Here is a 70,546-nt window from a genome sequence, read left to right on the forward strand (position 1 = left end):
AACACCTGCTTATTTCTGCATAAATTTCATATAGAAATGCTCATATTTATTGAAAATACTCGTATTTATTAAATGGCATATAATTGCGCTTTATGTGTGTCTGTGTGTGTGTGTGTGTGTTAGGGGGGTGCAGCGCTGCCCCCCAGCAATGTGGCCAGTTTCTCACCTTTAGAAGCCGACCAGCAGTCGCAGATGCCGCAACAACAGCAACAACAACAACCACAACAACAGCAACATCAAAATGATGCCAGCGGTTGCTTGATGCTGCTTTTTTGAGTTGGTTGTGATGGAACCTTGAATGAACTACACAATCAATGGAAATCACTTTTATTTATTACTCATAAAAAATACAAATAAAGATCTAATAATTATAGATGTCAAGATGAATGCGAAAAGTCTGCACACAGTTTTTAATTATGGATATAGTTAAAGTTAATTAAAGGTTGTTTTATAAGTTCTTTATGATGATATAACTATATTTTGTCAGTTTAATAAAGTATTAAGTTTAATGGATAGATGTAAAAAATAAGCAAAGAATGATTTAATGTTGTATACTAAATTTCATTTATTTTAAGAATTACATTTTAAGAGATGTAATAATAGCATTAGGTATTTAAGTATTTATGCTTAAGCATAAAATCAAATAAGTAAATAGTTGTTCATTGTTGCACAATAAAATATGTGGGACATATTTCATTTAATTTCTTACATTTTAAAAGCTGCCAATAACAGCATTCTTCATTTCAGTATTTCTGTTTAAAGTAGAAAATTAAAGTGGGATATTGCTTGCTGTTTTTATTTTGTATTGAATATTTTGACAATTTATGTAGCCAAAATTTAATCGACCAACCTAATTCTAAATTTCGTATTTCAAGTAAAAGTCTTCTATACTTAAATAATACGTAATCAGTCAGAATTGTAATTCTTCTTCTAACAGGCAATTGGCCATGCCCAGTTCGGTGTAGAGTGCAATAAGTTTTGGGTTAGTACTCGCATATCATACACAAAGTGCATACAATAACTGGCCTGTCCATTTATTACAATATGCGCCGGCAACGCCAAGGCAACACAACAGCAATGCACAACAGCAACACACAACAGCAACAGCAACAGCAACAGTCGAAAACTGCGATTTGCTGTCAGCTAATAATAATAATTTCGATATTGAAAATACGTTTTCTTAGTTAGGTACGACACTAAACGATTTCGCCCATTCGAAGTGTAGTGTTGTTGTTGTTGTTGCTGTTGTTATTGCTCGAGCATCGACAGTGCTAAAAGTCAGGCAAGCAACAGCAACACTTGCAACCCGCAACGTGCAACGTGCAACAGGCAACAGGCTGGCAACTGGCAACTCGCAACTGGCAGCGTGCAACACAACGGGCACAAAGTTGACCGTTGGTGGGGGCGGTGCTATTTGCTGCTGCCGCTGCTTCATCCTCGCTGCTTCCTCGTCTGCTTCTTGCTGCTTCATCTTGAAGCGTTTTTGCAGACAGGTGGTGTGTTGGTGTCGATGTTGCTGGGTCGCCGCTCGCTCGCTCGCTTGGTGTTCAATATGAGCCACAATTGAGGCATTTAATCGAGCATCTCTTAACACGCCTTGGAATGTTGACTTATTATTGGCCATGCCAGCCAAATGCAGTTGCCACAGTTGCCCGTTGCCTGCTCGCTCACTCTCTCTCTCTCCCTCTCTTTGGTGTGTGCAACACTTGTGTGTCTTGCGTCTGCGTCTGCGCCTTTTGTCTGCCTCTTGCGTCGGTGTCAGAAGTCTGTAGTTACCTCACAGTAAAAGCGTTTATCATCATTAGACTCAATCTAAAGACGTTTTGGCTGGGGTTATCATGTTGATTATGTTGTGTGAAAACAAATTACATTTTGCTGCTCAGACTTTAACACCATTTGTATGCGCCTATGTTGTTGTCGTTGCAGCATTGTTGCAACATTGTGTTGCTGTTGTCAGTATGTGGCTGCTGTTGCCATGCTGCTGCTGCTGGCTAATTGTGAATCTGTTCGAAAGATTCAATTGTGCCATTGACAAACCAATTGGCTTGCTCAATTTTGTGAAAGCCTTTTACCCAGTCTCTCTCTCTTTGTGGGCCGTGAGAAAATTGCAAATCAAAAATATTTCTGCCATTGCCAATAATTGCTCGATAATATTGCGCTGGCTACATTGAAGCAGACTAGACACAACCGAAAACAATATGAGAAAGAACTTGGCAATAATTTTGCTTTTGGGCCTTGTCTAAGACACAGCTGTGTTCTATATTATTGTTGTTGTTGTTGCTGCCGCTGCCTGCAGCTGGCGACATGCCACTTGCAACAGCCACAACACCAACAGTAATAAAGTTAAGCTATGCTTTGGCCCTGACCGTCTAATAACACTGTGCTGCATAAAAATCTATAAATTTAATTGTGCAATTTTACAACATTATTATTTTTAAGTAGAAATATATTTATTTAGTTGCAAAAGTAAACTCATAAATCTTAAATCGTTTTCTAAGTTATTCAGTTACAATTTAAATGAGTATTTCCCATTTAGATAATAACAAATAGTTTAAATGTTATCTTGTTTATTTATTTATTCACGTGCTGTTGAGTGTTTTTACAACGAACTTGATTTTGCCCAGCCAATAAACATTTTTATGCACTTTTAAACTTAATGTTTGTTTTTTTGTTTGCTGCTGCAACAGTTGCGATAACATTTTCTGATTTGTGCCACAACAAAAAAAAAAAAAACAAGAAAACGCTGCCAGGCTGTTAACTATTTATCCGAGGGTCAATGTCACGCCTTGACGCCTTCGCCAATATATTTAAAGCTGACTTTTTGTCACAATTTATTGCTCAAAGATTTCTATGTTAATCTATCTGTGTGTGTGTGTGTTTCTCTCTGTCTCTGTGTGTGGTTTGTGTGCCGTTTTTCTTGACTTTTGGCTGGCCGTTTTTATCTTGTCAACGCAATCGTCTATTAGTTTTTCTTTTTTAATTAATTAACAATGTTCGCATGGGTGTCAATGGCGAAAATGGTGTGGCATGGTTGTTTGTTTGCCCCAAGCTCTGTGCAATTGTTTTATATATATTTTTTGTTATTTTATTCGACATTTTTTTTGTGTATTTATTTGTTAATGCCTGTCGCTGACAGTGAGCGGAAAAAATTGTACATGGCTTTTAAATGGGGTGCCCAATTAAATGTGGAAATAATAAAATTAAATAAATGGGAAAAAAGAAAGTGAAGTGCAGCTCAGCAGGTTGCCAACATTAGGTTTTTTTTTTCTATTTCGCGTGTTTCGTTGTTATAAAATATATTTTGTATCATGACAGCTAATACTAGTTAGTTTTGAATGCTGTTGATAAGCGAAATAATTATCTACGTGAGGTCGATCGATTTGACATTTGACTGTGTTCTAAGTAACCTTTTTGGAATACCCCATGCAGAGCTAAGCTTATCCAACTTGCATAATCAACATGCATAAAGTTTTTCGTTAGGAATTCAAGACTCACATAGCACACAAAATGCTCGCAAGTCGCCGCCATCAGTGGAGAAGTCAATAGTGTACTATGGACAAACTAATTGAGCCATTTTGAAGTCCATGATAATCGTTTTTGAGTAGTACTCGTACTTTGGAATGGGCAGAGAAACAAAACAAAACAAAACCCACACCCATTTGGCAACGCCTTCAAAGGAGGCAAAGAAGCTCAGTGATTCGCGTTGTCTGCTTGACTGTGTCAACTCGAATGTGCAATAAAATTAAAGTTTTGTTTATGAATGGAATTACACAGCGATCGGCAGACAACGGCAATAAGCAAACGGCAAAGACAACGACAACGTCGACATTTAGCAAAAGTAAAACGCAGCAGGAGCTCTGACCGAAAGAGAGAGGGAGAGGAAAACATAGAGAGACAGAGAGAGACTCGGCTCAGATTCGCAGACACTTCATCTAAATGTCAGGCCATATCTAGCGACACTCGCACAAACCTACCAAGCTCGCCGTTTGCCGGTGTTAGCCCTCAATTTCAACACTCGCATTCGCACTCAGCTCTCAGCTTGGACACCGTCGTCGTCGTCGGCGTCTTGGCGGCTCTTTGGCTCTTTGGCGGCTGCTTTGGCCAAATCAATTGAGCCGCCTGCAAACGAGCCAAAACAAATGACTTGAGAGTTTTCGCCAAGGCAAAAGCGTTGAGGCCCCGAGGAGCGCTCAAGATCATTAGTATAATTTAAGTAAATTAAACGCAGCGATTAGGCCAGGATGCAAACGGCAACGTCGTCCACATTCACAGTCACAGTCACAACGACGACTACGACAACTACAGCTGCAGCACTTCAACTTCAACTTGAGGCACATCCACAGCTGTAGCTGAAGTCGGCAAAAAGGCTTGTGTTTATTTAAATTTATTGTAACATTGACTCTCTGGACGCTCTGCGGCGTGGCGATGGCGATTTCAATTTGTAAAACAAGCGAGCAAACAAGCTGTTAAAATATAATGATTGGCACCAAAAATGAGAAAAAAAAATAAAGATGCAACGCGTCTTGCGTCGAGATACGAGATACTCATACTTTACTTTTTTTTCGTTTTATTTCGTTTGTGTTTTTTTGTGGCATGCATTTCGTATCTAGGTTAAACTGTCCGCATATGCATATCGCTCTGCCTAACTGGCTGCTCATTCGTAAATTTATGTGGCGTTTGCTCATTGTCTCAACGCTGCGCTTATGCTTATGATTGGTAATGCCTCGATACTCGTACATAAACCATTTGGCATTGAAAAGCTCAGCAGCTTGGACTATGGATATGCGGATACTACATTGTTCGCCAGAAGTTTTTACAAGCCAAGCGCGCCAGTTTCCCACACAGACAATGGGCACTCCAAGAAATACAAAAAAAAAAACTGTGGCGGCGGCGACAACCACAACAACAACAACTGGCAACTGGCAAACTTCCAACTGCCAACGACTGCCGGGCTCTGGTCTCTAGCTCTGCAGCAGCAGAGAACACAGCACAGCAGAGCAGCGCACAAAGGCAGCTCCAGACAGAATTACAAGCGCAATGGAACAATGAATGCAGTCAGCACCATTCGAACAGTGGTGAAAGTGCCAAGCCGACTAAATGAATATTCGATAATGGAAGGCGAATTGTCATCAGGCTTCTGCTTTTTGCTATTTTCTTTTTTTCTGTTTATCGACACTCACATACATGCGCTGCACCTAATTGGCCTATTAGAAAATGATGAGTAGAGAAATAAGTAAATGCATTCGAAAGAAAGCTGATGGAAAGTTGAAATAAAACTAAATACAGTTATCATAAATAAATAATCTTTATTTGAATTTCTGATTGCCAAAACTAAGTCTAGTTTTAATTTTAGATACTAGCTTATTAAATAAGCAATAATTAACAGCATTTTCTTATCTTTATAAAATGTTCTAGATTTCTACTCAGATCACTTACTGTTTTGCGTCACTGTGCTTGGGTCCGAGTCTTTGGCAATTGACAAAAGCCAACGTAATGCACAGTAAACAAAACAAATAAACAGTCAGCACTGAGCACAGACAAAACAGCAATTCATATTTGCTCTGATTTATATGGCGTCTAGAAGTTTTCCATTTTTATTATCATTATTATGATTATGATTCTCTTTTTCCCATGCAACAAAAGAGGTCTGCGGTCTGCAGACAGCGGACGGTGGAGTGCACAGCACACACACACACACACACACACAGCTCATAGTCCATACACAGACGCTGCTGCTGCAGCTGTAATCAATCAGAGAGAGCGCAAGACGCAGACGCTTCAGAATCTGAATCTGCTGCTGCTTGTGAGTTTCATCTTTCTGTTTGGGGCAAAATTAATGTGCTTTAATTTGCAAGTTTGTGTCCTAAGTCTTTTGTTGAACTGCCAAGTTTGTGTCCTAAGTCTTTCATTTGGCCCTGCCAAGTTTGTGTCCTAAGTCTTTCAATTCAGCCCTGCCACACACAATGCGCAGGGCGTTCTTTTTCTGTGTGTTCCACAGAAATGTCATTAAAGCACCACACACAAACTCACACACACACACACATACACACTATACAGAGTAAATGAAGAGGGTGTGCGAGTTGTGTTTTTGCTTGCTTGCTGTGTGATCTGGGCAATGTCAATTGCTGCAACGCCAAAGATCTGCATTGCTTGATATTCTAATTGCTGAAATTGTTTGTGGCAGACAAGTGTGTGTGATTATAGTATGCGCCATGCCCAATGAATAATCATTGAAATCCGTTCGCTGTATCGCTTGCTATTGTTGTTGTTGTTGTTGCTTTTGTTGCTGTTGTTCTCGTTGTTGCTGTTGTTGTTTTGGCTGTTGACAAGAGCAAACACCCGCATGGAGCCAGGAGGCTGTGGCACAACCTGGTGGTTGGTGGTCCTCATTGTGTCGCACTGATCCAAATCGCTGCGCCAAAGCAAAGCATCAAATTTTTCGCAACGCTCGTTTTCAGTTGTTGTCGTTGTTGTGGCTCATGTTGTTGCTGTTGCTGTGACTGCTGCTGCTGTTGTAGTTGTTGCTGTTGCTGTTGTCGCTGCTCTTGCTTTTCCATCAGATATGAAAGCTGGAGCGTCGCCGTTGTTGGCGTCGCTCGTCTGCTCCTCGCCCAACGCAGTTTTCGGCTTGATTTTCTTAATTAAATTTTTGCTACGCCGCTGCCAAGGCTATTCGAGAGCACACTAACCACAGCTCCTCCTGTCCTCCTGCTTGTTTAACCCGATTGCCTGTTGATGATGCTGCCGCTGCCGCTGCCGCAGCTGCAGCCACAGCCACAGCCACAGCTGCTGCTGCTGCCGCTGATGATGATGATGATGATGATGTGTGGTTTATAAGTCTGTTGCAGCGCTTCGACGCAGTCGCTGATTTGACGTTGTCGATAGGGCTTTTGGTGCTTGTTGCTCTTGTTGTTGTTGTTAACACACTCCCACATTTTCAGAGTTTCGCTTTTTTTTGTTGTTGTTATTTATTTATTTTATTTTTATTTCTTTTTTAAGGAGTCGCTGCCAGGCACTTACAACGTTTCGCTCCAGTTAAGGTTAAACATTTAAGCTAAGCATTTTCATTTAATTAGTTTTAAATTCAATTGGCCTACTTGAAACTTTTTCATCTTAATAAGCTGTTAACTTATTTTATTTCTTGACGTGTTATCTGGCAACAATTACCGCATTGCCATAATTTAAAAGTCTTCGAACGAAGCTTCGCTCATTAACCCATCACCCATCTTGTCGCCCAAAACTTGACCCGCGCTCAACTCGACCCACAGCTCGACCCGACTCGTTCATTTTGCGCAGCACAACAGCAACACCAACAGCAACAGCAACAAAGCCTGCAACAACAATATGAAAATGCGCCTACCAACATCATTTACATCATCATTCACAATAAAATAAAAGTGCACACGCCCACTTAAAGGGCCTCATAAATTGTGTCGAATAATCAGTTTCAACATAATTTATTGTAATTTACGAGTGCCGGCAACGTGGCAGAAGCAGCAGCATCAGCATAGCCGTAGACTAGGAATACAGAAGAAGGGGGAAAACCCAACAGATCTATAGTAACTAAACTAAGTAACAACATACAGTCAGTCCAGTCGATAGATTTCCGACACAACCTGAATTCGTATTCGAATTCACATTGCGCCCACAAGTTGAGTTGGTAGAGTTGTATTTTTTCTCCACTTTTTTTTATAGAGCGTCCCGCAACTAAATGCTACAAATGAAAATCCTAAACGGCAAATTGAAAGCATCTTGATAAGAACATTGAAGGCAGCAGCAATGTGGCTCAGCTTGTAGCTGTTGCTCGTAGAGTTTGCCTTAAACACGTAGAGTTGGCGTGCGAACACCTTGGAAACACAATATTTCAATGCCTAATAATATTTTTAGCGCTGCTTTCAATATGCTTGGTTTCATTGCCGGCAGAGTCGAAAGCGAGCCTGTAAAGATATTTCTTAACCCAACTTGCTACGAGTATTTCCCCCTCAGTTAGTTGCGGCTATTGTAATTGAAACTATTGTTTCCTTTTGTGTGTGTTAACTTGAAGCTCTGCAATTGCTGCCAAACAGCATTTATATCAATCACTCAATAAAAATACAACGATCAATCAATTTCAACAATCATTGCGAGTGAAGATCGACAAAGACAGCGATAACGAGAGCGAGACAGAGCGAGAGATGGAAAGAAAGAAATCCGAAATGCTGAGATTGATTTGAGCGAGTTTGGCTTTTGTGTGTGATCGCCACAGACTTGGTCTGATCTGGGATCGGATCTGCAGCGAGTATTGTTGTTGTTGTTGGTAACGGAGAGACCGGAATCATCCCAATCAGAAGAATTGAAATGTCACTGTAATAAACTTCAAGCGTCAGCGCGATAAAGCCTCGTTCATTTCCACTTGACGTACTGACAGCCCACTGTCCTGGCCTATTATCGCCACTTGCAATCATTCAAAGCATCATCGCAAGCGACAGTAGCCTTATTAAATACTCTCCCTCTCTCTGTCTAACACTCAAGTTGAGATCAGCCTTCTCGCTGATTTGACAAAAGATATGCGCTCGATGCTCGTTATAATACTTTATGGTCAAACGAGAAAAAGGCGGCACAACAAAGTTGCAAGACTTTGCAATTTTACAATTTCACTTCAAGTGAATGTAAATACAATAAGAATACTCTTGATAAAACTGATTAGGTTTTAAGAATTCCGATTCTAAACATTATTATATATTAGTATGATAATTTAGCATATTTTCAAATGCCTTTACAAAAATACAATAAAATTGATGTAAGCAATACTTTAACAGTGTTTCATTTATTTAAAAATTCAATAAAAGAGACAGAATTACTTGAAATATAATATAAGAAAGCAAAGGTATCTTTTGACTATTTAACAAACTCTTTGTATGATTTATAATACGTGAAAGTTATACTTATGATCTTTTGACTACATTGACTGTATTTATTTTAAGTAATTTATAATATTTGAAAGTTATTCTTATAATTTTTCAACTAGTTTTAGAAATTATATTTTTGTTTTTAATGAGCTAAAAAAAAAGTTTAAAGAAATGGAAAATAAATGTTCGTCAAACTGAATGGGAACATTTACTTAAATCAACCTGCAGTAATATAAATGCAGTTCCATTACACAAATGGCGGACACTTTGTCTAACAGCCAAAACTTCCAAACTAACTGGTTAACTGATTACTTGCACTCAAAATGGGCAGTTTTCCACGTAGCATAGATGAAAACAAATATTTGTTTACAATATGTAATGGAAAATCGGTTGTTTGCGGTTTTGTGGCTCGGCAATTACTCAGCCTGATAGGCGTGTGCAGAACTTTACAAGAGCAAGCAAGTTCTCCTCATCTTCTGGGTTCAAAGTGCTTAGCCAGAGCTGAGCGCTGATTGCCCAACTGACTTGGTTGGTTGCTTGGTCAAAACTTGAACGACTTGTTGACCAGGCCGTTGTGCATCTTCCCAACATAATTTAAACTAAATCGGTGCGCTCGCCAAACTGCGTAGAGAGGAACGTAGCAGCAACAGTTGCAACAGTTGCCCCCAACAACCATACAAACACACAAGCACACACACTCGTTTACAACAACTACACACGCAGTTTGAACTGGGGGCTTGTTGGATGTTGAGTGCGCCTTGACTCTGTCTTTGGTCGCTGTGTCTACTCGTAATAATCAATTATTTCTGTGTAATTTATGGTAATGTTCAGTCATGATGGATTGACTGCTCTAATGTCGCTCTAAATCTTTGTACCTGGCTTGGGGTATGCTTGGCTGCTTGTAGCAGCGGCATCGCACATGGCCACAGTTCACAAACAGAGCAGGCGCAGGCTCATACTCAAGCCTCAGTCTTTGGCTATAGATTTAAGCGAAGACTGAGACTGAGACTGCGACTGAGGCCCAGTCAGGTGCAATTGCTCAGCACTGAGCTTCAGTCTAAGCTCTCCCACTAAAACCTAGTCAGCAAGCAACGTTATACAATGGAAAAGTTTAGCGCTGAAATGTTAGAAATAAATCTAACATATTTTGCAAATTAGATTGAAAAAAATCGTCATTAATTTTTATGTATTTTGTGGTTTAGTTCTAATTTTAAATTTATTGAAAGTATCTTAATTATGAATAAATTAAGATAGTTGAGAGTTTGGCAGGTAAAAGCTTTTAAATTTGTGGTTATTATTTATATTTTATATTTGTGATAAAATAAACAAGAACAAATGCTTAAGATTTAATATATTTTTGATTTATTTTTGCTAATATTTTATTCTAAAAAATTGTATAACGTTTTATTGAATTTCAGAATTTTTGGAAATTAAAAAACAGAAAAACATATTTTACTGAAGTGTTGAGTAATTCAAAATTCATTTTTTATTTATCTTTTTTTCCTCAAATATTCTCTTCAGTTCTTTCATATAACTTCCACTGTGCACCTGCTTCTTTACTTCCGTCACTGTGCGATGCGAATCGTTGCTCGCTTCGCCTCGCCTCCACTTTGCACCGCCTTCGCTGTCATCCTCTCTCACGTGGTCTCGCTTCAGTTCAGTTCGGTTGGGGATCGGCTGTAATATGTAGCATATGTTTTCGTAAGTTTTTCTTGTATTTTGTTTAATGGCAGCTTAGATTACAAGAGCTGCGCGAATTGGGCATGAAAGGGGGCTACAGGCAACAGTCTGAGGCGGACGCGTCTCTTGGGCACATTTTCGCATGTTGCGGTGGCTTCCAATGCGGTTTGCGCTTGCTCCTCGAGTGTCTCTCTCTCTCTCTCTCTCCCTAGCGCTTGACTGTGCCATGTAACTGATGTTTAAAATTGCTGTGTGATTTTCGTGGCGAAATTAATGTTAAATAAGCTTTTAGTTTATGTCCCGCCACAGCGTTGATCAATTTCTCAGTCACCCGGTCTGTGTCTGGCTGGCATCTTCTGCTTTGGCCTCCGCTCTGCATTCTAATCGTAGCACTGTTTGCCACATTCCCACCTCTCTTTCTCTTACCCTTACCCTTGTCATACATAGCTGGCAAGAGCAGCATCATCCGCGTGTGATGATGATGGTGCAGGTTTGTTGCTGTGTTTCTTTTTGTGGCTCGTCGTCTTGTTTATGTGTAAATTATGCTTGTACACATTTTATTTACAATTGTGTATAAATTATAGACGAATTATTATGTTTTCCTAGCCCCCCTCTCTGCTGTGTGGCTTACATATTAATAAAGCACCGAAGCTCACTCTGACTTGGCATTTTCTCCACATGTTTGTGGCCTATTTGAAATTCAAACGCTTACAGTTCAGTTCAGTATGCGGGCTAGTTATACCCGCTACCCATAGGGTATAAGGGTATTATAACTTTGTGCCGGCAGGAAATGTATGTAACAGGTAGAAGGAGGCATCTCCGACCCTATAAAGTATATATATTCTTGATCAGCGTCAACAGCCGAGACGATATAGCCATGTCCGTCTGTCCGTCTGTGTGTCTGTGTGTCTGTCCGTCTGTCCGTCTGTCCGTATGAACACCTAGATCTCAGAGACTACGAGAGATAGAGCTATAATTTTTTTTCGACAGCATTTGTTATGTTTGCACGCAGATCAAGTTTGTTTCAAATTTTTGCCACGCCCACTTCCGCCCCCGCAAATCAAAAAAATCGAATAACAAGCGTAATTTTAAAGCTAGAGTTGCGAATTTTGGTATATATAATAATAACTATAGTACTTATGATTCCTGAAAATTTGGTTGCGATCAGATAAAAATTGTCGAAGTTATAAAAGAAATACTTTTGTATGGGCAAAAATGCCTACTTATAAGGGTCTTAGTTACTTTGGCTGACAATCTGGTATATTGAGCCGTCTATGGTATATTTTGAATGCGGTACTATATTGATATACCAAACATACCATTTGGTATATTTTTAGTATTTTTTAAGTATTTTCGGTATATTTTCAAAATGATACCGCTATATTTTGCCTTTATTAAAAATGGGTAGCGGGTATCTCACAGTCGAGCACACTCGACTGTAACTTTCTTACTTGTTAGTTTAAGTTTAGTGTAGTGTGTGAATGGATTAGAGGGAGTATTGATTTTTAATAATAATAACTTCAGGCAAGCTGAACTTAAATTTTGAATTAAATATTTGTGAATAAGGTTCATATATGAAATGAAATATTATGACCTTTTCCGGAAACTTGAATTTAATAATATTTTTGTTCCACGTTGCTCAAATCTTCTTCGAATGTGTAAAAATATAACGCAATATCCATTTAAGCATTAACGTAACTAATAAAAGTGTGCAATAATGGATCATTCAGATCATCTTCCAACAGGGTATAATTCAATGTTTGAACTGCTCCAACGTTGGTTTAACTTAAGTTATCTATATCATATGACTTTGGGTAAGGGCGTAGCGGAATATATTGTTCATAGAGTTGAGTTTATTTTATAGCCTTGGAATATGAGTACATTAGTTACGTTGCAAGTCGCTTAGTTCGGGCCCATTGCAAAGCTAAGCAATTGCTGTGAACTGCATATAAAGGATTTGGCATGCAGTGGCAAAGCTGCAGTTTCGAGAGATTTGCCATGCCGAACAGCGGAGGGGCAAAAGGGTAATAGGGGGTGGGGAACTTTAGATAGGAAGTGTGCTAACAGTGTGAGTCTGGGCTGGCAGCCTGGGAAACATCCTGTGTTTGCAATTTGGCTTGTATTTTGGTCGTTTTTCGCTGTGTGCTTTGGTGTTATGCAAATGCCATAGAATAGGAACAACACCAGGCTTGAGCTAGAGAGATGCAACCACCACAGCAGAGGCACACCACCCTGTGTGCAGCACAATGGCTACCGTGCGCGTGCAACAACCACAACAACAACAACAGAAGCAACAGCAGTGACAACAACAATGATGGAGGCAACAACAGCAACAGAAACAGCAAACAAACAGCAACAGCAATAGCATCAACAAGAGGAACACGTACAAAACAGCAGCTGTTTAACATTTATTTGCCTATTTATTAATTTCATGTAACATTTTTTCCTAGGAAATGGCCACAATGCAACGAAATCAAAGCCAAGGAACAAGCGCAACGCATTCTCTTGACGCCAGGCAGTCGGTGATGCGGTTGCTGCTGCTGCAGTTGCAGTTGCCATCGGTCAGACCCTGGCCAAAATGTCCAGCCGCGCCAACTGTTGCTGCTCAAACAATAAGGCACAGGGGCTACAGCAACGTCAGCAGCAGCAGCAGCCGCAGTCAGAGTCGCAGGCCTGAGGCCTTGTTGCCTTTTGCCATACTTCTCCCACTATTTGACTGTGCGCTGACTTTGTTACCATCGTCCGTGGTTGCCACAAAAAGTGTCGTGACCCCGTCCGGGCCACGCCAGCCATTGCATATGGTTAGCTTTGACTCTACAGTTGGGGTTTTTATTTTGTTTTTGTATTTTTTTGGGTGCAACGGGCGGAATGTCTGGGCTGGAGACGGCGGTTGAAGCAGCTCAAAAATTACATGTTGTTCCTGTTGAAATGTTTTGTGTTTTGTGTGTGCAGCATTTCCATTGTAGTCGACTTTTATTTCTAAAAATCTTTTTGTTAATTTCATTTTTATTTTGTTTTTAAATACCCTAGTATTTCAACTTGCAATAAACAATTTTAATTGAAATATGATGAGAATTTTCCGTAAATCAAATATTACGTATACGTTATGAAGCTTTTTATTCTACTTTAAACTTAAAATTTGAAATAGAAGATTATTTTTGTAATTAATTGTGACCATTACGCATTATTTTAAGTACTATTTTAATTGTCGATTAATTAAAGTTTAATTAAAATTATTTATTTTATTTGCAATTTCTTTCATCACAAAAAAAGAGTATTATCGCTTCGTTTTGCTAAACGTCTCTACGGTTTTTATTGTTTCTCGTGTGTAGCTATGTAGCTAATATCAGGTCTGAGGCAAATATGTAACAATCCTCGTGCTCCTTGCGGTCAAAGGAGTCGTCGTTGTCGCTTACATAAGGCCCTGTGGGCTAGGACAAAGAAAATACAAAAATGCCAAAAATCGCACAACTCAAAACCCAATGCGAAGGCGATGCTAAATGTGAATGTGAGTATCAGTATGGACAGTACGTTTACGTTTACGAATACGAGTACTCGCACACAAAACGATTCTGGCACCCATGAGCAGAAGTAGGAGTAAGAGTAAGAGCAAGAGCAGAAGCAGGAGCATCATCAGCATCAGTTGCCAGTCGAGTTGGACTGGGCGGGTGGTGGCTCGTCGTCGGCTGATCGTGGCACATTTGCATACAATGAGGCCAGAACTAAGGCCCAATCCAGCCAGTCAAAATACACACTCGCACAGACACACACTCTCCCATACCAACACACACATACACACACACTCACACACACCATACGCTGGCGCAGCATGTTATCTCTGGCTGTGACCTACACCAATATTTCTCAGAATGCTGCTGTGGCCCGTCGTCGCCTGTAAGTGTGTCGTTGTTGTCGTCGTCGTCGTCGTCGTCGTCCAGTCCAAGTCTACTATATAGCCAGTCAGTATCTCAGACGGCCGACGACGAGGAGTCATTCAATCGCGCCAGCTGCGGCGTCTACGTCGCTTTGGCTTTTTCGATCGGTCTGGGTCTCGGCTTGTGTTTTGGGGTTTTTTCTCTTTCTTTTTTTTTTTTTTTTGTTTGTTTGCTTTTGGCTGCCCATTCTACTTACAATATTTGTGGGATATCACCAGAGATCTCTGCAACTGCATCCGAAATCCCAAAGACTCAAATAAAAACAAAATAAAGGAGCCTCATCGCCATGAACAGTGACTGTTGCTGCTGCTGCTGTGTGTGAATTTCGATTCGGTCTGGCGTCTGTTCTGCGTCAGAGGTTGGAGCTATGGAGCTGCACAGCTTCGTCGTCACCCATGAAGTGGTATGAATACGAGTACGACTGCAAAGTATGACTATGAGTACTCGTAGTTTCAAACTGAAAATGTCTATGACTACGAAGTATGTCCTCAAACAAGACACCAATACTGTGCTTTGGGGAGTGGTTATTTTACTTTTTCGTTTTTGTCCGTTTTGGTTTTGGTTTTTTTGTTTGTGTTTTTCGGCGAAAGCGTTTTTAGCAGATTGGCCAACGGACTGAAAGAGCGCGCTGCGGTTTCGGTGGCTGGTTCAGAGTGCAATGCATTAATGGAAACTTAAAATCATGACATTTACCATAACGTTGTTTTTCTCTCTCTCTCTCTTTTTTGTTGGCGTTTCAGACGGATCATAAATTTTGTGAGTTGCCTTGAGAGCACATAAACGGAAGACAATGAAAGATATTTGTACATATGATTTGACAATGTGAAGAACTTTTGACTATATCGGTACGTTGAGATTATCACGAACACTTTTAATACATGTACTCATAAATAAGTTTGATTTTAGATAGTCACGGGTCTATATATGGCAAATTAAGCATTAACAATTTGAATTCCCATTAATTGAAAAGAGTATTTCACAATCTTGAATTACTTATAATTTCCATTGAATACTCACCTCACTTGAAGCACGTTCAAAATATAAAAATCAATTTTATTGTTGGTTCTTTTAGATTTTCGAATCAAAGTACTTTTGTTTTGTTTTTATTGTATGAGCAAAAGTAAGATGCGATAAGGGTAATAAATATTTGTTTGTGTTTATAAATAACTGTTCATAAATAAAATAATTAACCTAATTCGTCTAGCTGTATATGGTACTATATAAAATTTTACATACTATATATGTATAAACAAATGTGAAAAATACTCATAAAAAAAGACGCCTCGACACTTAAAAATGTTGTTTTTTTTTACAACTAATAGAGCTCTTCTGCTTTTCCAGTTGCTGCTTATCGTAAAACTAATTTTCGACGAGTTTAAGTTTATATATTGTATAGATTGTTATTATATTTTAATGTTTAAGCTTTAAACAAAATTGCACTGAAAAAATTGGTGTTATATGAACATTACTTAAACAAATTAGTTGGTTAGTAGATAGCTGTCGAGCTTTGTGCTTATAATGATAACTATTCTATTACTATTTGCTATTTGCTATTGTTATTGTTGTTATTGCCCCGGGTGTGTATAGTGAGTTTTTCTCTTCTCTGTTTTGTTTTGTTTTGAGTTAGATAAAAATAATTTAAACGCTAAGATGACAAGTGGCAATTAATTTAAGTGTGATTATCACCTGCCCGTTGCACGCCGAGCCGCGCTGGGAATTTCCGAGCTTTGCATAATGCGCAGGTCACTAATTTTTTGGATCTGTGAGAAGAAAAGAGAAGAATGAATTTTTTGAGAGTGCGAGCATAAGCGTGTCACATACAAATCTTGGCGGAAGCGCCAATTGCTGCCTCGAGACCAGTGCTTTTTTTTTTATTGTATGTTTATTTAATCAAACATTTTTCTACAGTTTGTTTTAGATTTATTTCGATAGCTTCTTTTTGTTGAGCTATCAAGCTGTTTTGTTTTCGAATCTTAATTAATTAGCAGCTGGACGCGAATTGAAACGTGCCAATCAAAAATGTACTAACCTCTATCATCGACTGGTTCCGTGGCATCAGCACGGCCTGTGGCCACCATCGATTCGGTGGCAAGCTCCACACGCGCCACGTGAACACCATGCAGCGTTAGCTGTGCATGCTGCGTATGCTGTTGTGGATGCTGTTGCCCATGCTGTGGATGCTGCGAATGTTGATGATGTTGTTGCAGCTGCTGTTGTTGCTGCTGCTGCTGTTGTTGCTGGTGTTGCTGTTGCTGCTGCTGGGCAGCAGCCAGATGCTGTGAGAGATGCTGATGATGATCACCCGTCGCTGGCGGCCACTGCTGATAGGCCACAGGCACCAACGGATCCGACATCCACTCAAAACTGAACGCAGGTCCAATTGGCTGTGAGGTACTCAAGCCTCCGCCATGCTGTGGCGTTGCACTCGTCGGCGTGGGCGGTGTTGTGGTGATGCAGGGACTCAGCTCATGCGAAGAACCAAAACTGTCCAGCGATGCCTTTTGCGCTGACTCCGACCATGGCGGACTGGGATTCCATTGTTCAATGAAGTCCGCCGGATCCGGCGGCAACGTTTTGTTGAGTAAACGCGGACGTGTCGGCACAATTGTGGCATAAATAACCGAGGCGCTGGCATCGCCGCCTCCGCCGTTGCTGCTGCCCGTCGCTGCACCCGTTGCAGCTGTGGCATAGGCGCTACTTGGATGCAGGGCATAGCAGTCGGGCTCGGGGGTTATGGCTGCCGCTGGCGAACGCTCGGCGTGTAAATAAAGTGGCTCGAGTTTGTTGCGTGCTCGCTTCTTGGGCGGCGGCGGCGTCGCTGATTGCGTGGACTTTTGACTGCCAGCCGTGCCGCTGCCACCGCTGCCACTGCCGCCATTCACTTGACTATAGTCTACGGGCTCCAGACCGCCACCAACCGTTGACGCTTGAAAGCCATACAGCTGCTGATCCTCCTTGAGCTCCAAAGCGCTCTCAGCATGATAGACTCCGCCATAGGCGGCGCCCATATGCGGATGATGGTGATGATAGGACGCCGCTGCCGTTGTATGATGATGATGATGATGATGATGCGCATGATGGCTCCCAAATACGCCAGATAACCCAGCCGCACCACTGCTCATGCCCAGGCCAACGCCTGCAGCCCCACCGCCGCCCAGTGGCTGCTGATGTGAACTGTAGTAGCCGCTGGAGCTGCTGCCCGGCGGCACACGCATCGCGCTGTCGAGTGGCATGCCAAACTGTATTTTCGACTGGACGGTGTAGTAATGATAGAGCCAAGAGTTGGCCAACATTATGGACGCCTCACGTTCGCTAAGAAGTTTCGTTTTCAGTTAGCTACAGAATTGAGTAATTGCCAGCGAAAGGGTTTACTTACTTCAGCACTTGATTGGTGCAAACGATGACCGGCTGTTGCGTGGAATCGGGACTGTCTCGCACCTGGAGCACGACATGCACCCAGGTGTAATCCCCGCTAGAGCGCTGCATGCGTACGAGCAGTATACAGCTGCGATCCTGTTCCGATTGCGTAACTGCAAAGAAAGTGGGATATTTAAATGAGTTGCTGAATGAAGACAAGTTTTCGGCGAAGCGAAGCTATTTCTAGAATTCATAGTATAAACGAGTATAAATAAAAAAAAAAAATAGTATAAAATAATTTATTATTTTTTGATTTTCCAAAAATTGTTTGTTCAAAAAATTAATCTTGATTTCTTTTCCCTTTTATTTTCGTTGCAAATTTTTAATTTATACTACTTTTTAATTCAAATTTGTACATTTTCATTTACAAATAAATAATTTGTATTTATAAAAAGAATTGGAATTGACAAAAACCAACATAGGCTTTTTTATGGTTCCTTGAAACCTTACAAAAATTGTTGATTGAACTAAATATTAGGATGCCTTTTTACTATTTTTCAAAGAATATTTTATTTTCTGACATCTTTTAAAATTAAATTGAAGTTTTGTATATTTTCCTTATTTTTTAATGTAATTGTAATTATTTAATTAAATTCAATATGTTGATTCTCTATTGACTTTGCAGTTGATGTTAATAATAAGAAATTGTGATCTTGAATATGAAAAAATTTGAGTTTCTTTTTTGAACCGTCTGAACTGAAGTATTTACATAGAAACTAAGGAATTGATTCACTTACTTAGTCTGTGTTTGCTTTGTGCTTCGCGAAGATTCTCGCTGTGTATCAGATTGTACCAAGAGGTGCCTTGAAGCGCTGTCTTATCATAGCCTAAATGAAACTCGCCACTGCAAAAAAAGGATAATGAATGGATAGTAAATTAATTAATTTATTTATAAGCTTGAACTTGCAACTGATGATGCTATAGATAATTTTGTTATATAGTACTTTAATAGATGTGAGAAAAGGTTAAATGATAAAAAAGTAATAGTATATATATTTTTAAACATATATATTAAAAGCAAGAAAAAACCAGTTGCAAATTAGAAAAAATGAAATTAGCAACAATTAGAAGATTTTGTGGTTAATTATTGCGTGTTTAAGAAAAGATTTGCTTGGGTTTGGAATGGAGTGGTACCAGTTTTTAATGTAGTAAGCTAATATTTATATTTAGTTTTATTTCAATTGAAAGTTAGTCCAGTTAACTACTTACTTTTTGTCAATGTGTGCGATCTTCATGTCCATGGAATGGATGGTAGTAAACACATTGGTGGCGCCCTGAACCACACACTCGCGTGTCTCTGGCATGGCGATGGGTGTGCAGGTGGCTAGAAAGACAGGCTCGTTACGGCTGCAAAGCGGCAGGAATGACAAATAGTGACCCTGTACCAGAACGACCTGCAAAAGCGAAACGAAACGAAACGAAACAAGACGAGACGTAAGAACTATGTAAAAGGCGATGACGATGACTGTGGCGGCTCCCACGAAAATTGTCGCGCACGTTGTCGCCGCTGGTTTGTGGCCATTTTTGGGCTGGCATGCCTTGGCTCATAGACATTTTACTCTGATTCCATAATTTAAAAAAGGCAATAACTGAATTGTTTACTCTGTGTGCCAGCATACGCAGAATGGAGTCCCAGACTCCTCTACAACAACAACAACAACAAACACACACCAGGCAGTCTCAATGGAGAAGTCACAGTCTGAGTCTCAGCCATTGTCTCCCAATTAAAACGTGCCTGCATTTAGTTCTCCATTGCAATTGCATTTCGTAGCTTATGGCCCGTTCATCTGCTTAAATGCAAATGCAGACCAAGACTCCAACTGCAACTCCAACTGCGACTGCGACTACGATTCCGATTCCGAACCCGATCCCAACCCATCGATGACGCAGACGCTGCCGCTGTTGGTCTGACTCTTTTTTTTTCGATTTCTTTTTTTTTTTTTTTGGTTTTTTAGTTGGTAAATGAGACGACCTTAGACTGGGGAGCAGGCGCCACTGCCACAACGCTGTCGCCATCTCCATCTCCGTCTCTGTCTCCTTTTCTCATTGTTGGGGGTTTTGTATTTTTTTTTTTTCTGGTCGCTTGTCTATGCTCTGTGCTCTGGGTACTAGCTCTGAACTATGCTGACCTCATTCATAATTATTTATTGGTCCATTTTTATTGCATATTAACGAGTGCCGGGTGAATGTGCCGCATTTTAGTTTTTGCTACAGCTCTTGCTCTATGGGTTATCGCAGTCACTTTACTTGGGTCCAAGTTGTCCCCCCCCCGAAAAAAAAACATATTTTGTAGATTTTATAAAGCTGCAGGTAAATGTTTAGCATTTAAATATCGATTTAAGCCCGCATAAATAAATGTTATCATAATATGCCATGAGTAAGACTATACACAAAAAAAAAGTTCCCAGAACATTTTCAAAGTAGACAGATAACCTTTTAAATGTTTAGCTAAATTTTATTTTAAGCTTGCATGTTTTCACTGTAATTTTAGATAAGCTTTGCATAGTTTTGCTACTTAAAGCTAGTGTTATACTTGCTCTACTTGACCTTATCTTCATTTCGATCTAACAAACTCTGAGACTAAAGAATGTGTGTGTGTGGGTACATGTGGTGTCATAACGCTGGGAAAATAAAAGTAAACCAAGTGGCAACACTTCCTGCACCTCATTAAAGTGCCAACTTGCAACTTAATTAAAAACGTTTGCAGCAACTGTCAACGCCTCGCTTTATCTCCATAACTCTCGTCGCACATCTGCGCACTTCAGAGTGCGCGCAAAAAAAAAAAGGAGACTGAACAAAAATAAGATATGCTTGCATACGAGTACGAATACAACAAGTATGAGTACCGGAGTATAAAAGACCAGCGACCGCCCACAAGATTGTGACAGCAGCAAAGCACTCTGCTGGCAAAGACGGGTAGCATCCACATGATTTTCCAACGCGTCTCTCTCTCTTCATTGTGGCTCAACGCGTTGACAGATTTGGTCTTGACTGGTTGAACCTGCCCGCGGTTGCTGCCAAGTACGAATACGTATACGAGTACGAGTATGAGTACCCAGAGTACTCGTTGTACTTTTGTTGACTGGTTGACTGACTGACAACTTCATATTGTGCTCGCATTCATTTATATTGCTGATGGGCAACAACGACTCTTAGTGTTTTTTCCTCACTCGCCTCACAAAAAAAACATCATTATGATGCGAATGCTGACACGATGATGATGACGATCAGAGGAGGCGGCCAATCAGAGCAGTCAACAGCGAATGCTTGGGCACCCACCCGTTTCACATCAACTGTCATCGTTTGTCAGCTTATAGCAAAGCGTCTCACTGACTGGCTGCTTGTCTGCTGCTGCGGCTAGGCTGGCTGGCTAAGAGATGTATGACCAGGCAGCCAGTCAGCCAGTCAGACAGTCAGGCCAGCCGGTTGGCAGACGAGACGCATGCGCATGCGGCTCATGCATAATTCATTGCGTGGCGGTTTACACACTGACTTGCGTCTGTGACTCTGACTGTGAATGCGACTGTGTGTTGCAGGCTCGCTTACACGCTTGGTTGCCAAAGTGTTACACGCAACACGCTCCCAGGTGATTCATTCATCAATTTCTGTCAGAGACTACACGCGCTTACTCATACACACACACACATATAGAAACACTGAAAGATAGACAAGAAACACACTCACCTTCTGATCACCGAAACGCATTTGCCGTCGCGCATTGCGGCTAACATTCATGCGACAGAGGAACATGCGATGCTCCCCCTCCAGACTTGAGGCGCCGCCGCTGTTACCATTGCTGGCTGTCGAATCGCCAACGCCAACGCCGACACCAACACCGCTGCTGCTGCTGTTGCTGCCACCTGGTTGCGGTGGCACGTTCCGATTTAGCTCGGCTTGTATGGTTGCGTGATCCTGTTTGTCAATGATATCGTAAACGGAATCCCCATGTATGAGTAAATCCTCCTGTGAAAGATAATTCGAAAGAGCATTAATATGTGGTAGTTGCTAGTGAACATTTTATGTAAATAAGTCAGCAAATTAATTGATTATTGCACCTCAGTGATGGCAAACATTCTAAGTGGTCCAGATGGAAACAATGTTGGCTATTCTGAATAATTTTATAATAACAATTTATGAAATAATCTAGCCTATGCAAATTTTTAATAGATTTATGATTTATTGCAAATTATGAAATGACAAATGAATACCATTAAATTATAATTTATTGCACAGCGTGTTGAGGACTTTTGAGTGCTGTTATTCAAATAGAAATCTTACAGGATGTCAAATTTAATTTGTTAATGAGATGTCAGGCGATAGTTTCGCACGGTCATCAGGTTCGCTGTCGAATGTCATGTGTGTATTTTTTTTTCTCTCTGTATTTTTTTATTATTGTTGACAATTATGGACAACACTGACAAAGAGAGAGAGAGAGAGAGAGAGATAGTTGAAGCCAGGCGATCGGCCAATTTACAATGCCATGTTGTTGCATTTGTAATTTATTTATGGCTGCTGTCGCTACATGACACATGACAGTGGCAACTTGTTATGGCAATATGCAAAAATCCAATTGGAATTATGATGCCCAAACAACAGCAGCAGCAGCCACAGCAACAGCAACAACAACAACAACAGTAATAAGAACAACTATAGCAGCAATTGCAACAACAAGCTCTATTGACATTTTTGGCAGTTTGTTAATTAACTTTACTTGTTGTTGTTGTCGGCTGCAACTTTGGCGGTTTTACTGCCGTTTTGGCCTGCCTGCCTGCCACAAATTAAAAGGTTGGGCAATCCACTTTTGGGCCTGCTCATGTGTGTGCCCACAGTTATTGTGCCGTAATTATGCCAACACATGGCATACGATAAATTTATGAAGCAGCAGCAGCTTGACCATTTGCCGTTGACTGCTGCTATTGTGTTGTGGGTGTCCCCTGATAAGGTCTAGCCCATAGGCCAAAGGCTGTCAAGTGTCTTAAGCCGAGTTGTTGTTGGTGTTGTTGTTGTGGGGGTCCTAACAGCTCTTGTAATAATGCACTCGCCTCTGACAGGTCTTAAATGTCTGGCCCACAATATCGTACCCCAAGCGATTTCGCTATGAAAGTTTAGACAACTGATGTTGGGGTTGGCAACAAGTTGCCGGAAACCATCTGTAACTTTATTGTGTGGCTGCGGCTATAAAAATGCATAATAAAATATGTAATTTAAGTATTGGTTGTATTTTTATATGTGATTTAATAAATGTTTTCTACTTTTCAAAGTATATATTTCTTTAATTATTCGGTTTTACAACCTTAACGGAATAATATAACTAATAATCACACTTGCAATTCTAAACCTTATTGAGTCAGAGTAGAAGAATGACTATTTTGAAAAATGAAAAATTCATGCATTGATTGTTTGAAAATGTAGTTGAAAAACTATTTCGACTTTTATATCGTGATTAGAGTTCTACGTGGCTCATAACAGGCATTTTGTATTACTATTCAATACAACTAGGACAACCTAGAATATGATTTATTGGCAAAATGCTTCGATTTCTCACAGGTTTTTGACAGTTTTGCGCTACAGTTGCAGTCAGATAACTCATACGCCCCCTTTGCCGGTCGATCGCTTGATGCTTGCTTGGCGGCCCGCGAGAGTTGTATATGTAGAAGTACATTGTAACCGGCAAGGCACATCAAGAGGCTGGCTTACAAACAATCTCTCAGCATATGCGAATAACAGTACCTTTGTCAATGTCTGTTTGTTTCTTTTTTTTTTTTAGATGAATAACTAACTGCACTCGCTCCGTCTCGGCAACTCTGGCAACTGGCACTCACATTCGCAGTCGTATTCGTATTCGTATTCGCACTCGTATTCGTTATGTAGAACGGAGATATGTCACATGTGCTGCATGCGAGTGCATTTATATGCAGCGCAGGCATATTTATTTAGCTTTAGTACTTCAAATGCAAAGTGAAAGGCCACGATGTATAACCTTGCTATTTAAGCAGCGTAAACGTGCGATAAACCAAACTTGAAACAGCCGCAAAATGTAAGCACAAGCTGCAACTGCAGCAGCAACTGAAACAACATCTCAGCAGCAGCAGCAGCAACAGCAGCAGCAAAGTTAAGCTGTTTGCAACAGTTTTAAGGAACTTTTGTGTAGTACAAGCTGCAGATTTATGTAAGCTCAATGAATCGAGTCTCTTGTGGCAGTCAGTTTGTTACTGACTTGTCAACGGGAGCAGCAGCCATACACAACAAAAAAAAACAAAAAACTGCAACAAATATCTGCTGTCCTGCTGTCGTTTGTAGTTGTTGTTGTTGCTGCTTAGTTGCTGCTGCTAAGTTGATGTCGATGTTGTTTGCTGCTGCTGCTGCTGCTGTTGTTGCCTGTTGTCGCTTGTCAGAGATTTGTATCAATGACTGTAACAATTTTAGCCTAAAACTTTCGTCGACTTTGCTTTTCTAATTATTCGCGCAAATCGCAAACAAGCCACAAAAAACCAACTGAATTGCAAAAGTAAAATTCATTTCAACTTACCATGGAATGTCCCAGGTACTCGGCAGCATTATCCGATATATAGAGCAGCTTTCCATTCTGCGTGAGCATCATTAGAAAGCCCGAAAGTGCCTAAGACAAAAATTAAAAATAAAAAAAAATTATTACAATTTTGTGACTACGTTATTAAATCTATTTAATGAATGGTTATTTCATCTTTATGAAATGTGTATACATATATTATATTTAAAATATTATACGATACCAACATTAAAAATCAAAATTTATTGAAGATTTTTGCAAAAATTTTAAATGAATTATTCAAAATCTTTTAAAGATGTGAACAATTTATGGGGCAAGCATTCGGAGACTCTTCTCAAGACTTTGGGTGAATCTATACTAAACTATTTAGCTCAAATCTATACTAAACTATTTAGCTAATTCATGAGAAATACGTTTTGGAATAAAAATATTGCTTTCTTAACTCCCTGAAAATAATCCAAAGCTTTCCACTTCATGTAAAATATGAAAAATAAATTTCTGCCATATTGTACATTTTCTAATCCTGTTAGAAACAGAAAGTGGTAATTTGATTAAAAAAAAACTATAATAAAATGTTGAAGGAATTTATTACTCTATGTATAACTCTATTTTTAAATTGTTTTGTTATTTTTATGTTGTCAACAAATTCAATGAAACGTTTGAGGATTAATATAGCAATAAGGCAGCTCAGCCTTTATAAATCAAAAGCAAGTGCTTCAAGGATTTATAGGCTTATATCTATGGGAATGTGATCAGGCAAGCAAATTAAAGCATTTGTTAAAGAAACACCCTCTATTAAGCAGACTTCCAACTCTGGCTGTGTTGGAAATGCAAATTCATTTTCGCGTCTGTGCACTAATAAATTGTTAGTCCAAAGAGTCTGGGTTGACAACTGAAAATTGCCGATGGTGCTTTGGCTAATACATACAGATTTTCATATATATTTATACATATGTATGTATGCAGATGTATAGTGTACATATATTTGTATTTAATTCAGTCACGAGTGCGCACAGGTATGTAGATCAATCTGCCGACCATCGCTGAGTTTGCCACAGTCAGTGGCAGGCAGCCTGAGCTTGACTGACTACTGACTACTGTCTACTGAATACTGTCTGCTCTTTACAGTTTGGCTGTAGTTGTTGCTGTTGTTTGTGTTCGCTTAAAAGCTGCATTTATTGTTTTTTTTTTTTTTGTTTTTTTTTTTTTTTTTGGCGCAGCAAGTGGCGGTAGCTAAATGATTTCTGGCTTATGATATGCCTCAGTTGTGGCATTAATAGAGTTGTTTTCCCTGGAACTTTCAGCTCACTAGTTGACTTGTCAACGCGCCTCACTTAAATTGAGTTGTTTTTCCCAGCTGCTGCGACCACAATAAATTGGTAATTGGGTTGGCAACGCATTGATTTAACGATTAAATTGTCTTTCCTTAGACTCTTAGAACTGAATGGTTCAAGACAGTTTAATTAGTGTCTTCGATATTGATTTGGCTTTCGAATTTTGTATAAATTGTATTTTATTATTAAACTTTAATCTCTGCTTACCTTCGAGAAGCCAATATTTGGTGTTGCTGTCTGATGATGTTGATGCAGCGCATTCTGACGTTTGAAAACTGAAAGAGGGAAATATTCATAGAAAATGTGATTAAATTAATTTCACTTGAACTATCGACCTTTTCGATCTATTCGCAGCCGCGCCCAGAAAACAACCGGGCTTTAAGCATCCGCATTAAGTTAGGAGGAAAATCGATTTTAGTGTATTGAGTTTTTCCCATGGCTGTTTGTGTTGCGAATTTGTGTGCATAAAATTAAGCGAAGCTAATTAAAAAAGTATCTGTTAATAATACACTAAGTCTCTGACGGCAATTGTTAGATTGCAATTGATTGCAAATTCATTGATTATATTCTACATACAATAAGCGATGATCTTGCCATACAAAAACAAGTGAATCACAAAAAGAAAATGTGTCATTGTCATTGAGATGGCAGCGGCAGCGGCAGCAACACTAGCTTTAGCAAAGCTGCCACAGTAGAAACGGCAACAACAATGCAAAACAAAAAAAAAAAACAACAACAACTAGAAAATCAACAGCGATCACTGAGTGCAATTGCAGTTAGCAACTTGCAGCTGCGCCGCAGCCAGCAGCCTGCATCAAGATCAATTATTTTTAAAACACTACGAGATACTCCCGCACCTGGCAAAAAGGCAACTGAGAAACAGTCACTGTAACAGCAGCCACCACCAGCTACAGCCTCAGCCACAGCAACAGCAACAATCACCTCAGCAGCAACCGCAACTGGTAATTTCATTGAACTTGAACGGAAAGGCCATGAATGCACTCAGATTTTGCAGTGTTTTAATATTACAATAATACCAAGAAATCTGTTTGCGCAAACAATTCGTATCGATTGAATAGACAGACAGACAGGCAGTCGAAATAAATGGGCGTGGTTGCCAAGCTCAGACTGTCGGGGAAATCAACATGGAAAATCATTAAAATTTTTGCACTACTGGCCGAAAAACTTAACCCCTTAATACTTGATATTCCCATTAACTAAAAGAAGACGGTATTATTATCGAGAACTTAAGAGTCAGCTACAAAAGTATCCGTGCTTTAAAATTACAAATATCAAAAAAAAATATTTATTTTATTATTATGTTGTTCATAACATGATTTAGTATTTGCCTTTATGTGATACAATAGTAAATATTATTTTGAATTATCGATTTTGTTTTGACAGTTCCAGCTTTCGTGCTGATGCTTCTGTATAAACTGTGAAAATGCTCAATTGCTTCAAATGAATATAAGTCCTCATAAACTGAACTTCGATCTAATTGCAGTCTTTTCTTTTTGACCAGTGGAGGTAAATAATAGTATTTATTTTATTCTTATTTTACTCTAAGCGCTTTGTGGTGTTCGTCCGATTTAAAATACGTAAAGAACTTATTCGTATTGTTTGCAATTTCAATATATACATGAGTCAATAAATGAATTGCAATCGAGAAAATTTGCTGTGTTTTGTGTATCTTCATTTATCTTCTTCATTTTCATACTAACTATATTATCATCTAACTATGTCAATATATTATATCTTAAATCGAATAAAAGGATGTCAGCTTCTCAAATTCGCAGCCTAATAAGTTCCAAGCATTTGCTAAGCCAACTAAATAAATCCATACAGATTTATAAAGACATCTAACAAGCCTAGACAACAACTTTCCATTGGCCAATATGATAATGTGGCTAACAACAAATGGTCGGATGCAATTCAAGCCGTCGGCTAATCTAATGCATTAATAATTGTTTATGAAAACTCAATTTGGTTTTATAAATATTTCATTAATCGCATAACTCAACGCGCCGCCGCCTCAGTCGCAGTCGCAGTCACCGCCGTAGCCACAGCTTCAGTCACAATCACAACCACACCCACCATTGAGATCCACTGTGCCCCACACCCACAATAAAGCGAAATTTATACGTATATATAACGCCGTGAACTTGAAGATAACCCAGCCGCGTGTGTTCAGAGGCTCCAGACTCGATAGCGTGCCAATATTAACACAATTTGTGATTATAAATGCTTTTAAACGGTGCAATGACAATGAACAATAACAAAGCACACAGACACACATAAGCTTTCGCACACTTACACACACCCAAACGCCAAGCTAACAAACGCCGACAATTTCTCACACTTAGTGCTCCAAAAAAAAGAAGAAAAAGAGAGGGGCAAAAAAATAGGCAGATGGAAGGAGAAAAAAACAGTACTTAAGTTTAATTTTTTGCAATTTGTAGAACACATAAATCGCACATTTTGATTTATCGCAATATTTATAGCAATGCCAGGCAGACGATGCTGTTGTTGTTGTTGTTGTTGCTGTTGTTACCATTGCAATTGTGAAATTGCCTCGACTAAGGGGGATCGCAGCTGTAGCTGAAGCTGAAGCTGCAGAGCTGAGCTCGAGTTCACATGGCCTGGCAAAAAGATGCTAGCCAAGTTAAGAGCTCAGGCCTCATAGGCGAGTACTTATATATGTATTTCGCTCTCTCTCTCTCACTCTTACTCCCTCTCTTTCTGTATGTGTGTGTTATCTATGGGTCTTATGTACCGCACAACGCTAATTTGAAAAACAATTTTCGTAATTATCCACAAAAAAAAAAAAAACCGAAGAGGAGAAAAAAAATGTGGAATGAAGCCAAGTTGGAGTCGGAGTTGATCTCGTTCAGTTGCGCCTGCGCATTGACCTGTGTGCGCATGCGCATTAAAGGAGGATGAAACGCAAACCAGACGAAGTCAGGCGGCGGCGGGGGAGAGATCGGAACTGCCTGCGGCAGCAATTTGCAGCCTGGGTGCGTGCCTAGACGCTTAGGCAATTACTTGGCCGAAAACAATTTCAGAGACTGGAGACATAGACATATGAATGATGTGATGCTCGCTACTCGACTGCAACTAGGACTAGGCAGCTCCACTCTGAATACTATAAACGAATACTTGGAGCACTCAAAACCATGCGACTAGCGGTTTATTTCGCGAATCTCGTTTTTATTTTTTTTTTGGCGGCGTGTGGTCCATTCCAAAACGCCATGACTCATGCATATTCAATCAACGTGCAGCCAATTATCAACATGCATATATGCAACAACCACCACAACCCCCTCAACTCACCTTCATGAAAGTAGTTGGCTTTGCGCACATAGACACAGACCAGGGCCATCAGCTGCAGCTGCGACAGTCGCTGGCGTGTCGATTGTGGCAACGGCAGCAAATCCCGCAGATTCGCTATCTCTGCATTTATAAGATCGCGTCGCATCTTCGAGGCACCCTTTGTCGATTTGTTCGCATCGAATCTGCAAGCACACACACACAAAAAAAAAAAGAAAAGAAAATCAGTTAAGAAAAATATCAAAAGATAGTTGCAAAAACAATTAGAATATATATGAGCACGTTCACAGCTACAGCTTAATAATGGACAGTGCCGACACTGGCCCACAGGCGCATATGTTTTCACAGCCTCCAACTCGTTACTTGTCGGTGCGCTTAACCCACTGTTGGCTAGCGTGCCATACATTGGACACTCAACTATGATATGTGTGCACACTATTGTGCATTCAATTATATTACATTGTGTTTGAAATATTTATGATGTGATAGCACCAAATTGAAGAGATAAAAGCGACTAATTAATATTTATGTTAAGTGTTTATATATATGTTTTATAATAATGTTTAATGAATTCAATATAGTTAATGTTCTTGCAAACAAAAATTTCTTTTTAATATTCATAGATTTCTAATAATAAGGGGCACTATAAATATAGGACTTCATTGAAAATATTATTTTCTTTTAAATTATGTACAAGCTATTTTTTTGAGAAATATGTACAATTATTTAGCATTAGATAATAGAGATGCTATAAATATATATTTCTAATTTATGAAATGTTCAAGGCTTTTAAGAAAATAAAGTATACGCAAACATAAACTATGATTTGAAAATTAAAATTTGTAGCTTCAGTTTACATAAAAATATATAATTTGAGATACGATATAAAATATAATAGAATTTAAGTTGTACTTGTAAATATATTCAGTGATTAATTGAATATTTTTATTTAAATTATTGGAGAGTTAATTGGGCAAAGAATCAAAGTTCTTAGCATAAAGTAAAGCCATCGGTGGGTTAAGATGCTCGCACATACCAAAAGCGCATGCGAGATGCATAAATAACTCATCGCGCATTTAAAAATCATACAACAAGCAGCTCGTTGTTCTTGTTGTTGTTGTTGTTATTGTTGCTTTCGCAGTTGTTGAGATGCTGAGTTGCTTGTGTTGTAGTTGTTGTTGTTGTTGGCGCAATGCTGGTCGATGTGGGGCACACTTGCCACATGCCTTGTGCGGAAAATTGTGCAAGTAGGTTGGTCAGCTTGGTTCGTTGGTTGGTAGGTTGTTGTCTGGTTTGTTTGGTTTTGTTTGTTGGGTTGCTCGCTTGTTTGGCCAGGCGGCGTTCAATGAGTGGTGGGTCAGCAGGAGGGGAGGAGGGGATCGGGGCGAGGCAAGACGCAGCGAGCGGTACAAGCGTTTAGCGATCTGTCCGTGTGTACTTTTCTGAGCATATTATTTACAAGGTTGAATTCATAAATCATAAATTTGTCTTTTTATGCAGCGTCGGAGGCGGCGGCGCACGCGGCGTATGAGCGTTGTGGTTATCGTTGTCGTTGTTGCTGCTGTTGTTGTTTTATTTGTAGTTTTATATTTATGCTGACGTTGCTGCCATTGTTGGCTCGAATGGAGGGGATTTTGCAAGCGGCTTGATAAATATTGGTAATATTGTTGTAATAACAGCAAGTGCCCGCGCCTTTCTGGCTTTCTCGACTCCGACTTCAACTCCGATTCCGAGTCTTGTTGGACTGCCATTTTGCCGCTGTTATTGCCTCTAAATGGCCATGTTAACATTTAAAACAATCACACACATGTATCTATCAGACATCACAGTGTGTGTGTGTGTGTATGTTCGCCGCTCGTTGCATGCAACAAAATGTTTGCCGCATGCAATGCAAACGAGCGCCACGGCCACAGACCGTCTGTTTTTTTTGTATATGCTTTTTGCTTTTCTTGGCCTGCATCCGCTCGGCTTTGCGGTCAGGCTGCGGCATTTTCCAAACTGCCCATAATAGAACACAGATCTAAGCCGAATTGAGTGGTCCACCCCAGAGGGGGGGAAATCACACACACACACAAACACAATCACAATTAAGTCAAGGTGATTTGTACAATTAAAATGAATATTGATTTAAATGCTGCGATAGTTAGTCGCAAAACATATGAATCGATTGCCTTTTAAATGGCATTGCCACTGGGACTGGGCATCGGAGTGGGCGTGGTCATGATTGTTATGAGCTTGGTGAAGGGTCCACACTTGTTGATTGGCTGCCTGTCCGCCAGACCGGCTGACTGGCTCACTGACTGACTGATTTTTGTCTAAGCTTTGTGCCTCGGGCTATTTGCATATGCCCGGCACTTGCCGAAGCTCGGCTTACACCAAATGATTTATCGGCTTCAGACATCTGACAATTTTGTAAATTGCCTCTACATAGTATATAAAAAATACCATATTTTATTTATAAATTATTGACATTCTTGGAATTGTTTTAGTCAATTAAAATATTGAAGACTGTGCTTAAATAATTAAATATTTCATATAAGGTATTCCAAATAAATTTGATTACTTCATTATAAGGGGTAATGTGTCGGAAATAAATTAGATTTCTTAATAATAAAGCAAATATTTAAATATAAATTGCCAATTATTAACCATATTGTATTTCGTGCAATATCTAAATGACGCTTTGTTTAGAATTTATCTATTTTAAATGATGAATCTATGCATAAATATGCATGAGCGTGAATTGTATTTTATTATAAGTATTTTGTACTTAAAATCAATATCAGCTTGGCTATATCTTTAGCAGTCAACGGATGTGGGCATCCTCCCACACTCGCTTCGCATGCCAAGGTAACTTGAGCATCTGCCAATTAGCTGAATAAGATGCCAAGCAGTTGTTGCTCTCAAGCTGCCAGCTGGCTGCATTGCCTATTTGTGGCATAATTAATAAGTTTTTTAAATATTTATCATAAACCAAGATGTCTGGTCAAGCGATAATATGATAATATAAGGCGCATCCTGCCTAAAGGCCCCCGAAAAAACGTGTTAATGGCCATAACAAGAGAGGCTGAAAGAGATTTATATAAGCACTTTACGAGTAGATGGTATTTGTGCAGCGAAACTCCCGCGCATCTGTGGCTTGTAATCTACATCAAAATTTATCTTTGGCCAAAAGGATGAGGTGGAGTGAGCGAGACATGTCATGTCATTTCTTAATATATCTATCGGTACCTTGAAATCTGCAGGCAGCAAGTAGCACCAACTCGGCAGCTGATGTTGCTGTTGTAGATGCGATGCTGCTGCTGCTGCTGCTGCAGCAACTACTTAATGTACAAGTTGTTGTTGCTAATTAAAAGCATAAACACGATTCTTAGCGAGGCGTCAGCAAAAGCCAACCTGTGGCAGCATTTTGGAGGCGGCGTAGGAGGAGCAAGCTGTAAGCAGTTTTCGCAACGAAGTTGCAGTTGCAGTTGCGGTGGCGGTGGCAGCTTGGGAGCCTCCCTCGTTGGGCGCACTCACTGGCACATGTTTAATCTCAGAGATCTTAATCAAGCCTACTTGGCCTGCAGTTTGTTTTACGCTTCACTACTTCACAGATATCCAACAAAACTCTTTACGTGCTCCACAGAAATTAGGCGCAAATCTTGTTGTTGTCATCTTTCATTCCAGCCAGCCAACCAGACAGCCAGCCAGCCAGAGCCGATGGCAACTAAGCCCAATCAAATTGGGCTGAATGAGCGAATGAACTTTTAATATGTTTTTGGGGGACCCCAATGGGCCCACTAATTAGCGCATAAAGCCTAAACACAATGCGAAACTATTAACTAAAATGCATTTTGAATGCCACTCTTTATGGCGTCCCTCAGCGCCATCGTAAAATTCTCGGCAGCAAATAAATCACAGGCGCCTAAGGGCATTCATCTTCAGCTGTTCCCGTTGCCCTTACTCTTTATCTGTTTCTATAGCTCGAGATGTATCTGTATCTGTATCTGTATCTGTAACTCATCTGCTGCAGCGCACACGTATCAATCGAAGGCAAGACTTTAATATGCATGGGGCGTCAGTCTGCTAAAACACAGACACAGACACAGCCAAAGCCCATAAGTCCGTCAATAGCAATTGCGGGCCAACAGAAACACGAAATTTGCGCAAATTTTTATTGCACTTTTCCTGGAGCGACTTGGCAGCTATGCTTTTTTTTTCTTCTCTTTCGAATTGTCTAGCCACACTCAAACCTCTCCATCTCTTTCTCCCACTGCTTCCCTTGTTGTATGTGTGTGTGTGTAATTTGGGCGAGTTTATTTGCCATATTCCCACGATATAGTTTGGTCCAGCTCAACGCTGCGGGCAGCTCTAATGATTTTCTCTCTGAGGAAAATAGTGCAAAACGGCGCATAATGAACGCTGCGTTCAGCATTCAAAGTTAACTGACAGAATGCTAGACTGACTGACTGACTAACTGGCTGTTTGGTCGGCTGGTCTGGTAACCCTATACTCTGCATTGAACCCACGCCCGACTCAGACTCAGACTCAGAGAGAAAGACGAGCGACGACCACCGCCAAGTTGGCGCACAATTAATTGCCAGGCGCCGCACAATGCTTTTTCTGGTACGGCCCCAAAATTTCTTGGAATTCCTGGGAAACACTTGTCGGTGTGCAGCACCAATCCTTTGTGTGATTTTGTGTGGTTTGCCCCCAAAAACGAAACGCAGCACAACACAAAACAAAACACAACGCGTCTCTGCGTAAGCCGGTGGCAGTAATCGATACCTTGCTGTGCCAGTTGCCAGTTGCCAGTTGAGCTGCTTCAGCTACACAGATTAACATCGGCGACGTTTAGCATACACAACAAAAAAGTGAGTCCAACAAAAAAGCATAATAAAAACGATCCTTGCCACGGTTATGTTGGCCATCTAATAACCATGGGGTGCTGCTAAGTTGTTGTTGCCAAAGCCAATGCGGCCTCGGCCTTTAGCCAAATTATATGGCCAGGCCGAAAGAGCAGAAGTTTGAGGTATTTTTTTTACTACTACGATATGTGCAAAAGGTGGTAACTCTTTGGGCTTCTGTTTTCGGGCTTTTATGAGTTTTATGCTTTTATGATGCTCACTTCGAATAGGCAACCTGTCTGTTAACAATACGCCATTTAAACACTGCAAAGAGGTTGCAAATGAAGTTAACATCAGTCATTAATTAACGATAACTATAAAGCTGAGTAGATTTTGTAATTCATTGAAATGAAATGTTTGCTTGACATTCCTAAATTTAATGCACAAAAACAATTGTGCAATTACGCAAATGTATTTTTTTTATATAATATATATAAAATTGATTTTATTTTCTTTTAAATTTAACTTATTTTATTAGCTGTCTCTTAATGTTGCTGGCCACAATCCATTAAGTGTGATTCAACTTGTGGAACCTGCCATATAATTTGGTGTGCTTAAAAGAACTGCAGCGATTGTTATTTAATGTGGCAGCTACTGTTTGCAGCACCACAGGACAACAGCAGCAAAAAAAAAAGCCAAAAGAAAGAAATCAATTCGTGGTTGTTGTTGCTGTTGCTGTGGTTGATGCTCTCATTGTGTGCTCTGACGGTGTGTTGTATGTCCGATTGGAATCTTAGCCACAATTTAATGATGGACTGCCAAAAGCACACTTCGACGTCATCATCAGCAACCGACAACGTCGCCGTTGTTGTTACCATCAACCACCGCCACCACCACCGCCACCGCCGACGCCGTTGTCGATGTCGATGTTGCCGCATAATTTTTCATATTTTTCTGATTTGTTGCTACCGGGTAGTAAACCCGTTTGCAGAGCGTTAACCATGGAGCTGCTACCGTTGCTGCATTTGCTTTCGATTATCTTAATTTGCGTGCGAAACTGACTTTTTTGTGCCGTAGCCCACAAGTCGAAGTCGAAGGCGATTGCTTCCGAGCTGCGCGCTGCACTCAAACTGAGAGATTGCGACTGAGACTGAGACTGAAGCTGAGACTGAGATTGAGACTGAGGCGTAAGCCAAACCCCAAATTGTGTGTGTACGGAAATTTTCCCATGACTTGAGTTCTGTCTCTCTGTGCTGTGGCCTGTATATATACATATATTTTGCCCGGCGGTGGCTTGGCCAGAAATTACCCAACTTAGCCAGAGCTCAATCCCAGACGACTCTGGAACCGCGCTGAGACTTTGAAACTCTCTGGATTGATGGTTTTGTTTGCGGCTGCTGCACTTTACCGGCAGCGGCAGCGACGTCAGGCAATTAGCACAAGGATGCCGCAGCTAAATAATTTGACGCGCCTTGGGGCAAGTCTCTTTCTTTTTTTGCTTCCCTCTCTCTTTTCACTCCCAATATGAACTCCTCCCCTACGGTGGGAGCAGCACATGGCGCACTTACATATTTGCTCTGAATCTTTTATACTGTGTTTTTTTTCTCTTCTTTTTGAGGAAAACTGGAGGCACATCAATTAGCTTGAACGCGCGTCATCAAATATTGGTGCAAAGAATTAGACATGTAGCTGGCCGCCAGATACAAAATACAATATTTCAGATAGTAACTGGTGCAACTGGTGCACCAATGAACCTCCAATATTGTAGATACTATTTTGCTGCTGTGAGGTAAATAACTTGCGCCGATACCGATTCCGAAATGTGTTAATGAAATTAGCAGCATAAAATGCTGCTTGCAACGTTACAGATACAGATACAAATGTATCTGCGCATGCTAATTGACAAAATTAACACTCAATGGCCGGACGATGAGATGCTTGGACGCTGGGCCACCTCTTGGCCCCACAAATACGCAACGGCTTTTGGCTTTGGATTTGGTTAGTTTCACTCAGGAAGCAGCACTATTTGGCCAAAGAGAGAGGGAGGGAGTGTAGGGTGGAGGGAGATTTGTTTTTCCTTGGCTTTGGCTTCCTTTTGGAAGTAGTTCGCTGACTTTGTGTCTGTTTGTTTGTTGTGTTGTTGCAGCTGATGTTGATGTGGCATGTGTTAAAAATTTCTTGGTTTTAATTAGTGTTATTTATTATTTAGAGCATATTGATATAGTTTTCGTTGTTTAACGGTTGTTTGTTTCGGTTTCACGGCAAATGACTATTGGCATTTGTTGTTTGCGCACTCTCCATCCATCGACTACAGCTTTACAGGTATTTATAGAAATCCATGGGATCATCTTCATCTCTATTTTTTTTTCTCACATATTTACACATTATGAATCTTCTTAGTATGTGTGGCTGCCTCGTGCGATGAAGTCGCGCGCCACATTTTGTCCACACACAATGGTGAAAATCTTTTCTCGAATTATTGATGGATTTCGATATGGGAATTTCAAATATTCCACTTGCTAAGTGGATGCCCTGAATGAAAGCTAATCTTAACGCTGAATGAATGACATGCATTTTTACAGCAACTATCTTGGAACTATCAGATATATATATATATGATATATATATAGTTGTTAGTGTGAATCATTTAGAAGATTGTAAGTGAGATATTCTACTTTGGGAATGTGGCAATTTTGTGCGACTCTTTGTGGTGATTTGTTAAACATTCGAATCAACAACAGAGAGAACAATAACTACAATGCAAATAATAAGTGAAATAAATAAATTTAATTAATTGCTTTTGCTAATTAAAATCGAATATGCTTTAGCTACAAATAATGATGCAAGCAGACAACCGTAGCCAAACTTTGGCATTGTAATTTGCACTACGCTCATAAAAATGAATCCATTCTACTATAATGTTTGCCTTTATTTATAGAATTTATTTTTAACTGATCTGTGTGATAAGTGAAATCGTTTTAGCCTGCTGCCGACAAACTGCTCTAATTTTGTGTGATATTCACAAAGGCTTCCGTTTAACAATTTGGTCGTCTATCGAAAATACACACAGTCAACATAGAGACAACACCCACATACAACACCCACATAAGCAGACGAGAACAGTCAAGGCTCCTTGTGAAAATCGCATAAAAAAAGCAAAGCGAAGAGAAGTTGGGGGAAGCCATCAACAGCATCACACGTGAGTTTTACACATTTCAGAAGCAAACGATCCAGAAGTGGATGCGCCATCGACTTCTCGGGGTTATCCTCAACCACATCCCAAAGCCTTGTTGTTGCAGTGGTTGTCGTCGTCGTCTTCGTCGACAACGTCTTCTTGGTCCGATTGCCAACGTGGTAATGTCAATCGCACTGTGCGGGTTTAACTTATGGCAAAACATTTGAAGCACTAATTAATTGGAGCTAAATAAAATGGCACAGCAGCCGCGAAGGAGGCGAAGTTTCCCTCGGCTTGTTGTTGTTGCTGCTGCTGCTGCTGCTTGTGTTTTTTTGCTTTTGCGAGAATTGGCTGCTTGGCGTTGGCGCTGTTACTGTTGCAGTTTTAGCTGGGTACGCACGGTATATATAGTACGGTGCCATGTGGAGAGCCCGCGACTGTTAGCGGCTGAGAGAAGATTACGAGTGCCAGATAAATGTGAACTACAAGTTGCCAATACAAGAGGCCATTAAAACCGGCAGCACTGGCCACAAAAATAAAAATACAAAACACACACAGCACACAGAAAAACAACAACAAAAAAAATCAGAAAATAAAATAAGATTCAAGTCAGTCTAAAGAAATTGAAAGCAGTGCGAGAAGAAAAGCAACCTTTTTTGCAGTTTCTAGAACACTCTGAGAGAAACACACACTCAAGCACACTCGCATTTCAAATTGTATTGACAAATATCGAAGCGTGCGAAACAAATTGAAATTAAAAGTTTGCATGTTGCATGTTGCACATTTTTGATGCGTTGCTGCCGCTGATTTGTTGGCTGCTGAAAGCTAACGAGATGTTGCACGATAAACTCCAAATTGGATCTGTTTTCGATCTGGTTGGATCTTAGGTTCTCTGGGCTAAAATTGGCGCTAACTCTTACCTTGTAAACATGCCGGCAGCCTGTTGCTGCTGCTGCTGTTGTTGCTGTTGCTGCTGTTGACTCGCCTGTTGTTGCTGCTGGGCAGCCTGTTGCTGTTGGTGGTGCTGCTGCTGCTGTTGTTGCTGCAAGTGTTGCTGCTGCTGTGACAATGTGGCTGGTTCATGTTGCTGTTGAAAGTTATGATGCGTGTGCATATGTTGTTGCATGTGATGCTGTTGGTGTTGCAACTGTTGATGATGTTGTTGTTGTTGCTGCTGTTGTTGCTGGTGTTGTAACTGCAACACATGATGGTGTTGCTGCTGCTGTTGCTGTTGCTGCTGTAGGGCATGCACATGCGTGGGCGTGGCCAAATGCGTGACTGCCACCGCTGCCGCTGCCGCCGCGGCTGCTGCGGCCGCCGTTGCCGCCGACAGCTGAGTTGAGCCGGGCTTCTCTAGGCCACGTTTATCAGCATACATTTCGTGGCTGGCACGTTTGCAAATATTTGTGCAGATGGTACTAAAATTATAGAATGACATGGCCAATTTGTATTTTCATTTTAGTTAATAAAGTCGTTTCGGTTTTGTTTGGCTAAATTCTTAAGCCAATAATAATAAATAATTCAATCATAATATCAAAACGATACGTGATCCGTAATGAAAGTCTGCAGACTTTTTTGCTCTGCTAATGAAATGAAACAACAATTGTTGATTAGTGGAACCAGCACGCACCAGACAACTACACACACACACACACATGCTTAGGATTTATCTATACATAGATACTCGGAAATTGGTTCAGTTCAGTTCAGATTTTTTTTTGGTTTGGCATTGTTTGAACTGTGGCCCAACAAAAAACATATTTTGAGGGCGAGCCATCTAAAGAATTGATTTGCATTGTTGTTGCTCGGTCAACAATTGAGCCGTTGAAATCGCTCAGTGGCATTGGGCCGATTGAAGATATACCCATACTCCTATATACACTAGTATGTGTGTATTTGAGCACTCTCCTAACTCTCATATCATGTGCTGCGTTTTGATGAGTTGGCAGTTTCGCAGCTCTTGGCTGGATTGCATAAGGAAAATGATTTATGGCATGTGATTCGACATGGTGTTGGAGAAGTTGACGCCAAGGTTACTAATAATAAAGCGTTACAAGATCTACTATACACAACACAAATACCACTAAAAATTCTTTCCAGCTCCTTGTTTAATAATTTGCATTAGTTGAATTTATATATATATTTTTCTGTTCTTCTGGCAAATGAGTCAAGTTTAATAGAATTAAAAAGTGGTTTTTGGGCCTATTTTAAAATCAATTTGGTACTCAAGACTTGTTATGCTAAGAGCCTAGACAAAACTGGGCATAAATAACAAATAATATTGAATTGATGACGCATTTAAATTTAAATAACTATTTGTCTCTTAAACCTAATGGAAAATTTGTCACTTTATAAATGCGTCTATATACAATAAAATGTTATTTATGGCGGCTATAAAAGAGACCTACTGGTAAGAGCTACATAAATATTGATTGATGACTCTAATAAAATAAAAGCATTTCCTAATTTTTGCAATATTAAAATTATTTTCAATACTTAGTGTATTACTTTATGAATATAACTTTAGTCCACATTTAAAACTTGAAGATTTTTATCAGTTGAATATTTTCTATTTCCCTTTCTTTGGTGAAATGTGGAAACTTTTTCCTACTGCAGACAACTATCACTTTTCATGCCTTTATGCATTTGGGAAATGTGGATGGCACTTTAGGTGGCGCCAAGAAAAATCTCAATATAGTACTCATACACATATTTATACTGGGACTCATACCCAAAACTCGTACTCATACGCATACTTGTACACATGCTCGTACTCGTATAAATAAATTCTTGAAAATGCAACAATTGAAATTAGTTTTGTAAATGAATTTCAATTTTGTACTTGAATATTCACTACCGGCTACGGCCATCTTCTGTTGTTGGGTCCCGGCTTTGGATGTGTGTGTGTGTGTGTCTCACTATTTGTCAGTCAGTCTGTCAGTCAGTCTTTGTGTGTGTGTCTCTGTCTCTGACTTTGGCTTTGACTGGTTGGCCTGGCTTAGTTGCAACTCATTGTCAAGTGAACTTATCAGAGTAAAAAAAAAATTTGTTCGAGTTGACGTTTGGAGTGTCATCGAGTTGGTGCTTGATTTGTTTGGAGTTGTTTGAATAGGGACCACCAAAAAGTCATTGAATGAAATGAAGAACGCTGTAGATACATTTATCTATCACTGTATGTGTGTGTCAGTGTGTGTAGATATGTGAGAGTGTGTTGATTTTATTGTGGCTACATTTGCTCTGTTGGTTGGCTTTTTAAGTATTTTGTTATTTGATTTCTATCAAAGTTAATAATGAAATTGGTAAATCGCGTTTTTTTCTTTCTGGCTTTTGGGGTCTCATGTGCGTGTGTATGCCTGCTTACGGGTGCGGGTGCGAGCTTTAACTGGGGCTGGGACTGGGACTGGGGCTGTGAGGCCTTGAGGTCTTACCTTTATACAAAAGATTTAATTTGCGATATCCATTGGGTACAGCAGGTACTGGCAAGTGTAGAGTATTTGGAAATGTATTTGCATAAATAATAATTTTGTAATTTGTTATTATGATATTGTGTTGTATTTATTTTTTGCACAATGTTTGACACTTGTATCTTTTTTTGTTATCGAACTCGTCGTATTCATCAATTAATATTTCAATTACTTTGAATCTCCACCAACTCTCTCGAATCGTATTTGTTATGCACAATAAATATATTTATTTTAAATCATTTCGAACATTGCATATTCATGGGATCGCACAAGCACTTTGATTATATCTGTAGCCCGACAAGATTTATGGGGGGCTTCTCAGTGACGAGCCTTGCAGAATCATTTGCAAATCTAATGACGCATATAAGTATGTGTCTCACATAATATTATATGATTGCCCCTTGCTCGATCAACTTTAGCACTTATGTTTTGCAATTAAATTTAAGAACAACACGAATCAATCGTAACGACTTTGAGTCTAATTCCGTTTCCGTTTTCCCGATACCGATGACGATGACGATAACAGTTTTTGTAGTTCCGACGGCTTTGAGTCGTCGTTTATTTTTGTGCCTTACTGGCTTATTGAAAATCCGTTCAGCTCGCTCAACAATACGCTCTGTGTAGCCAACCGTGTAGAATGCGCGCGTGCACCTTTCTGTGCGGATCACCGAAGCGACACAGAAGCAACAAACTTGATTTCGAAACAGGTAAGGTAGCTTTCGTTCAGTTTCAGCTCAAGAGCTCCCACACAGGCTAAAGTTGAGGCTCTCTTTGTATTGGTGAGCTTCATCCAATGCGGTTGGCGATCATGCACTGAGAGAAAAACTTGAAGCGGATAAATTTAAATGATCAAAAAATTGTAAATTGTAAAATTGTGATCATTAAATTGTAACTAAAATAAAGAATTCAAGTTAACAATATTGTCGATTTATTTAGTTTTAAAAATAATTAAAAAACATGTTAAATTTATTATTAAATATATTTTCAAGTAATTATCAAAATAAACATTATTTTTAACTTTTATGTCTACTATAGATTTGTTTGATATATTAAAAAGAAAATATAATTTTTGATGATAGTATATATTTTTATTATTTATATATATCTGCATAGAATATTATTATTTAATATTTTCCATTTGCTTTGAAAAATGGAAAATATTAAATAATAATATTCTAAGCAGATATATTTTTAAAATAAGTAAACTTATTCTTTTCTTTCTAATAGCAAATAGTTATTTCTTTAGTATATACAATCAAATAATAGTCATTTATCTGGTGTTACGTTTTATTATTATTATTTATATGCTTAACAGTTAATATTGAAACACTAGAAGAAAATAAAAGCAATATTCTCAGTAGATAGTTTTTATATATTTTAACTTAAGCATCGAAATAAGTTCTATATTTGTATTTCACCATTTTGGTCAATAGAAAAGAAAGATACTCAACTTTTTGTAGCAGTGTAAGTGCTCGATCTTGGCCAGGTACTCAGTGGCTCACAAGCAGCCGGTTGACCAATGCGAAGAGCACAGCAAGTCATTTGTTGACGCCCCCTTTTACATCTATATGTACTCACACATTTGCAGATGAGGTAGGCAGCGTACGTCGAGTGTTGTTGCCGGCTCTCGTAACTCTCATTAGCTGTTAATCTATTCAAATTAGCCATAAATCAATTAAGTTTGCATTCACTATAACGATGACTACTGTAAGCCAAAAATATCCACATGAAGTATTTACTCAGTGAATTATCTGATCTGATCGAATCGGGAGTTAGTTGCACTTCGCTCGAATGCATAACTTCCCATATAATATTCGCGTTGGGCTGGCAACTCTGCTGAGCATCGGGAGATGCTCACTCCGTGAGTATGTGTGTGTGTGTTTGCTTGCGAGTGTGTATTTGTGAGTAAGTGTGCGACTGAGTTGCTTTAATGCGGCTCGCTGATTGGTCAACATTCGTCAAGCTCCGTTAAGAAACTATTTACAGTTGTTGGTTTTGCTTTTGCTTTTGTTTTCGCTATTCACAACAAAAGCCAGCGAATTTATGTGTGTGTGTGAGCCAATGAGACAGCGAATCGTGCGATGCTAGTAAAGTGTGTGTGTGAGGTGATTTATTTATATATTTTTTGTTGGCAATTAATCGCTTTTAATTACTTAATTAAAATGGTTGCAGGTAGGTGTGAGTGGTTTAAAGTGCAATTAAGAAATTTATTATAAATATAGCGATAATTTAAAATTATTAATTATCAATAATTGGATTTAACGACTTTCAATTTACTTACAAAATAAATAATAAATATAAAGCATAGAAGATATTTATAGTAATAAATGGAAAATTTATAAGTTTCTAAATCTACATACATAGCTCCACGAATTAATGTTTATTAAAATAGAAGAATATTTCTAACATATTTTCAACATGCAATTATCACATATATTAGCATTTATTAGAATGTAAGAGGAATTTGTGACATTAATTATACTGTTGAATTGGCACAATTCTATTTGGCTTAATTTATTGCTCTGACCCATTGTTAAAAGCACGACATTAACTCAACTGCGTAGTGAACATTCTAAAGGCATTAAACAAATGTCAATGACTGGAAAACAGGACTCGTGTCTTTCATTTGATGGCTTAGAATTTCAGCTATCAGTCAGTTTTATGTTGCATGGACGGGACTTTCATGAAATACTCGAACAGGAAATTAGCATATTACGAATGGGAAATTAACAAATCGTGCATATGGGCGACGTCGCTATATGCAATGCATATTTAATTAGCCAAATCAACAAAACGGATCGAACGCATTTAGGTGTAAGCCAGCAAAAAAAAAGGAAACCAATTGAATACAAATGAAACCTTTAATTGACTATAAATGGAAGTTGAATGTGATTGAATGCAGAACAAGCTAAGTACAGAAAAATCAATGGAAATATAGTAACATATATATTTAATAGTCGAAGACTAAGTCTTTATATTTTTATGATGGAGAGAAATAAGAGATTATTATGTTTACAACAAGTCATTAAGTTTGAAATTGAAATAATCCAAATATACCTAGAACAATTTTTAATTTCTAAATTAAAAACAATCTTAAATGCCAGTTTGAATGAATTGACTAAGCAGCGACTTTAAGAATGAAATGAAAAAGTCAATAAACTATAAAATATGCATGACCATCTTAAGTAGCTAGTTTTGGGCATTTCTCTGGCAACTATGATGAGTCATTTAGCCAAACAAATCACATATGAATTTATCGGTCACCCTTTGAACTGGTCGCGTGGCGCGAGACATTGGAACGTGGTGAGTCAAACACGTCGCTGGTTGTCTGCTATCACTCGACAGCATGCATATTAACTAGTGGCTCATTCTGGGGGCTGGCTGATGGGAGCTAGGATCGAGCCCACATTGTCGTCGTAGCGGAACAGTTTTGGGTCAGACATGGAGCGGAAGTCAGGCAGCACGCGCCATCAATCCCTGCGTTTGATGGCACCGATGACTGGGCATACAAAAGAGAAAAAAATATAAAACTAAAGTGAACTAAAAACTGAGCATGTTTTGGGCATTCATGTAATTGTGATGGCCTGCGGGCGAAATGGTCTATCGTAAAACTGGGAAGACATCAACGCCTCTCTCACACGCATTCCAATGCTCCAGTTGGTAACACAGCAACGAGAAGAACAACAACATTTTGGCCGAGAGCAATCCCACGCCTATAAATACGGCCGCACGAGTCAAATGTCGTATTTCATTAGCTCATGCTAACGTTAGCTCAGCGGTGGGCCAGCGTTGAGCACTCAATGCCAATAGAATTGTAAAAATGGCCAGTTCAATGCGCCTACAAAAGGCAAAAAGTAAACCCAAAACCCGACCAAAACTTAAACCTCAAACCCCCAAAAGTTAAAGCAACAGAAACCATAGTGTAACCAAGCCCGAATTGAATTACATGAAAATGCGCATTGCGTTGCGGAAATCGTACAAACTGGTCATGAAAAATGCATCACCCGGCACTTGGACAGACAGGACAGGATGGACGGAGGGACAGACGGACCACCAGACGGTCGGGCCATAAAAGTTTAGTCAGACAATGACGACAGCCTCTTCATGGACTTGGGACTTGGGTGTAGTAGGATCTGCGTCTGGTTCTTATTTCTGCCCAGCCGAGTGATGAAAATGTACGACTTTCGCTTGCGGCGTTAAGTGAGCACACAAAAATCGTTGCTCGTGCCAAGGGTATTTGAGTTCAACAGCTGCATATGCAACACAACTATAGTTGTGCTATATAAAAGACTTTCAATTAATTACTATACAATATAATATATTTATTAATGTGAACAACTTAATTCATGTTGCAACAAGCAATGCGATAAGGGAATTCCAGTTTCGGTTAGTCAGTTAAAAAAACGATCAAGTCTCGTATTTAGTTACAGTTTCACACACACGCACCGAGCTAGAAAAACAGACAGAGCGAAAGAGAAAGAGATAGAGAGCTGTGATCAGAAGAGAGAAAGAGAGCGCGCTTAGCTGTTGAGTGGTGACTGTCTGCCCTGTTGGTCCAGAGAGGCCCCCGGGGCCAAGCAAACTTGACCAAGTCAATTCGATCCAAACAGAGGACGACCAGCCGTCTAGGTGGTGCTGACTGCTTGGCTGACTGGCTGACTAGCTGGCTGGCTGGCTCGGAGTGGGGATAGGCTGCACTCGCTGAAATCAATCGATTCGACATTATTATTAATTTTTCATAACTTCTGCTGGCGGCCGGCGGCTGGCGGGTCCAGTGTGCAATATGGCGCCCTAAAACCCCGACTCCACTGCCATGTGAAACTAATCTATTTGTGCGGCCAACACAGCAGAAAAAGGGCCGACGCCGCCAACGCCACTGCTGATGCAGTTCATCGTTGGCCTCTTCTCTTCAGCTAGCTGGTAGTGAGCGTGTTATCTGCTATCGCTGCGCTTTGATCTTTTACCGCTTCTGCTTTGCATAATAAATTCGCTATCGATGAAAACTAACTTGCAACTTGGTCTGCTGGTCGACTGCCTGGTCGATTTGTCGATCGGTCTTGGATCCGCTGTCTGTTTTTGTTTTTTTTTTGGTTGCTCTTTGAGGGAATTGGGATTTCCCGGCAATTTGTTTGGCAGCGCTTTACTAGCGCCTTCGGCCATTGCCTGTTTAATTCGATTGCCTGTGCGATTTCGGCTTCGGCTTAACCATTTTATTACAATAGCATAATTTTTTACTATGCTTAATGAGTTCTGCTTTGATTAGTTTTTCAGATTTTTTTCTTTTGTTTTTGTTGTTGTTGTTCCCTTTTGTGACTGCAGCTTTAGTAGTTTTGTTGCTTTCGGCATTATTTGTTGTTTGTTGGGTGTCGTTGGCAAAGGCTCAATTTGTTGAGGTGAAGTCTGAGGTGAAACTGGAACGAGACCGCAAGTAGTTAGCATTTGCTTATTGAAATGTTGCAAATTGATTTTTCTGTATCGTTTAGGCAACACAATTAACTTACCAAAATATCATTATTATTATAAAAACAATTTAAACAGTACCATTTAACAAATTTACCCTTTTCTAGATGCGATACAAATTGATAATACTACAATTCATTTATTTAATAAAAGGTTATTGAAAATAAGGCTTACCCAAAAAAAAAAACCCTTGCCCTTTACTGATAAGAACATTAACTCTGTATTTTATATTTTAATTTGTCCGGAATGTACTTTCATTTGTTTTTAAGCAAAATGTTTATTTTAAAAATCCACCCAAGTATTTTGCACTGCTTAGTGCAGTATCAACTGCTTGCTGAATCACTGCTTGTGTTCACTGCTTTATAGTGTTGCAAGTCTTATTGTAACAAACAGCTTTATATGTACAATAGTGCAATCGATTAAGAGCTGAACGCTCTGACACTAAATGCTCTGACACTTTTGTCGTTACATTTTGTTTTTGAATTTTTGTTTTTTGAATGATCTTATAGTATAAAATCAAAATAAACATTTAATTCAGAGCATAATTTTATTTCGTAGATCTTCTATTTAATCGTATAAAACTAATATAGTAATTTCGTTTATAGATAATATTATAAAATTGCGCGCTAAAAAAATCATTATCAGCGTGATTTTTATACGTTCCCATTTCTTTCTGGGGGGCCACGATTTATTTGAGTAAGCAGACAGAGACCTAATCATTTATATTTTTATACATGATACGCGACCAATATGTCGGCGCGTGTCTCTCTTTCGGATTCTCCACCTGGGGCACTTTATTTTTGGGTACTCGAGAGAGGCCTTGACATTGCGCGTGTATCGTATAAGTGCCTGCAATACGAAAAAAACAAAAAACCGTACAGAAATTACCAAAAACAAAATATATACAGCGAATATACAGAAAGTGAACAATTAACGCTGCGAGCATGCTGGGAAAACCGGTACAGCAGTCTAAGCGTTCGACTTATTGTTATTTATATTGTTATTGTTACATGCGCGAGTCGCTGACATGTCTAAAAATATCGGCCGGACATCTATTGATAACCGAATGTCGCGTTGAATGACTGACGTGCGATATAACATACAACACACATAGCTGACATTATTTTGGCAAGCGCCGAAATAAAAGCGATTCATATTTACACACGCGCTACACTCTCTCTATGCAGCGGGGTAACAACGACTTGGCTAACAAAATGCAAAGTTATTTTTTTAATGGGGAATAATTTGCATACATTATTTAGTTTGATGAGTGACAATGATTGATTAAAGAGTGGCAATATGGTGGCAATTGAAAGAGCATACACTTGTCGACACTTTTGGCTAGCTAAACGTACACTTTCCTGTTTTCGCTCATTTTAGCCCAAAAAACCATTGACCGCCAGCTGGAGAGAGGGGAAGTGCGCCGAGTGTGGGTGGCGCGTGTTTGATTTGCTTGCAAAAAAATAAAATAACAAAAAAATAAATAAAGTTGCCGTCGTCTGATTACGCACTTTTTATGGTCATCATATCTGTTATGCTTATAACGCGTTTTGCATTGACGTAAATGCGAGTCAACCCAGCTGCCACGCCTACCCTGCCGCTTTCCCTTTACCCATCTGGCGTTGAGATGCAAGTTAATTTTTTCCATTTTGTTGGCGCAACTTTTACAGCGATTCTAATGTGGAAATGGTCGTGCTTTCCCTTCCTTCCTTTGCCATCATATTTTTTATGGCTCCATTTGCTTCTTCTTCCACTTTGTTTGCCTCTTTCTTTTGTTTCGCCTCACACGTGTAGGCAATTGAAACTGAAAAGTGTCTGACACTAAGCGCAAAAGCAAAAAAAACACCCACGAGCCCATTAAAATCACTCATAGACATAAGGAGAGCTTGAGGTGGGCAGAGAGTGCAAAAATAAAGAGAGAGACAGAGAAAAAGAAAAAGAAAGAGTGGAGAACAACAGCTGATGTTTGACGACCGACGTCTCATGTGTTATGCTAATTTCTTTTTTATTGTTTTCGCAACGCTTTTTGCATTCGAGTATTTGGAGCTGTCTTAGTTTGCAGGTCAGACAAGAAAGAAGAAAGAATCGCAAAACCGGAAATGAGACTTACGATGCCGTGTTTACCGTTAGTCGAAGCGAAGCTGCTTCACCTGCCTACGTCCGCCAAATGCCCGTGGCATAGGGCATTGAATTACCTTTTCATTAGCACGCGCAACGCACATCAGCCGAGAGAATCTAACAAAATATTCACACCCACAAGCACAGGCTGCGAACACTCACTCACTCACACACACACACAGACACGTTCGCACCCGCAGACACACACACACACACACACAGCGAAACACGCACACTTAACAAAGGAAAAAAGCAATCGGCCGTAACAAAATTTCCGACACGTGCGACAAAATTGGCTAAGAGAACTGCCAGCAAGTGAGTGAGTGAGAGCAATATGAAAAATAGAGGAAGAGAAAGAGAGACAGCAGCAGCAGGAAGAGAGCAAGAGAAAGATATAGAGGAATAGAAGGCGAAGCAAGAGTTTTTTTTTGGGGCCAAACAAAAAGTTTACACGTTGCGTTTACTTTGTTCACAGATGAATGTTGCCAGCAACATTTGCAGCTTCGCAACATTTGTTGCTGTTGGCTGCTGGCTGCTGGCTGCTGGCAACATTGTTTTGCATTGACAGCCAGCAAAAGAATGCGGGGGCGTTATTTAGCAAAATGTGTGTCAATAAATGACCAAGATTAGATTCGATAATTTAAAAATAGTCACACACGTACATTGACATTGATTGTCACTTTCCGCCACACGATTGTTTACTACTTGATAACAGCATAAAAGCGTTGCAAATGCACACGTCCGATGATAAAGTGAACACAAATAGTTAATTTGATTGATTGTGCTGATAAAGCAAAGCATAAATATTCACCGTGACAGAACTCTTTCGACATTTGTGTGGGGTGCACCGGCAGCTGTCGCTGTCGCAGTCGCTGTCGCTGTCGGAGGGCCATTTAAACGGCGCGCAGCCAGCAGCGCGGCTTCATTCGGCTTTGCGCTGTCGTTCCATGCGCACCTCTCGCTATCGCAACCGCATATTTGTTAAGCTGCCAAAGCTTTAAAGCTGCAAAGCATTTACGTACTTCTCTTTCTGTGTGTGTGCGTGCGTTCGAGTTTGTTTATGTGTGTGTGTGATACACACTTGTCTCTGCATCTGTGACGGTGTGAGTGCTCGTGTCTAACGCGTAACGAAAGCGAAAGTTTTGTTGCGCGCGTGTTGCCAGCAGCAGCAACAACAACAACAACAACCAACAACAACCTATGATTGCACACACGTCGTTGTCGTCGCCGTCGTCGTCGCCGTCTTCGTAGTCGTCGCTGTAGTCGATGTCACAGTCGCTGTCGCTGTCACAGTCGCATTCGTCATTGTTGTTGTTTGTGTTGCTGTTTTATTCTTACCTAGAATTGATTAAAGGCGTGTGAAAACAACAACAACAACCACAACAACAACAACAACAACAAAATGCTCATTAGTTTCAATGAGCGTGCAATAAATTAAATAAAACGTGTTTATGCTGCCATATTCAGCGTCTCTCTTTCGCTTTACCTACTGCTATCTCTATCGGTGTGTGTGCCAGTGTTTGTGCCAGCCATCAAACAAAGAAGCCAACAGCTGTTAAGCGAAAACAAAAAAACAACAACTTTAATCGCCAGCCATTCCAGCAACATTTACTGTTAAACGCTTTCAAACATCCATCGGGTAAGTCTCGTATACGCAATAAATTTTGTGGGCATAAATCTTCTAGTATTAGAGTTCTGCCGCCCTCCACAGCAAAAAAAGGCCACACGTGTCGCCTGTTAAAATTGCATGTCACAAGCAACGTTCAATATTGCAGAGAGCTTTTACTCTCACTCTCTCTCGCGCACATTTTTAGCGATTATCTGCTCTGTGTGTGTTTGTGTGTGTTTGCATTTAAGAACTTTGTGCCTTTGACGCGTATACGCCGCGTTCGCCCGCTGTCCTTTGCCCTAAAGACAGCCTTGCAGCATAGTTCAACTTGTTCACCTTCCCAAGGACGCGCGCTAAGGATGTATTAGTATTAGTATTATGTATGTGTGTGTGTGTGTGTGTGTGTGTGTTGGTGTCTTGGCTGCTGACGCATCAAGTTTGGCCTTTGGCCTTTTGCTCGCTGCACAAGCTGCGGTGACTGCACTTGTCCCAGTTGGTGCACGTGGCGTATGCGCAATATTGATTTCTCAAGGAACACACCATAAAAAAACAAAAACAAACAAAAAAACGACAACAACAAGCACGAAATTTGCAAACTAAACAAACAACAAGTAAATAATGTAACTCAATTCGAAATTCGAGTGTCGAAAAGTGAGTCGCAGTTTTGTTTTGCAATTGGAGATTTGTTTTTCATTCTTCTTAAAGTCAATTCACCCTTTACAACGAAATAGAGCAGCAGCTAGCTTTATATACTTCTGTGTGTGTGTAATTCCAAGAAACGCTCTCATATGTCAATGGCCCGTCAGACGTCAGAAGTCAGACGTTTGCCGGCAAAACTGGCGGGCGTTCCCAATAGCACAGACACACACACAGAGAGTTAAAAGAGTTCTCAATGGAAATTGCCGCTCGTAAAGCGGAGCGTGTGAAGCGATTCGCCTAGAGAAAACCTTCGAGTTTAACTCAACCAAAAAAAAAAACAAAAAAAAAGAAGCTAAACAAAACAAAAGATAACATAAATACACAATGTGAGCTTTGCTTGGTATTAGCGCCGTTTCAGCAAAAAAAAAAGAGAGTTCGACTTCGACTCTGACTTTGACAACAACATATTCAGCTCGTCTGTTTGTTTACTTATGTGAATCAATTCCTTTGTTTTCGCCTTTGAGTTTTGATTCTCACAAAGCGCTGCAATTGCTTGAGCAATCGAATGCCAACCTAATGCAAAGTAAATACATTTTTATAAATAAACCATGCGATGAATAAAGCTAAAAAGGGAACGACTTGAAGATACTATGCATAAAGAGCGGATGTCTGTTGTTTGTTTCCGTTGTGCAGTCAAACGTAATAATTTCATTAAATTTACCTTTGTAACAAAAGCGTACAAGATTTACAAGAATAATAATAATAATAATAAGCCGGTTCAGTGCTCCCGTAAAATGCGTATGCGTAATATTTCGTAGAATTCATTCAAGCCGGAAGCTCTAAAAATATACATATGTATGTATGTATGTATGTATATGCGGGATCCTCGTCAAACTGTAAACCTAACGCACGCGTCTTTGAAATATTAATTTGGCATATTAATAGCAAATGGCCGACGGCCTATACATTACACCTCATATTATTCTGTCCATAATAATAGATTTATAATTTGGGCTTCAACGCGTCGCGCATTAAAACTTCAAGATTAACCAAAATTATAAAATGCCTCCATTAATATAAACAAACAGTGGCAAAAAAAAAGCGAACGAGCGAAACAAAAACAATCGCGCTTCGCTGTTCACAATTGATTAGGCCAGAGGGGAGAGGGGAGAGCGGCAGTTCGGTTACCCCAGCAGCAACACGTGCGTCGTTAATTCAATAAAAACAACAAGAGTAAATCACGCACACACACACACGCACAAACACACACACATACACTCTGTCTCTCTCTCACAGGCAGCATAAAAATTCATTAACACGATGCGAGCGCATTTCACACTGACACAGCGTGTTTTGCGACTGTGTGAGTGCGTGTGCCTGTCGGTGTGAATGTCTTTTGTATGTGTGTGTGTGCCAGCAGAGATATTTTTGTGCAAAAAATAAAAACATAGACAAATACATTGTTTACTGTTGTTGTTTTGTTAGCAAGCTTTTGAAAATCTTTTTATAAGATTTCTTTGTTGTGTGTTTTTGTTAAATGCAATTTGCAATTAACAATAAAACTGATGTAACATCGCATTAACTTGGAGAGTGTAATTGGAATAGCTTTATTTCAATTTCAATTTAACCTTGCACAAAATGTTCGCTACCTTTGCGACAATGTTGAAACAGGAATTAGTAGATGAAATATCGCAGAATTATCTTGTGCATTTCTAATCGCGCTTCAGCCGAGTAGCTCCAGCTGGGTAATTTAATTGAGACTCGCTCGCGCGTTCACACAGCTCTTCCCCTCTTCCCCCCCTCTCACTCTCTCCCGTGCCCCTCTCATCGTTGCTCTACACACACCAACTCAGAGTCCGTCTGTCTGTGCCAAGCTCGTGGCAACAAAAATTATCGCCATTTCGCAGTCACTGTCGACTGCGACTGCGACGTCACTGTCGCTATCTCCTCTGTCGACGCTGGCAGCGAATTTGCGTCCGCGTCACTGACTGCGATTGAATGACAAAGTCTTTTTAATTTATGCAGGCAACTACAAATTAATTCGCTTTTTTTGCTTTAGCTTTTGGTTTTATTTTCTACCGGCTTCAGCTCCCACACGTGTCTGCTTTTGCTGTCAGTGTGTGAGTGTGAGTGCGCTCATGTCTATGTGTGTGTGTATGTGTAATCCCATTTTAAATTGTAACAAACAGCTGCTGTAAAAGGCCCATAAAAGTTAAATACGATACACGCGTTTGTTATAGTCACTGACAAACGGTAGCAATAACAATAAAAAATTGGCTAATTTTCAATGACACAATTAATTTATTTTTTGTTTTTATCGTTTATATATTTTTTAATGGCATATTATGGGGTTTAGAAATTGATGATGTTAAATCCGTTTTATGTGCGAGGAATATTGCGAATTTTGTTTAATACTCTTATTGTTTGCCATTATAATGTGTTCAGAATGTTGTCAGTTGACATAAAAATATTTTTTTTTATTATTTGACCAAACACTTTTTGCATGAAATATTCGAAAATTTTGCTAGTTGACAATGAAATAAGTTTTTTGCGAGTATTATAGATGACATTAAAATGTATATTTTAATTATTATTGGTTTAACAACTTTTTGAATGTATTAAATATTTGAAAAATTTGCTACAGTGCATTGAAATCTTTTTTTTTATTTTTTATTCTTGTGGTTGTAAAGTTAGTTTTCTTTTGCTAGTATTGTAGATGACATTAAAATACATATTTTATTATTATTTATTGTAATACATTCTTGCATTTATTAAGTATATGAAAATTGGTTACATTATATTTTTTTCTGTTATGGTTATTAGGACAATTTTTTTTTTGCAAACTATTTTAGAAGGTATCGCTTAGTTGATCACTTTTGTTTGCCGGCATGCTTTTCACAATGACAGCACTTTTATCAAAAGTTCTTCCGAATAGAGTAGTTCTACAAATAATGAGCGCAAACGTAAAAACCCAAGTTGCTCGTAAAAACCCCCGGGCAACATCCTCTGTACCAAATGTGTGTGTTGTATGAGTAATAATTTGGTACGTTTAAATTAAGTTGAAGTTTCATTGTGAGGGAAACTATAAATTCAAGGTTCACATGATGTGATTTGCATTTATATACGAGTACAAATCGTACACATGTATTATATATATATTATATGGGTGTATATCAGGCATTAGCCTTAACAATAAACAATAAGAGAAACACAACTGCAGCGACGATAACCGACACTAGAGCTAATTGCTGACCCAATAATGCGAGTCACACGCGGCTCTGTATGTAACTGTAAATTGCCACACGCGCGTGTTGTTTGCCAATGTGTGAGTGTGTGTGTGAGTATGATTATATGTTTGAGTGTGTGTACAAAAGAGAGAGAGAGAGAGAGAGAGTAGTTGGGGCAGCAAGTTCAAAGCGCCGTCTCTAACCTGTCTCTATGGACTTGTTCCGCCTCTCACCGGCTGCACTTGTCATATACAAACATATATTTAACCACACACATACATAGACACCCAACACACAGACAGACACTCAAACAATCACATAGTCTGCGCATTGCGATGACCGTCGACCATAAAATGTCACACGTGCCGCAGTTTTGTCATGATAATATACAAACTAGGTGGAATGGGGCACAGACGCCAAATGTTCTTTGAGTTTTTTCTGTTCTGTTCTGTTCTGTTTACTCTAATGGCTGCCATGAGCATTTTAGATTAGCAAATACAACAGAGTACATTATTGATTAGATCGGAAAGTATTAGTGCCCCCATATTGGATTGGAGCTAAAAATATATCGATGTTAGCTTAAACACTTATACTTTATTTTTTTCTCTTGTAGAGCATTTGATAGTCGCTTATGCTCGCTAGAGCTGCATTCTAGCTTTGTTGTTGTTATTTGAGCTAATTTTATGGTTACATTAGCGAATTATTTTTGCTGTTATTCGCAGCAGCAGCAGAGTTAAGACAAACATAAATTAAACTGACGAAGTCGTAGCCCCTCTGCTGACGATGACGATGTTGATAATTATAATAATGGTGATGGTGATGGTGATGATGATGATGAGCAAACAATAATAAAAAGCAAACACACGCGCCGCGTCGTGGTTAGCTTTTATTTGCCCTGTGGTTGTGCTTCTGTTTCGCCTCCTCTTTTGCCTTTTGGGCGGCCACAGCTGCATATTTTCGACAGCCAGGCTTTGTCTTTGCCTCTGTAACTTGATCCCATAGAGAGAAAAACATGCGGCGACCTTGCTCAAAACAAACCGTAGTTGTAGTAAGCTTCTCGGAGAGAGTGTGAGTGTGAGTGTGACGAATGAAGAATGCCTGACTGACTTATCAAGCCACGCGCATGTCAGCGCAGCGACGACGACGCTGCCTACTTTAAATAATACTAATATTTATGAGATTTGTGCGAATGATATCTAGAAATAGTTTCACTCAGTCATCATCCGGACAGCCCCTTAGCAAATTTCGAGAAATGGAAATAAATAAACAATATAATTTTGACGTGCAGCACATGTCGCATTTACGATGAATTCTGTCAAGTTTTACAACTCAGTTGTTAAAGGCGAAAGTCTGAGTAATTTTAGTTCTAAATTTTATCAGCTTGAAGTTTCTTGGAATAGAACATGTTTTAGTTTTTAATTGCTATCTATTCTTGGTAATTTTCGACTTTGCCATTTGGTGTTTGGATCATGATTTGTCAAATCAAAAGCTGTCAATTATGAATTCGATATATAATTTATGGTTTTCAAGTGACAAATGATGATTTGAATCATTTAATTATAGATTTTACGTTAGATATTAAAGTGAGCGCAAAATTAGTATTCATATTTATATTATTATAAATGACTTGACATTTTTTTTTTTTGGGTAATTATTGATTTAGCACCACACGAGTTTTGCATATTTGTATATATAAACAAGTGCAGCGACTTAATTTGGTTGTTGTTCAATATTCGATGTATTGTTTTTTTAAAACAAATATTATTGTTTTCGCATATTAAATAAATTTTATTTTTAAACATGTAAATAATAATTATTGCAACAGTAAGAAAGTTGATTGCTGTGACTGATACTCTACATTTATTAAATTGTATGTTATATTAACATAAATTGGGATAAATATAGGATTTCCCTTATGACCTACATACATTTTAAAATTTACGTAATAAATCATCTGTTTTTTTTTTTTGTTGTGTGTTATTATTTGATCAATCTAACTGTTGCCAACGCTCACGATTATTTTTGTAGTAGAGCGTAAAACGAGAAAAAATAACTTGTGGGTGCGCCACAGGCGGAAGTAATGCGACATCAAGTATACGCCCCAATGCACAGCGGCTGCTACACGTGCCAGTCAAGTTTGTCTGAGTCTGAGTGTTTTATTTTTTTTTGTGTTGTGTTAAGTATACATACATATATATAAAAATCTAACATATGCGAAACTAATTAATTACGTTAAATGTTTCGCATTTTATGATGTGCCAATTAAACGAGCGAAATAAAATTCTCGTGTCAACACAATAACCAAGCGAACAACATTCACCATCACATTTCGATTCAAATTCACATTCACATTCACAGCGATTAGCGTAATACATGGCCCATTAAATGCGTTCATTCATTCATTCATTAAGCTGTAAAACAACAAAAACCAAAAAAATTAATGCAACATCCCATTAGCTAAGAAAACATTAACATAATAGGTATAAATGAGACATTTGTACAATCTAGAAGCTGAAAGTGAATGCTCCATTTAGAACGCCAATGAATCGCGGCATTTGCCACCCATCGAACTAATTCTATATGCATCATCCATCAATAAAAAAAAAAACAGAAAACTACAATCGTGTCGATTCGAACTTTGTGTCATGTTTCACATTTGCATTTTACGAGTTTTGTCAGAACTTGTTTGGGCTCTACACAATTTTAATTGCACTTTAAAAGACAGAAATGTTTAGCTAATTTGATTGTTTATTGCCAACTATATTTATATTGGCATGTGGCATCCACAAATGGTGCTTTATAATTACTTCATTGTTAAAGCAAAAAACAAACAGAACCTTTGTTGTCATATGTGTGTTGTGTCTGAACTTTAATTTGCATTTCACTGCAAATTATTTAAACTATTTTCACGAGATTTTCAACAAAAATATCCCCCAATTTTGTTGTAACCTCTCAGCCGAACACAAAGCTGCCAAAATCCCCTAAAATCCGATGGGCGATTTAACGATTTTGACACGTGTGTTTCAAACTTTTTGTTTTTTAATTTATATGGCTGCAGTTGTACATAAAAACTGGAGCTCAGAATTGAGGGAACTTTGTAGAGGTGTCTTTGACTATTGGTTATATTTTAGTCCAGACAAGTCTGGGAGAGGCTATAATAAAAGCTGATAGTGTGTCTGGTGTAATAAAATATCAATTAAGTTCCGGCATATGTTTGATTAGACACATTTTTGTAGGTGACGCGTTCTGTGTGTTGATCATGCTTGTTTCACCTGATTCCGAGCTCTAATTTCATTAGTGTCTATGGAAAATATTTGCTTGACGTTGTGGCACATGTAATATCAATTTTAATTCTGATAAATACGTGATAAACCGCCCCATACGTGGCATACTCGTGCACATACTTATAAGTTCGTTGTATGTTCATTTTTATGGTTGAGGGCACTTTTTGCCCAAAGTTTTGACGTGCTCGTTGGGTTCGTTGGGTAAGTAAATAAGACTCAGGCCTAATTAATAGCGTTGCCGCTGCTGTCACACATTTCGTTTTTTTTTTTTTTTGTTTTTTCGAAGGGCTCGAGCATTTTTGCTTTCGTCTTTAACGAGCTGCTGTTTGTTGAACCTTTTGATGATGGTGTTGATGGTTCGGGGCTAGGGGACTGAGGAAGAAATTGCGCGTGGCTGGCTTTTGTTTGCCATTGGCAAAGCAATTGGGTCATCGTTTGCCACACGTGTGGCTCGTTTAATGTTTCGCTTTTTCGCTTTTTCGTTTTTATTTGTTTTGCTTGTCACCATCATAAATTTTTATCGCCTAGCTGGCAGTTCAATTGCCAATACTGCACACTTCCCTAGAAAAACAAAAAAAAAAAACTCACACAATGCTCTCCTCTTCATGCTGTATCAATACTTCGAATTCTCATATTCGCGTCTCTATTTGCCTTTTGACTCGACTCTCATGACGTTTAGACAGTTTTTTAGCAGCATTTTGTTATTTTGCTGCACAAACTCTTGGCACGTTTAGTCTGAACTCCAGACGTATCTAAATATTATTGGGCGCATGTTTATTGTCTTAGCTTGAATATGTGAATATATCGTTTTGGTATTTTTGTTTTTTAATAGTCATTTGGCATTGTTGCGCCCCTCCTTGAGATTATTGTTTCCTTTATTCAATTCATTTTTTTTCCACAACTTCCACGCGCATGAGATAACAAGAAAATTAACACTTTATTATTTTTGTTTTTGTGCTGTAGTTGAACGTTGTTCGGGGTTGATAGATATTTTTTTTGGTTGGCAACGAACGGTTCCAGATTACGGCAAAACAAGAGATATAACATGCATGTGTCTATTGAAAAGTGAATTTATTTGTTAGGGAATACAGAATTCAGAATGAAGTACAATTTAATTGGCTTTTCGATCTCAAATCGATGTTAATCAAATGCCGAATAATGATCGAAATTGTAAAAAGTTCATTTTGATTTCTTCCATATTCAAAGTCATACAATTTTTTTTTTGCTTTTAATTTGAAAATTTTCCATCGTAAATCAAATATACATTACATATTCAAAGCATATACCCACATCATCCGCCTTGGCTCCAGACGAACTTGACCATAGACCCAAACAAACAAACAGGCAGAATCAAAGTAAACATTGTAGACCGGCAATGGAATATTTTTCTCTTTTTCCCCTGAATTGTTCAGCATTTTTACGCTGGCATTGGCGCCTACGCTATTTAAGTTGTTTGTTGTTGTTGTTACTGATTGTTGCTGGGTTTTGTTGTTGTTAGCATTGTGCATGATACGTGGCACGTGTAAAGGTGTTAGATAAAAACTAAGATGACAGTGCGAGGCATAAATGGGCCGCTGATTAAGGCGACGCGACAACGTGTGCATATCGCGTATACGCAGCGCTGGTTGGCAAACAGTGTGCAAAAAGCGAAACCTGCGAAATAGTTGCAATTGATAAATATTGATCAGAGTTAATGTACAAAAGTAATTACCAAGTGCTAAAATGCTATTCAAATGCCACAATTTTAATTCTCAGAAATGAAAACATACAGACTCAAGCACACTCAAGCACACACATGGCGAATGCGTAATGTGATTGTAAGCCAATAGATTAAAGTGCGGTGACAATCATTCAGGTGGCACTTTAGATTGCCCTCAAGGTTGCCTTGCATATGCATAAATTTATAATTAATAGCCACTTGTGTAAAAGCTTTTCCTGTTGAACTTCCTCTCACGTGCAGCTAATGAATGGCGGTGAGAATTGTGTGCGACGAGACTGTGGCTGTGTCTCTGTATGAACACGAGTTTATACAAAATTTAAAGGCTAATACGAGCCGAGGAATTACTGGTGACATTTAAGCAAATGAAGCCCAAGTGCAATATAAAACGCTTTTCACGACTTACGTGCTCTCGAAACATAAACAAGAAAAGGCAGACAACTCGTCTGTTTAATATACCAGCCACAAGCCTGTGTCTGTCTGCTTGTCTGTGTGCGTAGTGCAGACGTCACAAATAACACATTATATGCATGACAATGTGTGCTGCCTTTTGTCGTATGAAACGATATTTACTCTCGCATGCTCACATCCCCGTTAGCTCCGCCAAAATAAACTTCAAAATGACAACGCCTTCAACAACGGCAACTGCAAACCCGAGAGTTTCTTGAACTTCAACTTATTTTCGTTGCCGTTGTTGTTGTTGTTGTCGTCGCTGCGTTGACAATAACAATTTAATTTGGGGTCGCCTGATACGGCTTTTGCTTTGTTCTCGAGTGCCGAGGCTCTCTAGCGAAAAAGTAATTGCCCTGAAAACGCCTCAAACGCCCAAGCAATTTAAGCCACGCCATCGTGCGCCCAATTTCCCGTGTTTTGTCTTAGAAGTCAATGAGCTGTTCGCCGTTTGGTCCATTGTTTCCTTGCCGCTTGTTGAGCGCAACTTTAACATTCAGTTCGACAACTGTGGCGGGTCGTGTCGTGTTTTGTGTGTATTGTGTGTTTTGTGTCGTGTCCAACAATTATTTGGCTAATTTATGCACACGCAGTGGCAGTTCTCATTATGGCCATTGATTGACATGACCTCCAGCAGGTAGCCAAATGCCATACATATAGATACAGCCGGCAAATGGCAGCTCCAGGTGACGGTCTAAGCGTGTTTCAAATTGTTTTGAGAACACTTGATTCGATGTAGCAAACACACACACACACACATACAAAGTGTTCCTACGATTGTGTCTACATGTGAGAGAGATACACGAATGACTCAAGTAACTTATTTTGTTGTTGTTGTATATTTTTATTATTATTTATTTTTTTTTTATTTATTTTTATGTTCTGCTTTTTTTGCCTGCAGCGGCACGTGTTGCTCGTTTTCTGTCCAGTTCGAGGCAAGCCAGAATCATCAGGCCACTTTTCGAGGGGCTTTTATATCATACAAATATTTTTTTATTTGCAAATATAAATGCTGGACAACGAGACGCTTAACTATGATAGGCTGGTGGAGACAGTAAACAAAAATTAAATGTAGGGCTCAACTTAGTAAACAATTCATATAAATAATAAATTCTGTGTTTTATTAATACAGATTACTTTATTTTTAGCCGATGTTTATAACCGTTTAGAATTTATTTAAGGAATATTTATATGTGTAAAAAAACTGTTGCTACATACGGATTTTAGTTGCTTTAGTTAACAACCTATTTTGTACTCTTTGGTATATTTTATGTGTAATAATATATCTTTATACCACATATAGCGTTTGGTATATTTTTGTGTTGCTATTGGTATATTAATTTCAAGTATTTTTTTGGAATAATATTGTTTTGCATTGTTTTGATTTTATCGAGCACACTCGACAGTAGTTTTTTCACTTGTTTTTTTTTTCATATAAAAATGAAGGACAGCGACTCTCTTAAATGTAGATTTGCCGTGCAGTACTCAGCTTAGTAAACAAGCCAAATTTGTAATGTGATTTCTGTTTTATTAATAGAGATTACTTTATTTTTAGATGTTTATTTTTAGAAGAGTATTAAAGCTTCAGTAAATATGATAAGTGAGCTTTTGGGTCTATTTCACATTGCCATATCATTTGTTTATGACTCAGTTCAGCTCAAAAATTGTTTTGCCACCTTCCTGCTCAGACTGTTTCACTGTTTCGTCGCGTCTCTTCTCGTCTTTCCCCCCTTCCCCTTGTTGACCGTGTCCACTGCTGAGGGGATACTACGAAAAACAGCGCGTGTACGTCAAATATGCCATTGGGGCCATTCGTTAAAGCTTGGCATACGTTACGCTTCTTGGTTTTTGTTACATTTTAATGCCGGGGATGTGGCCAAGATGATGATGGCTTAGCCATGATTCTAGAGGTTCAACCGAAAAGTGTTTTTGTATGCACATATTGCCGGATGTTAGAATGAAAGCAGCAGCAGAGGCAGCAGCAGAGCCAGCAACAGAATAAAGCAGAAGGCATAAATAATAAAATGTAATTTCAAGCTATGCATATTGGCACATCGACAACAATTTTGTTTTGTTGGCATTGTGAAATCCGCTTAGCTGACACGCCCACACGCCTCTCCGCCCCCCAAAAAGTACTTAAAATGAAAATGCCTCTTAGAGGCCGCGATGCCGCACACTTTCCAAATGTAATTACACTCAAGAGATACACGTGCCGTCAACAACATCGCCATCGTTGTCGTCGTCGTTGTTGTTGTTGTGGTTGTTGTTGTTGTTGTTGTTGTTGTTTTTGGGCTTTTTCAATTTGAATTTGACTGCCTCACAGGGCTGCTTTTGCCTCTGACTCTTACTCTGTTGCAGCCCTGTGGCACAGCTCATCTTACTGACAGCTCGACACAATAACAAGAGTCGAGCACTTGAGAAATTTGCATGTGCGCCAAAATGTTGACTATCGATATACATATATATATATAATTTGTATATATATATATTTAGAGTATTCTTCGGGGATCCGCCACGTAATACTTACTTGCCACAACGATTGCTGTTTTAAGTTTGTTTACCTCTTGCGAAATTGCCCCGCCAGCAAACGCGCGCTAATATAAACATAGTCTTGGGCCATGGCCATTGCTAAGCTTAGATTTGGGGCATGGTTAATGAGCTTCAGCTGCGACTCTGACGGCGACTGCGACTGCCAAAATAATCTTACAGCTGTTGTTGCTGCTGCTGCTGTTTTTGCCACTTGTGTGGCTCTGCTCTGGCAGCTTGTTGGCATCGAATGACAGCTCAGTTGGTTCCGTCAACGGCTTTTGGGAATTCAGGGCACCGTTACTCAAGGGCAATATACCTTGTTTATCTTTCTGAATGACTAATGCACTGCAAATTCCAAGAGATTAAACGCAATGATGAAATATACATGCTTAATAATAAAGATGTTTTCCACAGCTTAGTAACTAATACTCAAGTGTGTTATTAAGCAGCTGCTGCCTGCCGGCAACCTTTGTTGTATGATGTTTACACACGAGTCGAGAACAATATACTCGTGCGTATAAATATATATAGTATATAAAATGTTGTGTTCTAATCCGATCATTAGGACTCCAAAAGCGATTAAATATATGAAATGTTATGTCAGCTCATAAATAAGTTGTTAAATTCGCTAGTTAAGGGGGAATATTTTGCTACTACTCGTAAATTGTTTGTATTTAGATCAAATCTTTGGGTCATAACCAAAAGTTGTAGCAAACACAGTTATTAATGTACAATTATATTGCATTAAAGCAATAAGTGTGAGATCACGAAAGCGATTTGTATTTGCTTTGTAAGCTAGTGTAATTTCTGGCACGTGCAAAATTAATAATCATTTTGACTGCCTCCCTTTTGAAATTGCTGTTGTTGATACTGATGATGATGATGATGATGATTTCATCATCACGGAGCGAACATTCGCAAAAGCGCAAATAATTGTCTAAAGAAGTTGATTGAACTCGTTACAGTATTATTATTAAATTAATTTTCGTTGTTTGCAAAACGGGCATGACATTTGGACACTTTGACATCGAGTCAATCAATCAATTAATCAATTTGACGGCCAATTAATTTTGCATTTTCTTCCCTTGCAGTTCCACAATGGCGCCCACCGTCTGCTCGGAGAAGAAAGTACGCGTTGCGGGCATGAAGGAGGCGCGACGACGTGGCAACATGGGCGTGGCCCAGTCAACAACAAACACAAGCACAGCTGTGACAGCAGCAACACAAGCAGCAGCAGCTGGAGCCATACAGAACAGCGTTGTGCTCAACTATGGTGAGTAAGACACTTGTCCATCCCACGTGGCGTATACGTAACATGAGCCATATGTGCTGTCCACAGCATTGTTGCTATTATTGCTATTCTGTTTGCTATTTTTAAGCCATTTGCAGCTGCAACTCACGTTACTTGGACATGTTTAATTAATTTATGTAAACTTGGTCAAGCACCAACGTTGTTAGCCAGTTCCACTCCACTGCAACGTGCCCCCCAAATGTGCAGCGTACGCTTCACGTGTTGCCTGCTTCATGTTGCCGCATGTTGCGGCCGTTGCTGTTTGCTTTGGCACGCGACTTTGTTATGGTAACAATTTGCGTCAGCAATGCAAAGTACGTTTGGCAATTTCTCTGGAAATTCGTTTGTACGACACATTTATATAAGCATCGTCTCCCCAACTTCCATTGGCTTGCAAAGACAATTTAAAAGGCGTAGACGAAGGCTGGTTGCTACAATTGAGCTAAAAATATATCTTAGAGGCAAGCAGTAGCTTAAAATAATCTGTTGTTTATGTAAATAAAATTAAAGCAAATCTGTTGTCATTTAATGTAGAGATTAGATGAGTAAAGTGCTTAACAATTTTCTAAAGTTGATGCAAATCAATTTGAATCGAGAGATTAGACACCTTTTTTAATTTTTTTGCCTGTATTTTTTATTATTGTATTGAAATGATTACAGAAAAATCAAGTAAATGTTTAATGCTCAGTAAATTGATTAAAATAATCTAAAATTTATGCAAATAAAATTGTATTAAAATTATAATACCTTAACCCATAAATTTGCTGATTAAATGGCTTAAAATAATCTATTATTTCTACGAATAAAATACAAAAAAATCTGTTGTCCTTTAATGTAGAGATTAGCTGAGTAAATGGCTTAAAATAATCAAAAGTTTATGCAAATTAAATTATATTAAAATTGTAATATTTTAACCCATTAATTCGCCGATTAAATTGCTGAAAATAATATATTATTCGTACGAATAAAATGAATGCAAATCTATAGTACTTTAATCCATAGATTAGCTGATTAGATTTGATTACTACCAGTCACCTAATTTCATTCTTTGCTTATAAATTCAATGATTATATTGACCTTTAAGACCTAATTCTGTTACTGGATAGGGAGTTGCGATTGCTTGTTAATCGATTTCATCGTACGCAAATAGCTGTTTCATCGTCTTTCAATCATTTATCATAACATGACACTAATTGACCATAAGATCTTTTAGTTTTCTAGGAAAAACGAAATGTGTTAAATAGCAACAAGAACAGCAACAACAACATGAACAGTTAATAAATAAGCTGAAATGGCCGCCACTTGAATGGGCACAAGAAATCTTAGCATAAATATTGTATAAGCATTTATTTGCACACAGCAACCAAAAGCGAAAGAGAATACAAAATATTTTGCACACACAGCGAGTATGCGATATGTCGTAACCTTTATTTTGTTGCCAGTTTGGTGTGTGGCACGTTTTTTGGGTTGCCCCTTTTTTCTTCTTATTGTTTTTTTGTGTTGCTGCTTTCGTTTCGTTTCTATGGCGGTGTGCTACTTTGGCTGACTTATTTACAATTTTCCCACATTTGTTGGGCTGCTCTTGGCTTTTGCCGACTTTGCTTTTTATTGCCCTGTTTGATGTTGCTGCCTCATAGATTGTTGTTGCTGTTGTCGCTTGACTTTTTATTGTTGCCATATTCAACGCAATTCATTCTAAATGCTTTTTCTTATTCATTTTATTATTGTTGTTGATGTTGTTGTTGTTATTTATTTTCCTACTAATTTCCAGCAACACGTTAAAATGTTGAATGCTAAATGGGTGTGACGATGCCACGTGCAGGCGCCTATGAATCTTTTACATTTCCCCCCAAACCCCTTCGATCCGCAGGCAATCTTAACGTAACAACCTGGGTGTCGCACAGTGGGATGCAATCAGAAATTTAATGAAATAATTGTGCTGGTCCGCATGAAATTACTTTTGCTGATTCACAGCTAAAAAGTGGAAAAGTTTCCTTCAGGCTTTGAATTCAGCCAACTAATAGCTGTTTGTTATTCCATATGAATTTTATTTGGGTTTGGTGCCAGTGTGCATAATGTAAGGTTCATCGTTTTGCCCTGTTGGCTTTTGTATTTATAGATGTTTGCCTGTTGCCAGCAATAAATGACACACATTTAGAAAGCAATTGTAGGTGAGTTTTGTGGGCATTGCTAATGCCATGACTCAAACGACATTTGCTTTAATTAAGCATAAATAGTAACTAATTTGATGTGAGTGGACGGCACGTGTGTGCCCTCCGTGGCGATGCTAACGAGGCCACCGACGCCCCCAGACCTCAAGCCCCATCACACTCGTGACTCCGAGGCCCGAGATCCGAGACCGCAGACCTTCAGACGTGTGTCAAGACATACAAACGAGAGTACATTTTATGTATGTATGTGTATGTATGTACACGACAAGGCAATGTGCGAGAAATGAGAACAACAACAACAGAAACAGCAACTACGATGATAAATAGATAAATGTTCATTGGCGTTGCTCGGTCGAGTGCAAGTGCCTCGTGGGGGACCTCGACACTTGCATAAGTCGATGACGAACACTGCGCCACTGTGTGGCATTGCAGGAAGTAAGCACACACAAGCGTGAAGGGGTGGCAAACTGCGGAAATTCGAAGGTGACAACAATAACAAAAAGAGAAACAACAACAGTAAAGTCAACACCACATTTCCGCATTAAATATTCTTACGTTCTTACTTACGTCTCATTGATTTGCACATGTTGGAAACACGCAGCATGAAATTGCTTACGTTAAAGGGCAGCGTCTGATGCAACAAGGCAACCGAGCAACTGAGCAACCGAGCAACCAAGCAACAGGGCAACGGCCACGTGGCATCGCATAAGTTGACACACATTTAGTTTTACCCCACTGGGGGAGTGAGATTTTTTCAGTTATGTGATGCAGCAGCATTCATAAACATTGCACTGAGAATTTGATTAGGTAATAGGAATATATATTATGCCATGCTCATGATCAACCAATTTAACGAGCACATTATGCATATCGAATGCTAATTTATGACTTTGTTGCTTAATAAATTGTATTTTAAAATGCGAACCAATTAGGTTGCATTGAATAAGTATTATTAGAAGTATTAATTAAAAACTATTAATCATTGAGAATGATTAAGACACTCTAAGATAATTTGCTCATTAAGGCTAAAAATATATACCTCTATGTGTACACACTCGTAGCTGGCAAAAACCTATTTATAAAATGCGAAATCAAACTAGAAATCAAAGAGGGAGCGCTGTTCATTTGCTAAATTATTTACACATGCGATTGCAGTACTTAGCACCCATTACAATTAAGACCTCAATGCGTCACCTTAGTACACACACATATAAACATATTCACTAATAAACTGGAACCCCCGTAATCAACCCCCCCGTCCGTCCTCCAGCTTGCCCTTGGGCCAATGCCCGTTCTCACGTTTCACTACACTGGTGCAGCGTATCGAAATACTGCTTTATTTGCACAACGCAAACACACACAATACGCTGCTGAATGCATCGTATTCAGCACTTGGGCTGGGCACCGGCATCCAGCGATCTCGGCCATGTGCTCAAAGCTACGATGTGTCGACCCTGACCATAGACACAGTGCCGGAAGCTCTAATTGCAAAATGATTTCTCTCTCTCTCTCTCTTTTTCGAGGGAAACAGTGGAACCGACCAAGTCTGTTGTTTACAATTTACTGTGGGTACTTATATGTGTATGTGTATGGTAGTGTGTGTGTGTGTGTATTATCCATGATTTGTGCAGGCAAAGGCTTTTGCATTGTGTGCATGTGCTTAGTGACGAGTATTGCAAATTGATGCGAATCGCGCTGAAATCGCCAATGTAGTTGACAACAACTGGCCCCGAGCTGCGGTCACGTTTTGCGACACACGCGACGAACAGACAAACAAACTTATGCATATATATCAACAGCATGGTCGCTGATAGTCGCCAATGAGGTCCGCTGACTGATTAGCCAAAGGGGCTGTGAAACATGTGCGAAAATGCGAGCAATGAGTTAAGCTAAAAATAGCTTGCAAAATTCTTGATAGCTAAGGTGTTTCGCAAATATATAGCAAATATAATTGATATAAAATATCATATTTAATAGCAAATATGATCTATATTAAATATAATATTTGTATTCCTTAATGAGGTTATTGAAAATTCTTAAATTCTGTATTTAGTAAAAATAGTACCAGCAATATTTGATTCTGAAGTTACTTGGTATAGCAAATGTAATTATTTGTTAATAATATTTGATCTATATAAAATATAATGTTTCTTCTCTTTTTATTTAAATGCATATTGAAAACTCATCTTCATAATTTACTCTCTAAAAATAACGATGTATTTATTACAGTCATTCAACTCAAGTCCGATTGGCTGTATTAAATTTCGCATTGCATACTTTTAGGCTGGGTTCAATTTCATCCAAGCGTTTATTTGTAGCATGCGACTTGTGATTTTCTATTTGTGTGCTTTATGTTATATTTACTCTTTGATTGACACCTATTGTTTTCTTCGATCTATTTGCAGTTGCCAAAGGTTCAACGCACTCAGCGGGTCGTCAGCAAAGGCGTCGCATGGTTCGTGTGCCCTCCAGACTGCAGCATATCTCGAAGAACATCATATCGTCATCAACATCATCATCATCTTCAGAGTCTGAACAGCAGCTGGAGCGCATGGAACTGGATGAATACACCAACAGTGATTACAACGAGGCAACAAGCATACAGATATCGCGCACACATTCCAGCGGCAGCAGCAACAACAACATCAACATTAAAACAGTATTACAACCCACAACAGCCAACAGCAATAGCAATAACTACATCTTTGGAAATGGCGGCAACAATAACAAGACATCAACAACAGCCAAATTCTGTGATCAAATGCCAAGTGCTGATGATGAAGACGACGACGACGATGATGATGAGGAGGAGGATCAGGGAGATGGCGACAGTGGCTATGAGTTTGCATTGGAGCCAATCAAGCCACACATTCAGCAACAATATCACTCACACAATGAGGGACTACTCTCCATAGCCCTGAAGACTATCAAGCTGGTGCAGCGAAATAAATTGCTACAGAAGCGTTTGGCTCAGTTGCAGCTAGAGACGTCCGAGTTTATTGCCTCGGTGCTGGCTAATCCCGAGAATCGTCATTTCCGTGACAAAGTCGCGGTTAAGGCGGAATCGCCCAGCAAAGTAAGCAATGTTTTGCTGCGTCATTAAGCGATAAACAATGATGAAAAATTGCTGCATACTTTTGGGCGGTAGCCAGAAATAAAAAAAAACCCATTCCGCTGTGTCACAGAATTTCCCTTTCGCCAGCGCATACTTATTGGTCTCGCAGAAAAACCTATTAGCCGTTAATTGATTTTAATTTACTATTAATTAATTTAAAAATTCGTAATCAGAGTCAATCAATTACTGCAGTCGTCCCTTCGTAAAGTTCCCTTAAAGTAATGCGACTTGAGAGATTCGAATTCTGTGTCACGCGGAATTGAGTTCTGAGCAATTCGTACTGATTATATTTATAATTATAAAACAAAAAAACAAAGAAAGCAAAGTGTGAGTTTAACACTTTGATTATACAAGTATGAAGATACAAACAATACATAAACATATACACAAGAAAATTTATTTATAAAAAATCAGAAAAAAGTCAAGAACTAAGTAGTTGCTAAGTATGTTTATGTTCAACATTTTTTACATCCAACAACTAATTTATAAATATTTAACAAGTCTATTAGTAATACCTAGAACTTTAGGTTTTTACAAACAAAAAAAACTGGCATAATCATTTTAGAAGTAGAACAACGCTTTTGGCTTTATACTTGGCGTTTTATTCAACTACAAATAACATACAAAGCAATTTGTTCATTAAACTAAGCCTAGCAAAAACCTCTATACGTAATACATGGTTAACTAATCGTCAGACCCATAACCCATAATCAATACAAATCAGATAAATCATTAAATCAGAGCGAAACCAAAACAAATGATGAATAATTCATTCGAATTCTGAACACTAAATATGTAATCATGATAACATTTAATTTAAAATTTTCTACTTACGTACATAAATGTTATATCTATAATAGATTAGCAAATAGACAACAATCTTGAATAATCATCAATACAAATTTCAAATAAATTTCATTTATTGAACTGAAAAAAGATCACATGTTGTATTTTTTGTTGCTGACATATTGCTCTTCAATCAATTAATGTGAATTTCAACAGATTTCAGAAGAACAACAAGATAAGTACACAATAAGTAATAAATGGTATGGCCTACAATTATTGGTCGTGTCAATAACACCAATCAAAGCGCTCAAAGACCGACGCCAAACATGACGTTGAGTCGCCGTCAACTTAAGCTTGGGAATTTATGATTGCTTCAGTGTTCCAAGAAACTTCAACGATCCACAAGCACAATTGTAAGATACTAGGAGAAGCACGAAAGTCGACAATAAAATACAAAATATTCTCTGCTTTTGCTGTTTTTTGGAATGCACTTTAATAATTTGCAAACCTATTGCCATAATGTAAAATTACACTTGAATTGTTTCAAGTTCATTCAATTAAATCGTTCCCCTCCCATCTGTCTACTCATGAGCAAAAGCCTTTCGAGTACTATTCAGCGGTCTTTGGTTTTTTTGATTACTTGTATGCGTCTTCTGTCATCGACTCTTATTTATTTTTGTCTGCTGTCATAAGCTGCGCATGGCTTTTATAATTTGACCAAACAGCTTGCCATTAACCTTTGTTTTGTATGCATAAAACATGCGATACATATTCTCGTTTAAAGCTTTAGTTCTTTTGAATTTATTAAATATTATTGCAGAATATATTTCATATAATTTTATGATTTTAATGAGACCAACAAAACAGTAAGTGGACTAAAAGGTATCTCAAAGTTCATCACTTTGACATGCTATTGTTGATTATGTTGCGGCAACTGTTATTGTTATTGTTATTAGTTTTAAGGCATTTTCTGATTTTTATTGCCGAGCTGTTTACGTTTTTTGTTTGTGTGCGCTGCTCACGTCTTCATTTTTTAACGGCATTTGGTGTTAGACACTTGATTTACGAGCATCAGACAAATTATAGTGCCCAGACTCAATCCTAACCCGACTCAGACTCGGAGTCGGACTCGGACTTTGCCCACTTGACACTGAGTGGGCGTAAATGTCGAACAATAGCAGAGAGAATTGTTGCCACCTTTTGTATCATAATAGGAGTTGATGTTGAACTTGCTTTGCGCTCATGCTCATAGAGTTGGAGTTCGGTAATTTATTTGTTATAGTTGTTGTTGCTGATATTGTTGATGGGATTGTGACTGTTTTTCTCTGTTTATAATTTTAATGGAATCAGATTGCTGCGTGCGAATGTTGCTCAGCTACTTGACGTGACGTTGTTGCGGTGGTGACCAGTGGTAAATTGTTAACATCTAAACGATTAGTCCGAACTCTTTACTCGGCCTTGGCAAGGTCGTTGGATGGCTACTTATTTGGTTGTCCGATTAGAGTATAGTAATTAATTTTTATTTATTTTCTCACTTATTGTGGTACACTTTTTACGACCCAAACTTGACTA

At 39.1% G+C, this 70,546-nt stretch overlaps 2 protein-coding genes and 1 long non-coding RNA gene across 3 annotated transcripts; 2 read left to right on the forward strand and 1 right to left on the reverse strand.

Annotated features, from left to right (window-relative positions):
• Positions 1-14,597: 14,597 nt before the first annotated feature.
• Positions 14,598-15,490, forward strand: LOC127565888 (uncharacterized). The gene is made up of 3 exons (XR_007955286.1): positions 14,598-14,906; positions 15,244-15,348; positions 15,410-15,490. It is a non-coding gene; the product is annotated as an uncharacterized LOC127565888 (long non-coding RNA).
• A 139-nt stretch (positions 15,491-15,629) lies between these two features.
• LOC117574370 (uncharacterized) lies at positions 15,630-41,246 on the reverse strand. Its single transcript, XM_052006739.1, has 11 exons — positions 40,543-41,246; positions 38,035-38,532; positions 29,114-29,295; positions 25,991-26,058; positions 24,450-24,539; positions 21,605-21,883; positions 19,130-19,314; positions 18,658-18,764; positions 17,880-18,033; positions 16,533-17,815; positions 15,630-16,263 (listed from the first exon to the last, which is right to left on the reverse strand). Exons 2-11 carry the CDS (start codon positions 38,490-38,492, stop codon positions 16,250-16,252), a joined length of 2,820 nt encoding a protein of 939 aa, XP_051862699.1. The 5' UTR covers positions 38,493-38,532; positions 40,543-41,246; the 3' UTR covers positions 15,630-16,249.
• Positions 41,247-49,088: 7,842 nt separating this feature from the next.
• Positions 49,089-68,260, forward strand: LOC117574720 (uncharacterized protein DDB_G0281497). Its single transcript, XM_034258643.2, has 3 exons — positions 49,089-49,795; positions 62,703-62,884; positions 67,479-68,260. Exons 2-3 carry the CDS (start codon positions 62,710-62,712, stop codon positions 68,174-68,176), a joined length of 873 nt encoding a protein of 290 aa, XP_034114534.1. The 5' UTR covers positions 49,089-49,795; positions 62,703-62,709; the 3' UTR covers positions 68,177-68,260.
• The last annotated feature ends 2,286 nt before the right edge of the window (positions 68,261-70,546 follow it).

Source organism: Drosophila albomicans, chromosome 2R (assembly GCF_009650485.2).
Source record: "Drosophila albomicans strain 15112-1751.03 chromosome 2R, ASM965048v2, whole genome shotgun sequence".
NCBI lineage: Eukaryota > Metazoa > Arthropoda > Insecta > Diptera > Drosophilidae > Drosophila > Drosophila albomicans.

Excerpts from the sequence above, each read along its gene's own strand:
- LOC117574370 (XM_052006739.1), bottom strand. The coding sequence starts at position 38,492 with ATGTATGCTGATAAACGTGGCCTAGAGAAGCCCGGCTCAACTCAGCTG. Across the intron at positions 24,540-25,990 it reads CAAATATTGGCTTCTCGAAG|GCACTTTCGGGCTTTCTAAT; the intron begins GTAAGCAGAGAT and ends TTTTTGTCTTAG. Across the intron at positions 19,315-21,604 it reads TGCGTTTCGGTGATCAGAAG|GTCGTTCTGGTACAGGGTCA; the intron begins GTGAGTGTGTTT and ends TCGCTTTTGCAG.
- LOC117574720 (XM_034258643.2), top strand. The coding sequence starts at position 62,710 with ATGGCGCCCACCGTCTGCTCGGAGAAGAAAGTACGCGTTGCGGGCATG. Across the intron at positions 62,885-67,478 it reads CAGCGTTGTGCTCAACTATG|TTGCCAAAGGTTCAACGCAC; the intron begins GTGAGTAAGACA and ends ATCTATTTGCAG.